Source organism: Passer montanus, unplaced genomic scaffold (genome assembly GCF_014805655.1).
Source record: "Passer montanus isolate IOZ18808 unplaced genomic scaffold, ASM1480565v1 scaffold2, whole genome shotgun sequence".
NCBI classification, from domain to species: domain Eukaryota; kingdom Metazoa; phylum Chordata; class Aves; order Passeriformes; family Passeridae; genus Passer; species Passer montanus.
Window position 1 is genome coordinate 9942953 of NW_024366591.1, and position 72089 is coordinate 10015041.

Here is a 72089-nt window from a genome sequence, read left to right on the forward strand (position 1 = left end):
AGCAAGCTGAAAATTTGTATGCTTGAAAAATTTAAGCTATTCAATCATGTCTATCAATCACATCTATATATATTATATAGAAGGGTAAGTCAAATACCTCACCAGGGAGAGGGATACATAGAACAGTACAGACTTGTTTATTTATTAAGAACCTGGGAATTGCAGTGTGGGAATAGAACAAGAGCCAGGAGTACATAAAGCAGAAAAACCTCAAAAGTGCCTTTGTGCATAACAAGCAAGCCAGAAAAGCTGTGCTTCAGCCTTGTACCTTCAGGGATAAATGTAGTGAGCTCTGGGGGGAAATTGTGGATAAACACTATTCCAGGATGTGACGTTGCAGAGAGTAAGCCTTAAAGTAATTATTACTAATCTAAGGCAAACAGGAACCCTGACTCTACTTCAGGTCTTTTTCTTAAGTCCAGTTCTCAGCAATGAAGAACTCTGCATCCCCAGCATCTCTTTCTCCTTAGCTATGTGGAACAAATACTGCAACTCAATCCACAGTTCCTCAGGAGGAAAACATACTACTTCCAGTAATCTTTACTTCTATAAAAGTATTCAATTTTGAGGTGTACTACAGCATCCCCAAATGGTGGAGGGGCCTCATGTTTTCCTTATGCTCGACTTCAGGAAGTACAAGTAGCTGAGAATTCTTGTGCACATTTCACAGAGAATATACAGGGTAAAAAAGAAGGGATGGGGAGTAGATCTGGTCAGATCTGCTTGAAAGCCAAAGGCAGAGCAGTGCCATACTCCCACATGTTTGTCTTCCACAGCATCTTTGAGTTTTGGGGTCTTTGTAGGAAAGCCAAAGCATGAGCCTTGCCTCCAGCAGAAGTAAACTATTTGCCCTCCCAAAGCTTCCATTGCATTCTTCACATGTATTCATTGAAGGAAAAAGCCAATTAAACTATCAGTCAGATTAAAAGAAGTTACCTAGGTTTGGGAGAAGAACCGAAATTTTATTAAACCTTTTGGAGTTCTACAATCAAGTCTGTACAAAACTGCCTGAAGACCCAGTGCAAGAGAAGTCTGCAGGAATTTCATTTTGGTCATAGTAGTTACAGCTGCACAGCAAAAACATAAGAATTCTGCACTTAGAAAAGACTTCAACCCTATGCCCAGTATGCACACAAAAGAGTGGAATGGCAAGTGACTGTAACCAACCATAGCAATGAACTAAATACTCTAAAACACAGGAGATTTGAACAACAATGTGAGTGGTAAGATCTTGTATTTATCACCACCTGTATAACAAGCATTTACCTAAGCTGGGGATGAAATATGTCTATCAAATTTTCAGTAAGATAATTTGTTAAAAATGCATACATGGACAGAAAAAGAGAAGTATTTTCCTTTCAGGGAAATAATTTCTACATGAAGACCTCCACTGGATGAACAAACAAAAAAAAATTCACAAAATTGATTTTATAAGCTATTCTGACAAAGGGACAGAACATACTTCATTTCTAAATAAGCCTTTTTGTATCTTAAAACAATTGGACTTAAGCAGGGGCTAAGTTTGGCAATGTTCATACAGAAACGTTGTAATTCTGCAAGGGATTCCTGATGTGCAGACACACCACCACAGTGCAATGTCACAGCAAGACATATACAGGTTACCTTCACCTTTTGAATGAAATTTAAATGAGAGGGAAACATCTCAATTTTAATCTTACAGGACTATCACAAAAGTAATTTCTGTAATAGCTACCAAGTGTCATTGAAAGGTAAATGAAAAGCAAAAAAAAAAATTTTCAAAAGAAATGCCAAAAATCACATCCACAAAAAGAAGGTGTAGCAGAAAATACTTTAATTTGCATTTTGTAGATTCAAACATAGCAAAGATTCAGAAGTGTTTAGATCTCTATAAGCAGTTCCAACATTGATTCTGATTTTAATAAATATTACATTTTAATAGGAGAGCTATATGGAGAAATTGTAAAGTGATGAATTGCTGATTGCTACTTTATAAACATGAGCATCAAGATTATTTACAACATATTACAGGTCATTTCCCAGAAAAGCACAAAGCAAGGTCAGATAAAGGCAACTCAACCATCAAACACAACTCAAGAAAATGTGGCACAGTGTATTTCATGCACATACAATGACAGCACAGATCATCAGCTGAAAACTAGGAAAACACTTATTATTCCAGCTTACACAAGTCTCTATATTTCATTGTTTTAAATTTATATTCTGACCTACCTCCTCAACACTGAAAAACAAGTTATTCAGCAACAGTGCCCTACTTTTTACCTATGTAGTTTGTACCAAGTCTTTTTTCACCATTTCACACATATCTTCATGACTTGGGAACAATTAAACATTTTTGTCTTTGTCTTCTCACTACCTCTGGGATTACAATCATTGTGTCATTTGTACAAGAAAATGTACTGCTACTCTAAAATGAATGGCAGACAGTGTTGACAAGCTGATCTCCAACAGGGAGCTGGAATTTAAAATAGCTTACAGGTCATGGACGGTGTAACTAACCTTATTCTTTAGTATCAAAAAAGAGTTGTAAATTTTTAAAATTTCATTCAACATATAAAGAACTAAGTCATCCAACTCACACAGCAAAACTTCATAGGCAGCATAGTCACAGAATGTACATCAAATACAGTAAAAAAGATGGTGACAGAAAAATTGTTTCAACTAGATTTGTTACAGGAAAAACCTTATGTCCTACCTCTACAATGACAGTGAAGTGAAATGCCTTTCATATTTGATCATCAAGAGATATGTACCTTCGGGTGCAACAGAACTTACACGCACAATTTGCTGTTCAGCTGCATTCCTGTGTTCCCATGACACAAAGGAAAAGAAGAAAAGCTTCACATCTCTTTATGTCCTTACCTAACAGTATTTACCTTGCACCAACAAGGGCTGCAAGGACCAGGTGTCCAGGATCTGCATGCCTGAGTCTCTCACCTGTCCCATGAGCAAGTGCATGATTCTGCTTCAGTGTCTGTTGATTTTAGCCAGGCACAGGTGGAAAAAGAAAAAAATAGCAAGTTGCATCCCCAGGAGGAGGCTGGAAGCAATTCACTTTCCCCACACAGCAAGGGGAAAAAAAGAAACATTTCTGAGACTTAGATCCTTCCTGGGGCAGCACAGTCATACAGTTTTGTTTTTTATTTTAACTAGAAAATCCTGCCTAAAGCTTTAGGCACTATAATATATAACAATACAGATAAATCTCAGTTATACAGCACTCCTCACACAAGTGAGCCTACAGTTCTAGCCCTTGCAGGTCTATCCAAAAGGCAAAGAATTAACAGCCAATTAAAAATTACCCTCTTTCAAGATATACAATTACTCAGAAGATTTGGATACTCAGTGTGTAACTCATCTACCAAACACAGCTGTTCACATCTGAGCTACTTACCTAGATTCCCACTTCAAGTTAATAGAGAAAAATAAACTCTGAGGGTGCAAATACAGAGCTTGGAAGAGGCCAGATGAATCCACCTAGAAACCTCCTGCTCTTCTGCTTAAGTAGAAAACAAAAGCCTGTGATGACTTGCTCAGACACAGGTGCCCACAGGCCAGAGAGGCTACTAGGGAAAAAAAAGCCATAAACATCCCCAAACTGGCATCAGCTTTGCCTAACACCATGTCCAATTACCTATGAGGTTAAACAGAAACTTCCACTGGGATACCAGTTCACTGCCAATTTGTGCAACTATCACCAAATTAAGGGTGGTTTGGATTTGTTTGTTTTTTTATTTCCCTTCTTATTTTTTCAAGTTTCCTTTAGCATACCCCAGTTTGACACAAAAGGGTTAACTTTCTTAAGCAACAGCATATTTTATAAAAGCCAAGTGTCAGCAGAATAGTCTATTTAATTTCCAGTCAGGTAGAAATTTGAGGCTAGTCTGGAAACAAAGGACAGAGTATATTCCAGCCTTCAGAAAATTTCAGCTGTAAAGGAACATATTATGGAAGCCAATACAATTACAATCAATTTTATAAATAGGTCACTCAGTATCTAATAGGGTGAAAAATGTTTAAGAGCACTTAATTTTGTGAAGACTTGTTTTTAAAAACAAGAGATGTATCTACACTGCACCAGCACTTCCTACATTCATAACACCTAACTTCATTTTTAACCATGCTGGTTTAAAAGAAATTATTACTTCATTTTAAATTTAAACCAATATTTGGTTGCTACTAATGGTAATGCTGTTTCTGAATTCTGTTTTGACACTGGTAAGTTATCACTGACATTTGTGGACAATGATACATGAGTAATTTCTTATTTTATGAAAGTAATGTTATTAACATACCCGTTTTTTATGCTGAATATCCTTTTAAAGAAGATACAGTATGGGTTTGCATAGATAGAGTATGTGGCATTAAATGTCAGTATGATTATGAATTTTAAAAAGCATCTTTTTTAAAAGTGACTACAAAAGCAAGTTCTTTTTACACTGACCTTTTAACATAGCACTCAAACATAACTCATAAAGAGCAAATTTATTTCCATGGCTCAAAGACCAAGTGTGCTATTTTAACATTTAAGACACTAAAGAGACAATTTTTGGAAACTGAACTTGTGATTACAATCTAGAAAAATAACATGGAGTAAACAGAAATTTGATTGACTGAGGTTTTTCAGCTAGCAGCACTCCACTAACCATCTCCCCCTGTCCTGACCCCTACCTCCAAGTAAATGCAGGTAAGGGGTTGCAGCAAGGGACTGCAGAAAAGTCACTTTCAACTCTGCTGCATCAGAGACAAGGTAGCAATTTTTAAAAAGTGCTGAAAAGCACAAGACAAGGGTAAAAAAATTGGTATCATCATGATGCAAAGAAGCCCAGCATGAAAACATTTTCTGCTCAGTAAATTTGCTATTTTTAAGTAAGTTTCATTATTACAGTAAGAAGCTAAAACTCACCAAGGGCCTTTTTTCCTTTTTGTGGTTAGTTTTTTTGTTATTATTTTTTTTGTTTGTTTGGAGGTGTCGTTCCCCCCCCCACTTCCTTTTGACAGTCAGAACAAACATTCCCCAAATACACTGAAGTTCAGTAAACGGGGAGACACAAGAAGTGATCCCCCCTTTCAAGACAGGCCAAGTCAGGGTGGAGGTACATATGTTTTCATATAAAACAGCTGTCTCAGAAAGACAAGGAAATAAGAAAATTTATGAAGTCTCAGTACAACAGAACAGTGAGCAGAAAACTTACAAAATAAACAGATCAGCATAATTTACACATTTAAAAACTCTATATTTCATTCATAAATATATTTTCTAATTAATAACCATTCCTAGTTTAAACATAAATATTCAAGTTGGGATTTGATTTTACTTTTTATCAGTTCATGTGAGTCCTGTAAGGATCAGTTCATTCTGCTCAATGCAGTCATGTAAATAATCTTCACTATCGGGCTGTGCAAAGACCTTCATTACCTAGTTTGTTGTAATAAAACTTTAAAATTCTGCAACTCTTTTATACTTGTGGAAAGCCTGGAAAACAAAAACCATCAAAGTGTTACTAAGTTAGCAAAAGAGAAGTACAAATTATCACATTCATTTTCCTTTAGATTTTTCCTCAAAAACAATTCTGTTCTCAAAAGATCTATTGACTCTCCATTTTACATTACCATATGTTATAGGGATTAAAGTTTATATATATGTTTAATCATCCCAGCTTCATTAAACTTCTAAAAATCCCTAACCACAGGTAGTAAAGTTTATTACATTCTTTTATCAGATTGTTTAAATAGATTGTTTAAACAGGAACAGATTGTTATATTCAAGATCTGAAGAACTAACATAATGAACAAAGCACGCTCTATGTAAACTTCTTTTAAAGCTTTTAAAATGTTTCATCATTTGAAGGAGATACATTTTTTAAAAATTAATCAAATTTGAGACTTAAATTTCATCTTATAAAAGGTAGATTTATGAGACTTGATACAGAGGGGATGAATTAGATCCAAACAGAATGAAGATTAAGGCTAAAAATCCACATGCTCAGTTGGAAGGCATTAGTTTATCAATATTACTGGTAGCAATTCAGCCTTTCGAAACATACAGCTACAGGTAGAATGCCATCTTTCCACAGAAACCGAGTATGGACACTGAAGTTTTATATTTTTCTACTATTAAAATGATGACATTTTACCTTCCAAAGGCATTTACAAGAGCAACTATTTCTTGCCGTGTGAGCTGAAAACCTTTTGATGGGCTATTCTCAGGAAGGCTCTGTATTTCTTTCTCAGAAAACAAGATCTTCAGAGCAGTTCCTAAGCCTTGAGTCTGTAAGAAAAGTCCAATGTTTTAACATCAGTAAAACCATTCCTTCAAATACTGAAAAAACCATAAAAAAGATAAAAACACATTCATCTTGGTGAACTTTAGTACCGATTCTTATATACTGACCCTCAACCCAATAACTGTACAAAAACCAGAGCACTAAAGCAAATACATGACAGCAATTGTGTACCAGGTTCAGTCACTTATTTAGGAGCATTGGTTTCCTCAAGTATACTTGCTCTTCATCCTTGTCTTTTTCATCTCTTCTTTTCCCATCTCTTTTCTCCTTGGTTATGCATATGAAAACATGTCTATTACAACACTTCCAGCTCCCTCCTGCCCCTCACTTAGAGGTGCTCCACTCCTGCAGGCGCACATCTCCCCTTTCCCTTTGAAGTCAAACTAAGTTTTTTATGAGGTATCACAACACATGTGCTTTTTCCACCTTCAATTCTAGGAGCAAACAAAGCAGTTTCAATTTCAACCCCTATTTTCTATGCAGGAGTAGAACAGAAGTAGGTTTTCTTATTTTCACTTTTAGTTGGGCTACATAAGCAACCACTGGATTTCGACAAAAAGTGGTTGAAGCTGGCTGCAAAAGAATTTTATAGGTCAGCAAATCTGGCCTTCTTTAGTTCTTAGTGAGGTGGAACAACAACAATAGATCAGAAGCATTAACTAGGACAGGATACAGAGAACTCCAGAAATTCAGCAGAGACCAACAAATTTTTGATGCTACAAACTCTTTGAAAATTGCACTCTGATAAGTTTAATGTAGTAAGTAGTATAGTATAACAGGCACTCCAAAATAACATTAGTCTGGAGGTTTAAAATACTGTTGTCAGTAGGAGCCAAGAAAATTAAACTGGATTTCAACTTTCAGCTTTACTGGGCAACTTTGCATTCATTTGCTGCCCTCTGCATAAACTGTGAAAATCTCAATTACTTCTTTTTCTTACACCTCAGTTTGTGGAGTTAAATATCACCCTGGATTCCCTAACAAGTAAGTGCTCTGTTTAAAGGAAGATTACCATAAGTGATGGGAAGACTCCTCTGATTACTGAATACAGATGAGATATTGACTGTTAGTAATATCTTACCATGAAGCATCTACTTTAAAAGTAACTATTTAAAACACAAACTTTATGTTTTAGTAAACTACACAGCTGTTGAATAAACAAAATAAACAATTTGAAAAAAAAATTAAAATGTTTAATGGTAAACTAAACATATATCTATTTTTAATACATAGGTAAGGATACCAGGGACCAACCATGTGCAAGAAAGCCTGAATGCTAAGGTAAGAGGTGTCCTGCCAAAATTAAATAGATGCTTATCTTGGGACCTGCCCCTGCCAGAACACACAGACCTACACAAAATAAACTGTACCTGCAGCTTGCCCCACAGCCTGCATTTGTCACATCCAACACAGTCCATTATGCGGGAGATGTTCTTGAAATGCAATCTGAATTCTTCCTATCAGTTAAAAACAAAACAAAAAAGCTTAAGCTAATGTACATCTTAGCTTATACATAATATGCAGGGTAATGTCTGGATTCTGTACACTGATTTCCTACCAATTGTCTCCAAATTTTCTGAGGTATAAGTACTGTATCTGTGTCCCTGACCATTTTTTCTTCCATTATTCAAATCCCTTTTGAACAAAACACCTTTTTGACAAACAAGTTACAATTCACAAAAGATATTTCCTGTTCAAAACTATGGGTAGATTGTTGCTGTGCAACTTCAGACAGAGCAGGAGCAATCACAGTGCAGAACTAACTAGGCTGATCTCAATTTTTTAAGGTCCAAAAAACACTACTGTGCTAATAAAATGCCGCCACACTTTTCTAATAGCATTTTTTGTAATGCTGATGACATTCCAAACCACTACTGAAATAAGTGTTTTAAGTGTTAATATTTATTAAAAGAACTTCATTACCAAGCACCACTCCAACTATGGAATTGCAATTTACACCAGTGGCACGTTAACACCAGAAGCTGATGGGTAGGTACAGCATTCTCATTAGGTTCCCATGTCTAGGAACTATGTTTTCTAATGTTAAGTATCATGTAATGATACTGTCTCATATATATTTATATATATATATACATATATATTTATATTTATGAGACAGTCTCATATATAACACAATACTATCTTGTATTCTATTATATAAGTCATCATTTTGTAAAGCAAACATGAGGTTCTTTTCATCCAGATAATTATGAAACAGTTACTCTCCTTAAAAATAAGCACCACTGCCTTTACTGGTAATACACATTTGCCCCACCACTGATGCCAGACTCAAGGCACAAAGCCAGAGATTTCAGTCTTCTTGGATCAGGACAGCACCTTACCACAAAGTTGATTAAAAGGCCTCAGATACAGTTCTAGAACAGGGATAAAACCTTACTCTCAGCAGTGTGTTTGGGGCAGGTGAAGGGCTTTCCAAAGTAACACAGCCTAACTCCAAAATAGGTATTTTGGACGTCATTTAGAAAACTAGCTTTACCTTTAGTGACTTGGCTCCTTTTTTATCTCCAGCAAACATGGACTTCTCATCAAAGTGCATACGGAAGGACCTAATAAAGACAAAATGCAATCAAAACAAATGCTGACATAAACTAGTGTGCAATTAAGCCTGGTGAACAGCCGATGCCATCAATGTAAAATATTTTTCAGAGTTCCTAGCCCTTGCAGATTAGACCTTAAAAAAATTACTCAGTGGTATTGGTTTTACTATTCAATCACTGTAACTTGAAATCTGTTACTCAGAGTTTTGTTCAAATTAATGCTGAAATTGGTTTAATGATTGCCTTCCCACTGATCACTGCCTGACTACATCTCAATTACCTAGCAAGACCACGATTAGGGACAGCAATGAAACCACACAACATGTAACCAACCACAAAAACTAGCAAAAAGGAGAGCAAAGAAACTGAACATTCTGGAATAAATAGAAGGAAGAGGGGATGGCCAAACCAACAGAGGTTAAGTCCATGATAAAAGCTGGATTACTCAGTGGACCATTAAAAGACTGTATGTACTACTTTTCAAAATAAATCATGTGCATCTTATACTAAAGAATCAGAAAAAGCAACACACAGGAAAAAATCAGGAAGTAGCCCAGGGTGTTGAGTTGTATGGGTTTTTTTGAGTGCATTTTATTGGTTTGTTTTTAAAGACTGGTATATTTAAACATTAAAACTTTTAATTTGTCTTATCAAATGTACAAATTCCCCTTGATCTCTCCCATTACTTAAATTTTATTCCTTCATTCCACTCTCCTTCTTGTCCTATCCTATCAAGGAGCCACCTATTCTCACTTCCAAATATAACTGAAAATTTCAACTGCTGATAAAACCCCCTCGTGCCTTACTTGGTATCCCTGAAGATATCTAGTAAGAGAGCTTTAGACTCAGCATCCTCGTGGCCATTGCCAGTGTAGAGGTCGACAACAGCACGCTCAAAGTATGGAGCGACCTTTGACAGAGCACGCAGCTCTATCAAATACAAGAAATACAAGTTCTTGAGCCTCCTTGGTCCTTCTCCTTTCGTTTCAGCAGGGTCAAAGCGGCGAGTGAACTCTTTCACATTTGGTCCCCAGCGGGGCTTCCCCCACGTTTCTACACAGAGAAAGAAAAAGGGGGCAAGGGTAGTAAAAGAGACACATTTAGAACATAAAATCAACTAAGCATACCTCAGTAATTTTCAGAAGAAAAAAAATACATACTACAGATATTGTAGAATTCCATTCAGCAATTTTGCCTAGACATACCTTCAAGAAGATAATTTGCACACAGGTGCAAGTTGATGCTAGCATGGAGTCCAGAAATGAGTTTATAAAACACTCTTTTCTCAAGGCACAGACCTGTCCAGGAAAAATGACAAACAGATCCCAAACTAAATACTGGAAATAATTCATTAAAATGAATATACCCTCTCATTTTAATGATGCATTGCTGACTTTCAAGAATTACAATTACAGCACTTGAGTATTGTTAATAAGCCCTTATAGCCATCATAGGAAAAGCTTACCTCCTATTTTTTACATAAAGCAATACTATTAATGGCAATACTATTAATGGCATTTGACATTTCTTGCTTGCTATTTTAGTGTTCTAGTAAAAACAGTCATGTTCAATTGGCACAGATAAATTGCTGCACAAAAATAATGTTCAATTGGCACATATAAAGCAATACTATTAATGGCATTTGACATTTCTTGCTTGCTATTTTAGTGTTCTAGTAAAAACAGTCAAATAATCATCTGTTCAATTGGCACAGACAAATTGCTGCACAAAAATAAGATACCTATACTGTTTGAGCAATAAATTTGAATTGATATTGAATTTTGACTGTCTGGAAATCAGAAATATACTGTGATCCATCTTCATTACAACTAGAGCTACCATTGAGGAGGAGGAGAGGAGTGGCCCTGAAGAAAAACACCAAAAGGCCCAGAAAACCTTACAGCACTGGGAAACAGAAAAAATACCTCTTCATAGCTGTACTGAAGATTTAAATGCACAAGACAAAACCTTGGAAAAGATTACTTGATGAATACAGACTTCTACAGCATAAATGGAAATACAGTGGCATTGAGATGTCAGAATATATGCTGAAATTTATACGCTGAAATTACTTACTATTCCAATTAAAACCAAAGTTAGAGACCACACTTGAAATTTCAGAGTTTGTTCCTCTCAAAAATGTTTGGGCAACTTTCCTGGCACTCCAATCTCCACAACTGGAAGCAGGAAGAGCTGATGCTAAAGGCTACCTGTGAGGCTGCCATGTGTCCTCACTTAGACGTTACATTTTTAAAGGCATGTAAATTTACACACTTTCCTACAATACCACCAGGCAAGTAAAGGCTTAGGGAAGGCAGAATGAACTAATTTTAAAATTAAGTACATTTGACTCAATTTTCCGCACACCTCCAAAATGGGATTTTGATTGCTACTGCTGCAATAATAATTTCCATTTCAACATGAATAAAAAGAAAACTGCTTTGCCTTCTGAACACAGATTATAAACTGGGAACACAGCCACCAAAATCTTTAATGTTCTTTAAAACTGTTTCCAAATAATAATGCTTACCAATATTACTACTACAAATGCCTCTGCTTAAATGCCTAAAATAACCAGGAAATTCAAAGTTAACTGGCAATGAAGTGAATTCCCTCTTTATGAAAGATAAAACACTTAAATGTTTAAGGAGTATGATGTCTAAGTAAATGAGAAGATTTTTAAAGACCCTCAAGGTAAGAAGTATTTGAACAACATTTGGAAGCTCTGCACAATTTATGAAAGCCTACACTATGAAAAATATTTGAGGAGATGAAAAAAGTGCTACAGTGTTCCTTCTTGTGAACACCAGAGTAACTCATCCAAGAGCCTTACCTTCTAGCCACGTGTAGAAAGATTCTCCTGTAAGAACAAAGTACATAGTTAATTGAAGAATATTCATTTTCAACATTACAGCATCTTTATATTACTATGCATGCAACATCAGCTGCCATCTAATTTAACATGAGCTTAAATAATTTAGCTGTTAAAATGAGAATAGGCACTGAAGCAGCTAACTTGGAGGCTGGTTTAAATCTGTTGGGGACAGAATAGGAGAAATACAAGAATGAGCATGCCTAAGCTACTGGTCAGGGCACCAGTGTATGGAAGCACAAGTTTGATTATTTGCACTGCTGGTGAAAGACATGATGGCAGAGTGCAATTCTGACAGCCTTCACCTTAATCTGCCTAAAGGTTTCCTTTAGACTTAGATCTTTTGCCCAAGAGCTTTCAGTTGACTGAGTTGACTGAAAAACCTTTAAGTCTGCCTCACTGTAGGCAGATCAAATAATTTCCCCCCGCTGTCTCCCAATCTGCCCAAAAATCAATCTTCCCAATTCAAGAAAATACACAAAAAATTGTCCCTCTTCTTTTAAGGGATGTGACATCAGTATCAATGGGGCTCTGGAAGAACTAATAACATTATTACAACACATATTCTGTTAGAAGAATAAGAACCAAGAAGAGAATTGTGTTTTGCTCTTATCCACTCCATCCCCTTACTCCAAATGAAAGTATGAGTCCATTAAAAACCTTTTCTGATCAATAATCTGCATAAAAACATAACTTTCCTGCTCTCTCACTCAATAACAGAAACATAACTTTCTTGCTCTCTAATTTGATAACTGCAAAGTGAATAAATCCAAAACTCTCTAATGCTTACTTCAATTCTGCAGGTCAAGGAAAATAAGATGACTTACCATCATCTCCTCCTTAGAGGGAAAAAAAAAAAAAAAAGAAATGCATAAGCATTAAAAAGGTAATTTCCACAGCAAAGCAGTAATGAAACACAGACTTTAATACAAACACTCAAAAGTGCAGGAAACCTCATTTATTTTATAAAAAAATAGGCTACTTTCTTTCACTCCATTCTTTATCCCCAAGACCACACAAGACTTGATACATTGTAATAATAAAAGTCACTAAGAAATTCAAATCTTGGAAGCAGCTGATTCACATTCTTGAAAGCTGTACTTCAGCTTCAGAAAAATGGTTAAGAAGCCACAGTCTTTAGTTTGCATTGTTCAACAATCAATTCAGTGTTCATTCCTGAAATTTTGATCTCTGCAGTAAACAATTCTCACAATTATTTTTAATTGTGTGTATCAGCTTTTAGTAATTATAAATATTGAGATATCTTGATTTTCTAGTGGATGGTGATTTTTTAACTGAATCTATTGGCTAATAGTTAATTTTTAAGGGAAATGAAACACTGACAGAGGAAAGCTGATTCATTAGAAACACCAGATTATAGCTTTCAACTTAAATTTGAAAACAAATCCCAAGTTATTAGAATACTTTTTAAAAACAATTTTGCACATAACTGATTCTTTGTAAGTGTCCAGTCCTTCAAATAATGTCATTATTTGTACATTTGCAATACATTGCACACTATGGATGAAAAATGTACAACTACATTACACCAGGGTAAGTATGAACTGAAGTGACTAAATGAAACGCTTTTTGAAAAAAGAAACAGGAATACAAAAGTGCATTCAAATCGGAAAACTAATGTGACACTTTGTAAACAGTTTGAGACTTGTAATTTAGTTTTAATATCAGCTTACCTGACATTAATGAGCCTATTAACAGGGGTAAAATTAGGCATGTATGTAATAAAGCATCACCAGCTTTAGTCTAAATATTAAAAATGTACAGCTACATCTACAGAGGAAATAAAAAAAGCAGGAAGCACACCTACAGACTGAAGATTGCTGTCTGTATCTACCCTTGTACTACAACAGTCACTCTGTTAAAAGAAGTGCATTGGAAAATAAAACAGGCAAGACCCACCCCTGCTAGGCGCCAGTGGATTTAAAGGACGATAGACAGATCGAGGCCTAAAAAATAAGTTAGAAAACACAAAGATCAGTTTTTTTGCTAAATTGAGGTACAAGTATAAGCAATAGGCTTCCTCTCCCTCCCAATTACTTGAAGCAGTTTTCTTCATAAATGCTGTTCCATACTCTCCAAGCAGAAGGCCCCTTGTATCCAGTGTAACGTTCTGGATTCAGCAGCAAATCCACATACTGTGCATCTGGAGATCTCTCATCTAAATAGGAAAAATTTTGTAACATATGCTAAGTGATCAATTGAAAAAGATTTAACCAGTCTCAGAACTAAATGTGAACAAGAGGTCTCCTATAATACTATTCTATCTTCCAGCTGGATTTTAAGTGCCACGTATGTAAAAATGCAGCAATATACACACTAAATACAAAGCTCAAAAGTACATAATCTATTCCAAAGTCTCCTGTGTGTCTAATTTCTATAATGTCTGATGATCATCTATGTGGCTTCTTTAAATCTACCATAAAGATTTGACATGCACTGTTTTCCCTGACCCTAGGCTAAGGCATAAACAGTGTTTTGTTTTAAAAGGCTTCCAAATTTGGGGTTTGTCTGGCAGTATTTGGTTGAGGGGGTTGCTTTTATGAAGTGGGTATACTGCATATAGTAAGTTCATAATAAACACAAGATCAAAGTAGCACCTCTTGTAGCTGGTACATATTGTAAATGTATTAGCTAAATCCATTTTTCCTCCAAATACCTTTGTATACCAGCAGAAAAGTCTGAATCACATTGCTTAACGGTACAAAACTTTCAGCATATTGCAGAACAAATCTATTGGTTACAACAAGAAACATGTTACTTGAGCAGCCTTACAACAAGCTATACCCTTATCTCAGAAGTTCACTACAGATTTCAGGTAACTTATCCAAAGAAAATTGTGAAACAGGACTCCCTCTGCTGAAAAACACTGTAGAAACAGAAAAAAATTTCAAGCTACAACCAGTGAAAAGCAGGAGGAATTCACCCCTCTTTGAAATTCTAGGTCAAGACCAACTCATGCTTAAACAAACCCCACATACAAAAGCCAAAAAGTCCAGAGACTTATTCGTAGGAATGGGCCAAGAAGTGCCACGTAGTACTTCCTCAGATATTAAAAAACCCCACAGAAACAGAGAGTGAAACTGTTCTAAAAAAAGAGATGATTCTGCATGAGCAGTTAAGCATTGCTTCAGCAGTAGCAGCAAAAACAAAGAAAGGACACTGATACGAGACACACAACAACGAGTGCCAAATGAGAGAAAGTCAAATTACAGCTTTACTTATTTATTTGACAGAGTGGCTAACCTAAGCAGTTCCTACACTCCCTAATCGCTTCAGGGTCCATTTTTCTTCTTGTTATCCCCATACAACTGAGTATGTGTACTGCAGAGCCATACAACAGAAAGATGGAAAGGCGACCTGGGTTACTAAGTTTTTTCAGCTAAATCAATTCCCTTATCTAGTTTATGGTTAAACCCAACCCAAGAGAGGAGAAGAGAGCAAGGGTTTCTGCTTCCTGCCCATGACTCCCAGTAGTCGTTCTCTCTCACTCTCCCTGCTCCAGATGACAAACGCACCCAAGACAATTCATCACAACAGTGTGGGAGGTGGCAGGGAGATGGCAACTTACTTTCCTGCTATTTAGGTAAGCCTAATCAGTTTACCATGCAGAAAGATGCATACCAGAGCCAGTGCAAAAAACCCACAGCTGGACACAGGCTCCTTCAGCAGGAGATATAAGGAGAGATGGAAGTAGAATCAGGAACTACTTAAATAGTATTATTTCTAAAATAAATGCTCCTCAATTATACCTTTCACAGCCAGTATTACTCAAAAATGTTTGTAGACAACTGGAAGATAGTAGAGACAACAGCAGATAATTCCATATAACAGTTCAGATCTACAGTAATGCTCATTAGCTGTTACAGAAACAGCCCATATAGAAAGCATTCAGATCAGACACAGCAGAAGTGCTGAAAGAGAACTGCAGCTGCTAGGTCCACTGCAGCTGCTACTTTCTCAGGGGACACCAAACATAAGCCTAAAGGTAGATGAAAACATCTGGCATTATGCCCTAAATATTCCTAGCATAGGAAGCTTTCTAAGATATTTATTAAGAAGGACTTCAGTAGTCAATCCTGAAGCTGGCAATTCTCACACTTATCTGAAAAACACTCCTTTGAACTTTGAATGTTACAAGCAAATAAAAAGACTCACATACATGGAGGAGAGGAACGACACAATTTAGTATCCTAATGTTTTAACAATAAGAAAGTCCTTTTAAATAAGGATGCAGAAATCATTTGGAAACAGCAAGACTGGAAGAGGAACAAACTCAATCCAAGCACAGTAGAACAGCAACAAAACAACATAGCAGTAAGAAACAACCAGCTGCAAGCCATTTGTCTTCTATTTGTGCTAGATGCAATTTCTTTGTAAGAAGCTTTTAAAAAAAGTGTTAGCCCCCTCCCATTTACCACCTTTTTATTTACATAAATACCTCATGTTCAATATACTAAAAGGAGATAACAGTTAATGTGCACTGTGTAGGCTACCAAACACTCCTTTTAAAATTGCAAAAAAATTTCACTTTGTGTGTATGATATGAACTGCCACGTTTCTGTCACTTGGGACAAAATTTAAACTTCTTAAAAATTATTATTTGTACAGAAACCATGATCTTTTGCATTTTTATGAGACAGCAAATAAAACAAACACTCTGAAAAAGCTTAAACATTTTACCATCAAGTTCACAGAAATGATCCTGTGAATCATCATATCTTGCCCAGTCAATGAAAGCCTCCTTACTTTGGTTACTGAGGGAAAAAAAAAAAATTATTTTAAACTTTTAAATAAACAATGTCAATAAGAGCTTCTGAAAGAAATATAACACACATATAGCTTGGCATTGGATTCTGAGTCAGTATACCTGAAACTTGAGAATATACACAGCTACCCCTTGTTAACTGCAATGAGATTCAAGCAGGCATCAACTCCAATACTTTCAAAAGTCAACTTGATGTTGAGACAAAGATTTCACCATTATTTGAACAAACTGCAGTGGCTTCTCTTCTTCAGTAAGAGCTTGGTAAAATATGTACATAGAATACATTTTTAACACATTTCAAAGTACTACTTCAGCAGCTGTCACTTCGAGGGTGGGGGAGGGAGGAATCACCCTATTTTCATAACCTGTACTTTCAATGAAAGCTGCAATTGTGAGTGCCTTACTTTTTACTGGGAGACTAGATGTCTAAATCCCTCTTCTAAGCTAAGAATTCTATGAATATGATTTGTCCTAAGCCATTTTAATAATAATGGCATTCCACTCTAGCATTTGCAAAGGTGCACTGTACTAGAGAGACAAAGTAGTTTGAAGCTCCCACAATATGAAACCAAACAGTACCAAAATCTTCCTTCTGTGACTGTGTGCAGCACAGAACTACTGTGCTACACACAGTCACACTACTGACAGCAAAATGTAAGCAAAATTAAGATCGGGAACTCTGCTCCAGGCTGCAGGGAAGCACCTTGAAATAACAAAAACAACCTATTCCATTTGATCAAATTAGCACCTGCTCAATGCTACAAACAGAGGCAATTCTACATCAAGTTACATTTCTAACCTTCTGCCAAATCACAATAGGAGACATTATACTTGGCATTAGGTGAGGATATTCTCTGGTAATTACCAACAGAGAAGATTTGATAACCACAAGAAATACAACTTATAAAGGAAAGCAACTCAAAACCAAGATGATAATGCACTGCATTACTTTCCTGCAAAGCACAAGCTCGTCCTCCACTTGCAGGATCCACTACCTGCCCTCTTCCAACTTTAATTATCTATCCTACTCTCATAAAGGCATTTTCTCTAGCTCTTCATTTACAGTGTCACATTCTTTTGCCTTACAGAAATGGAACAGAATTAATAACTTCTTCCCCTAAAACACCACACAGCAGGCAGAAACACTAATTTTTTAAAGGCACAATAAAGTTTTAAAATCTTTACCAGGTAGAGCTGCTGAAATTTGTGGGCAAAATATCCCTCCATTAACAGTGAAAAACTGATTCTTCTGTTTCTGTTTTTCAAAACTGAGGAATCCAGTAGAGTGCTATGTTTTCTAGATGCTGTTGCACAGACTTTTGTACCTGGGGGTAACACTGTCCTGAAGAATTCCTTCCACCCAATCTTGACAGTACCATGCAATAAGCAAGATCAGAGAATTGGCCCAAGCTAAAAATAACTTTGCCCACAACAAAAGTATCTCAGCTCCCTGATCTGGTTCACTGAATGATCACAAATAAGCACAACAGTTGCAGTGCAACAGTGGGACAAAGTATGACCAAACCCCATAATCCAGCACAGTTGCTGAGAACAAAGAATAGAGCAAAGGTGGTTTTATTTGCAAATTTCTTCTGATTCTTGATGCTGTAAGATACCTCTTTTAAGTAGTATCAAAGCATGCTTTAAACAAAAAAAAAAGTCTACTTATAATTCAATACCTTTTTCTTCAGATGTTCTTGCATCATTCCCCATTTACTTTCTAATGGGTTATGGAAAGAATGAAGAACAAAAACCGGCACATCAGACAGAGAAAATAAAGTGTTCCTTTCTTACTATTTTTGTACTGTTGATGTAAATCACGGCATACCTTAAGGTACTGTTAACTGCTCCCAGCTTGTTAGCTTGCTCACAGTCTTCCAATTCTTTGGAATTATTTGCTGCTTTTGAATACTGTAAAAAAGGAATATTGAATATCCAAATGAATTATTGAAATCCTCAAGAACAGGTGTTGTGAATGGCATTTCTAAGTTTAGCAGTGAGTTCCCCAGTATTAAGGAAAATCCTCTTATTCTAGAAGTGGTTCTATATATATGGTTCTGGAACATTTCTTACTTCCGATTTTTTTTCACTTAAGTTCATCAGGCTGATTTCACTCCAAATTTAACTGTTACAGGGAATTCAGGTAAAGATGTCAAAATTTCGTTTTGCCTTTTGTTTAAACTGAGTTCTTTTGTTATGAAACACTCTACATGGAGTGTTTCAGATACTTATTTACAGTCTCATAAAAAGACCTTGAAAGATGAGCAGCATCATACCTATAAACATGCTCTTTTTTTTGCAAGTATAATCACATGCCAAGTTTCATTTCATTTCACTAGGTATGTTGTAGGTGTATTTATTAGTTTTGGCCATTTTCCCCTCGTATTTCCTTTAATGCAATTCATCAGCCTGCTTCAGATGCACATGGGTCTGGAAGACAAGCTTTTTCAGCTGAACTCAAATTTTGCTTATTTTAAAGACAGAATGGAAATATATAAGCTGAACTTTGCTTCTGAAATATTTTTTAAAAAGTAATCCACTAAAATACATACTTTAATTATAGATTATATTACACTCTTCTATAATAATATGGTTATGTAAGCAGGGAATTTAAGTCTGTGAGCTTAAATCTCAGAAAGTTCTTCTAACTTTAAGAACATAAAAGGTAGTAACAGTGCTGTCCTAAAAGATAAACTCAATTTCCTCCTTTTGGGGGTTTTTGGATTGGCAGGGTGGGGGGAATGTGTGTTTTTTCCAGACTAAACCTTAAAGTCAATTAATAAAACAAATAAATGATAAATTTTAAAAGAAAGAGTGATTTATTTCTGTGGACAGCTTTGTGGTCAAGATGCCAGAGGAAAAGTACCACCACAATATGTATCACTAAAAAAAAAAAGAAAATAAATTTAATTAAAACTGTTCAGATGAGTAAGCAAAATTATTTGCTTTTTAGAAATGCATTTGCCTGTACCAACATGGGGAAAAACACCAGAAGACCTAAGACACAAAGGAGATTAGAAAAAACAAATAATTTAAATCTTGCTAGGGGCCTTGCCCATAAATATTTACTCTAGAAAGAATTTCTCATTCAATTTTCTTGAATTTGGCAGGCATGGGACCTCATTCTTTAGCATTGTAGGGAAGTTAAAAAGAAAAATGGGAACAAGGAATGGCCTTAACCTAGACTGAAACAGATACTGCTGATGAAATAACATACGGAGATGCTGAAGCAAACATTCTGCATGTCTAGAGTTGCAAACCAATCCCTACCCCGAAGTGAAAAAAGGTTACTGCCAAGATTAGAATCCTAAATTTAAAGTTCCTAACAAAATGAACATTCAGGTCTCAAAACATATTTCCAGCCTTTCCTATTCTTCAGCATTTAATAGCAACAGTTGTCAGATCAGTGCCCTGGGACCCCTGACAAGATCAGGACAAAATATCTGTTCTTGCCAACCAGGATCTCCTAAGGCCAGTTACTGGGGTGGGGGGGGGAACAAAAAAAAAAAAAAACCCAGAAAAACCCCAAAAAACCAAAACCAAAAAAAACCACCCAAAAAAAACCAGGAAAGAAGGGCAGGAAGTAAGTTACGAAGTTGAATGTTGTAACATGGAGTTACTGTATCCTGTCCCTTGCTTTAAAGATTAATACAGCTTTAATGTCTAGCCACAAAACACGCATTCACCACTCAAATGTAACAGAACTACAGAAAAGGAAATTACTGTGTGGCTCTACAGCACTGTTTCAAAAGGCTTATGGTGGCATCAAGAATTAAAAAGACATCTTCTATTGCTAACTGCACTCCTATTGGGAAGCTGTACAAGTGTAACCTTGGTCTTTGCAGCTAGATGAGCATTCAAAATAACTATTTTCTTCATTGTTCAGCAAACAAAAAAATCCCCCACAAAAACCTAAATAAAGCTAGAAGTTTACAAGCTCCTCTACATTAGGAGAGAAAGGCAATGGAAAACTGGACAGAAGCCACAGAAAACCTCTCCACAGCACTGTACCATGAGTATATCTATTTAAGAGATTATAACTGTCATTATTAAAAAGATGCCTTTGGGTATCAGCCTCAGCTTTCCAAGACCAGCACTATGAGGATGAAAGAGAGATACTGGACATGCGTGTGTTCTCAGGGAAAAAATAAAATCCTTTTTTTAATCCATTACTTTACAGATAAGCCATAAGGTGTAAGACTTCCTCAAACGGGAAATTAGCACAGGCTAATAGCACAGAACTTGCACAGTCCTTGAAACAAAGCATTCATAATAAAATGAATTTGAGATTTCCTTAAAAGGGATATTAAATGAGATTGTCAATTTTTAATTGGCTCTACAAAAGATCATTTAACTGAACCATAGGAAGTAAGAAGATGGCTTAGGTAAGATTCATGTCCATTCTGATGACAAATTTCACCCAGAAGAGCAGCACATATTAGTGTCTTCTACTACAGATTAAAGGTACAGAATTGCCTAACTTTCAGTACTGTAAATGGTTTCAACTATCTGCAAGGCAACTCAAAGGAAACCACTGTAGTGAACATACAGCAGATGACAGCTTCCCAAACTATCTATCCAACTTACTTTATTGTGGTGAAAGAAAAAGGCATCCATTTTTTCACTTCCAATTTGATATGCTCATGTGAAGTATCTAAAGAACAGCATACTAGCATACTCTTTAGTTACTATTTAACAACGTATTTATGGCTCTCAAGATTAATCAATCAGGAAGCTCAAATTCAGAAAGAACCCTTTCTGAAACAGTTTTTAAAGTCTTACAGTCCTTCTCTTTATGGAGGCATTATGGCACTCCAGGAGTCATTTTCTCTACAATCAAGCTTGGAAGATAAAAGAGTCAATGCAAAAAAGAATCAGCAACAGATGATTCAGCTAAAACACAAGATCTGCTGCCCAGAGATAGTGCCAGCTTTTCAGAACAACTTCTGCTTGTGCTGGAATGTCAAATAACTGACATTTAGGTCATGTCAGTGAGAAAGATTTTTCTTCCCTGATTACCAGGAACCTTTTAATCAAGAGGCAGTCTTTACTTCTGAGTGAATTAACAATGTATGTATAAAAGAAGCAAGACTTCCTCTTGAGCTAAAGCTTGGGCAGATTTGCCTGCTCTTTTGCAGACAGCAGCACACAAGTCATCAATTCACAATGAAGTATTCATCTCAGCTATCTCTGATAACGGTTCTTGGCATGAGATCTAAACCTAATGCCAACAGTCCTGTTCATAAGTCCTTTATGATATGGTGAACTACTCAGGAGGATGGAGGTATGATAGTTCATCAAGAGATAAGTGTCTACAACACAGTCAAGGCACCCAATGGGAAGATCTCTCATTTGGGCACCATTATCCCATCAACGGCTAAAACCCTTATTCTTGGGCACTGTGTTTCAGATGTGAGGGCAGTCCTTCTCTGACCTCTTTTCCTAGGCGTATATAGCCTCGTGACTTTTTGGCTTTGCTAAGATCACTTGGTGATCTAGAAAGGATGCTTGGAGAGATGCAAGAGAAAACCAACTGACTGTTTAAGTTTGAACTGGCCACTTTGGCTTAAACTGTCTTTAGACTAATGACCAAATAATCTCTGGACTAATGACCTCTTGAAAAGAAGGCATAGAAGAACTCCATACAATCATTTGGGTTCTTTTAATATTCAAAATTGTGATTACTTATGATTGTTAAAAAAGATAGCGCTGCTACTGCCTCTGTGCATCTTAGCCTACAGCCTTTTAAAAGGTGGCCTGTACTCAGAAATGAAGCAACAATTCTGCATCAGGCATTCTGTGGCCATGCACTGCTGTCCCTTGTCATTCATTGATTCAGTCTGCACCAGCTCTCCAGCAATGACAGACTCAAAATGACACAGCAGTACCAGCTATGTCAGAAACATTGCTATACATAAAGGCAAAAAGGTAAAGCCACATACAGGAATTGATCAAATAACTATTTCATCAGTATGCGAACACTGAAGGTTTATACAAAAAAGTCACGTAGCTGTTATAAATTTAAGATTTAAAAAAAAAATCAGAAAGAACTTCAAAAATGAAGGAGTACTTACTTTATTAGAGCTCCCAGCCTTAATTCCAACAGGTATTTTGCTCTAAAAACAAAAAAATAAATCACAGCTTTTACACTGCTCATACAAATGCTTGATTAAAATCTACAAATTAGGTATCATTCCTACAGAGATCAAAGCAAACTTGTTTTTTAAAAAATTAACTTGGTCCTTTACCACACCAACATGTTATACCAAAATACTGCTAGAGCTTAGAAGAGGTTTACTCTTGAAGCTACCTGCTTTCTTCATAAAATGACTAAGACCTTAAAATATTTTGGTTGTATTTCTACTTTTGGATTAGAAAAGAAATTTGTAACTTTTACTTAAATTTAAGTTCTTACTAGAAAGTATTGCTAGTAGTGTTTGTATCACTAGCTAGTACTATAGTACTAGCCACTGCAAATTAGCAAATTTTTAGCCAAAACCCCTTTTTCTATTATGTATTATTCAATCCATACCTCAGGACAAGGCTCTACATGACAATCTTTGATAGAACAATGGCCATCGTCGGCCCAAAATGGGCACGGTCTCTTCAGGTTGACCTAAACATACAAAACCAGAAGTTTACAATTCACACTGACAAAAGGCAACTGTAGAAAAAAAGCTCTTAGTATCAGGAAATCCTTTAAACTCTGTTAATTAGTCTCTCTAACTACATAAGGTGAAGCTTTGTGCAATAAAACTGTTAATGATAATGGTCTCCAGTGAATGAACACAAACACATAATATATTAAAGCAGAAATCAAATCTCTCACTATAAAATTAAAATTTGCTAATTTAAATAAGTGCTTGGATGATTTTGGATTTCACAATCAAACTAAAAACAGATTATTATTTTTAAAAGTTAAAGATATTCCTCAGTCAAAAAACCCCTGACAAGACATTTAGCAGATGGTACAACTTCTTAGAAGTGATGAAAAATATCTTCTCATAACAGCTCAAACCTTGCAAGCACAGATACAATAAAAGCAGAGATTTTAGGTTGCCTCCCCCCATTTCCTCTATTGAATGCACAAACACCATTCCTAGAAAAAAATAATGCAAAATTATTTTGGTACTTGTTCACTCCTATCTTTTCAAAATAAAGCACAAAATATTCTTATATTCTACATCATCTTCACAGTAAGGCCTATAATATAAAACTTTGGCCTCCCACCAATTTCTATCAAAAAAGATCGGCTAACATAGTTAAATTACAACCATCTTTGAAGTAAACTCTCACAATAAAAATGCTTACACACTGAGGAAGACATAAGTAACTAGGCAGCCACTGTTTTTACATAGAAGAATGCTGTAAATAACAGAATACTGCTGCCTAAATTGCAGATTAATTCAGAAAGAACACATGGGAATCAAGATGTACTAGTCCAAGAATGACTGAAGAGCACCAAAAACCAGTACACACACAAAACTGAAGTTGTACAGCACTTGTACTTTTACCAAAGCAATCATGTACTGTCTACATAGAACATCCAATCATCTTCAGGGCATGAGGTATTTAATTTCATTATTATCACTCTGAGTATTATTCAGTCCTTTCACAAATTAAGACATTCTTGATCATGAAGTTTCCACAGTTTGTGTGTTTTGATGTATAAAATTAGAGACACAAATGTTTATTTCTTTCATTGGGAAGTGTTCTACTATTTAGAAGCCACCTAGCACAATTTCTGCAAGACTTAAGTTTTCTTTGGCCTTTAAATAAAAACCACTTCATCCATTCAGTATCAAGGTTTGATTTATTCTATACCACCACACATCATTGCCAGGGGTAGGGAAAAACTACTTTCCTCCAGGGAGAAGGGGTTCTTTCCAGTGGAGAAAATGTGGCAGAAGGAGTCGTCTGATATTGTCTATTACTCTTTTCCCCTCTGTGTGAATCACTTCTTTTCTTATGCCCTCTGTCATTAGTACTGTTGCTGTTACTGCTCATTTTCTTATCTCACTGCTGTTTCCAGAAAACTGTTCTTATCTCAACCCATGATCTTGACCTTTTGTGTCTCCAATTCTCACCTCCATGGAGAGGGAGAAGACAACAAGGGAATGAGAGTGAGCGGTGAGTGGTTTGATGGGGAGCACCATTCCTAAACCACAACACCTACTTTCACAATTTCCACATCAATTTATGTGCTTCAAAGCACTTCCATCATTCTGCACAGGGATATCAAAGGAGCCATTGCTTATTGAAACAGGAAAGGGTGAAGAATTTTCTGACTGACTTACTCAGTTTGCTTGTTCAACACAAATTCTTCCCTGCCACCACTGGAAGTACTAAGTGAAGTGTGGTGTTGGGGGGACTGCACACAGGCCCTTGGAACCGCTCATCTATTAGGAAGATCAGTATGAAGGATGAGGCAGGATTGCAGTACACCTTTAGAGTGTGATCTGCAGAACCGCTGTTGAAATGAACATTAGCTCTAAATTTGCAAGATGAAGTTACTGTTGTATGAAGTCTCACACACCTGTTGCTCCTCATCTTCATGTACTTTGTTTTGTATCTTTCTGTTGCCTCTGGAGAATATCATTACCACTACTACGTGATGTACTAGTACTGAAGTTGCACATATCCTGTTTCTCTTGAAAAGTGAATTTAGAACTATATCATGTAGCAGGAGATTCAAGATGCAGTTGAAGGTACATGTCACTGCTTGTTCAGGGTAGAAAGGTTAGAGTCTAGTGCTTTCTATTCCTTCTGCACACTCATAACCCCATCCAGCATCAATTTAATATTTGTTAAATTCCAGATCAGCTAGATGACTTCTTACATCCTGAGGAGAAAAAACCCCAAAACCAACCAAAAAACCCCCAACAAAATCAACAAAACTTTACCAACAAAACCCCCTACCAAATGACAAATGGAAAATATCTACCAGGCTAAAGAGATGCATTGGTCTAACTGAGAGGTAAAAGTAGCAAAGGGGCAGGAGGCTGCCCCAGAGGAGTGTGAGCTCCTTTTTCCAGTGGCAGGTAGCCACCTGATTAGCTCAGTCAAAATGCAACTTCACTTTCAAGTTAAGCATATCTGAAAACAGAAGTATCAGGCTTCAAATCTTCATTTGCACATCAGATAGTAATAAAGACAAAAAATGCTTCAAGTAATAAAAAGTGATATTACATACTACTTAAAAAAGGAACAGTTTTACCTGTTTTTCAAAAGAATAACAAACACTAAAATCAGAAATAAGACAGTAACTTATTAGAAAACTAAATCATGGCAATATTTCCATTTCAAATTACACACATTTCTTAGAAGATATGCACTTCATTCTGTCATAAAATTGCTAAAATATGATCCTTTTCCAGGGCCTTTTCCAAAGGCACTATCTTTAAAATCACCACTTAACAACTGAATGAAAGTAGTCATGATTTACTGTCACTGACTCCAGGATGAACATAGCAAACAAGACTTATAACCAACATAACTGTCAGGGACTGAAAACCTGCTTCAATGAAATTAAAGAGCTGTGGGCTTCTAATAGGCAGCTTAACACTGGCAAGTTTACTTGATACGCAATCCTTCCTATATTTTCTGCATTTTATTTAAATTATTCAGGAAAATATTATTCTAAGTGTACCTTGTAATATCTGAAGTAGTCACGTTCTTGTAGTTTCTGTATTTTGGGAAAGATCTTGAAAGTATTGAAGTCATCGATGCTTTCTATGTCACATAAACAATCATCTAGGACTCCTGTGAGCTATTGAAAAAATACATCAACATTTATTTTTAATATAGAAATATTAACTGCAGAAAAATCTTTTAAAGAGAAAAACAGGGTGATTGAAAAAGAGACTAGTGAAATGCAGTTCCAAAGCAAGTATTTCTTATGACAAAATACTCTGTAACACGCCTCATAAAGTAAAACTGCAGCTCTTTAAACTTAAGCCCACCTCCAAATGCATTGCTAAATCAATGTCAGCAAGATTAACAATTTCACCCCTGAAATTTGTTGACACTTCTATATAGAACCTTCTGAAGTATGAGCAACAAGATTTTCCAAATTACAAATACATGGTATATTAGCAAAGTTGCATATCAACTGTTCTCCTACCAAATGCTCACAAGTCAAATTGCCTAAAAAAACCCTACAATCACACATTGTCATCTTATTTTCATATTTCTTTCTCCAAGTGTGAAAATACTCCATCTAGTTTCCTTAGAGGCATGGGGAAAAGGAGTGTAGGTTCTTCTGTACACAAAAAGTTTGCAATTTCACAAATAAATTCAACAAATAAACAAGGAAAACCAGATCTATATTTCAATGCTGTGAATCTATCATGAAACTGAGTATGACTTTTTTCAAGCCTCATCCCTCTTCTTGTGCCAGGACAGCAAGCTGCACTACTACTGCACTAGGTTAAGATCACCTCCATGAAAAGCAGCACACACTACAAGTGCAAAAGTTCTACTGCCAACACAGAAAGGGAAGGCAGGACTGTGCATGTAGCAGAGAAGGCAGCTCCAAATAACATTGCAGACTAGGCTACAGAAACACTCTTGCTGAAACTCTGGCAATGTCTTATTGAAAGGTGGAAATATTGAAAGTGTGATTCTGTGAACAGTTATATGATAAATTTCAATAAATCTAAACTCTCTTAGGTATAGCTTCTTAAACTACTACAAACATGTCTGAAGGCTTCAGATATGTTTAAAAGGGAATGGAAACAAACACTGGTGCTTACTGCTTCTGTTCTTCATTGATATCCACCATGGCCTAGAAATTATTTAAAATAGTAATACCCACACATCTTATACCTTGCAAGGGATTAGAAGAACTTCTAACTATTGAAATGCTGTGTGGAAAAGGAGACAAAAATATTTTGCGCCTTTTTTTCTTCCACAGATTTCACATAGATGAGATTATGAAATCATCTAATCTGTTTTATGCATGATAAATCACTCCTGTGCTTTACAGAACAGATACCCTTATATAACCAAGCTTGATGTAAAAGAGCCACTAGAAAACAAATTGTAGGCTTATGCTCCTTTATAAAGTATAAAGGAGGCCTGGAAAATGGATTTCCCCCAACTCTCTGTGAGAATAAAGAGGTGAGGATATGGCAATAAAGCACTTAAGTGGAAAATTCACCTTATGTAGATCCTACTTTTCCTGAGGCACTAAATAGGCGGTCACAATTCTGTAGAGCAGATATGGCAATGAAGTAAAGCTAATTTAAGGGAAGGTACTTTAACCAAAAATTCTTCCTGCTGTTATGCTTGCCTTGCTAATCAAACCTGGGTGAACAATTGTCAAAGAGCCAATGTGTAATTACAGGTTTTTCACAGTCCACATGACTGCCAACTTCAAAGTAAGAAGAAAAAACTTGTTATTAATGATGCTTACAGGAATAAAATCCCCATGCACTTGAATATATAATAATTTCATTTCAAACTTCAAATTTCCTTATTGATCACACAGACAGAAATCTGTAAAGGTGCAGCCCTTACAGGTAACACTATACCACAAAGCAAACAGCATAACATTTCCTTATAATATAAAAAAGGCAAAGAGATAACTCTGAACATTTTGCTCAGATATTACTGAACTTTATAAAAGGATGATATACCGAAGTTTTTTTGGACTGAGAAGATAAAGAGTAGGAAGCTATTTTGATGACCAGCTTGTAAGGCTATCCACTGCTTACAAAAATAATTTTACCATCTATGCAAAATGGAAAATGCTTTTTTAGAGGAAAAACGTCCCAGGTAAATGCAAGAGTTACACTCAGTGTCTAATCCTCATCGAAAAATAAAAAGCTGCAGCCTTTTTATGTAACTAAGACCTCAATTCTAAGAACAACTTTGAAAATGCACTACAGTTTACCTAGATCAATGAAGTTTCAGAAATGAATCCTCAAAAACTAGAAATGATCTAGGAAATTATGAAGAGAAAAATTACTCAGAGTACCAGAGCAAGCAAACTAACTTGTCCATTTTTATTTTCCTCACAACTTTTTCAGAACTGGAACAGTTAGCTCCCTGTACACATAAAACAGTAAAACCAATGCTTCCTTGGAGAGCATGCTCTAAAATTAAACTAAGCTGTATCTGCACCAAACCACAAATTATAAAATACCTTAACAGCATATATGAAACACTAATACTGCACAGCAGTAGAGTCAGTTCACAGCACAGTGATGCAACAGCAACACTGGCTTCAAGTACCCCAGACAGAGGTTTTTTTAGTTAGTCTAAGCGCAGGCTTCAGTGCTCTCACTCACAGTGCGACACTCCAAGAACACGCACAAAATAGTTTCATTTTTGTCATCATCTGGATCTTCCAATTCATTTGTTTTTTCAAATTGGAGACATCAAAATAAGAACACTGTACTACACAGTTAAAACTATGTATTGCAAGACCTACTTTGTTATTCACACCACCGGTACTTTGCCATTTTTAATTGAACTACACTAGTTAACTTAGTCTACAAATATAAAGTCAAACAGTAGTGTAAGTTATCACACTTTTATTACAATGGACAACTATCATGGCTTCTTTTCATCTGTTAATTACTTTGAGCTCTAAATAAACTCTAAAAGCATTAGCCTACTATCATTGATGTTCAAGAAATTATCTGACATGGTGCAGCTGCTATTTTTTCTACCTTTCCAATATGCTTATCAAAGTACTTCCAGGTGTTGTCAAACCTAGTTTAGTTCTTGAACAGGTATCAGAGCTATACTGGAGAAGTGAAACTTTTAACTTATCTTCTCCAAGATAAATCAACCTTTCAGAAGAAAAGGTCAATGTCCAACCTGCATCAATTTCTCCTTATGAAATCTAGAAAGAAAAACACAGTCAGCACTTTAATATTAAGGAAAAAAAGCTGAATAAATGCATATAATAATAAGCGATTTATTCATATAAACAACCTTATTAGTGTTATCAGGCTGTTGTACTTTAATTGCTTCAACCCTTAGAAGACCACCTGGGACACCTTGTTTTGTTCCTCAGACGTTTCACTTTGCCATGGCTGCAGGATGAGAGAACAGCCTTAGGTAACACGACTCCAAGAACTATTGGTTAGTTTATTGTTCCCCGCACAAGCCAAACTCTGAACTCAATATGCTAACAATTTTATGAAACAGCAACAACCAAACTCTCTGCCAAGCATCACAAAAAAAACATGCCACTTTATTAAGTGCTTGATTAAGAACTCCATTTCAATTAGCATTTAGTTATGCTAAAATAGTTACTAAAATAATGTCAATCAGAGACAACCTCAATTTACAACAAAAAAAGCTGCAATAAAAGGTATCTATGCTACAGTTATCACCTCCTTGGGTGGCCACTTACATAGCATATTATGCAACACGGAAATTTAGAAAATATAAGAGAAATAATAATCCAGAGGACAAGCTTTGCTCCACGTGGACGGTGTATTCCTCAATGAACTCACTCCAACGTCTCTGGCCCAGCTGAAAGCCTCTCCTACTTGTCACCAGCTATCATTTCAGTCACGGTCACCCGGTGGAAGAACAGCGAGCTCCTACCTACAGACACATGTCCTGCTAAAGCTGCGAAGGCAGCGTTAAGAAGGAAGGGGTGCTCTCATCCTTGCCGGTAACGCGGGCAAACACACACGACCTAAGCACAAGCCAAGCCCGGGCACTGGCATCACCCTTGGAACATACGGCTTCCCACAGACTTCATCGGGGCGCCGAACTTTCCGCCTGAAGCCACGGGCATGATCCAACCCGGAGCTCCCCAGCGTATCCCACTGACTGGTGCTACCTGTGGTTCCCAGCTCAGCCAACTTCTCCCCGCAGACCGGCGGCACCGGCCCCGGGCTGGATCCCGGCAAGTGCCCCCCGCAGGGTGTGGAAGGAGAACGACGTGGGCTACAGACTCCATCCAGTAAGAGACCGCGGGGAGCCCACCCCTGGCACGGCCCAGAGCCGCCCCCTGCCCTGCGACCCCCCGAGGTGACCTCGCCTCCCGCCAGTGCCCTGCAGCCGCTCCGGGAGGCTCCGCAGCCCTCCCCCAGCCGCGGCATCCCCGCTCCCCGCCCGCCAGCCGCCCGCTCCCACCTGGGCCTCCGCTGTCAGGACGCAGCCGAGCACCGCCAGCAGCCGCGCCGCCAGCCGTGCCCTCGCCGCCGCGTTCCTGCCGCCGCTCATGCTGCTGCTGCTGCTACTGCCGCCGCGGCTGACGGAGGAGGGGGCAGCCCTCGCCCCGCCGCCGCCGGCACAGGAAGGAGAGGGACGCGCCGCGGGTCGGCGGCGGCAGCAGCGTCTCCTCCCGGCGCGGCCGCGGCTGCGGACGGCGGGGCCGCGTGAGGAGGGGAGCGCGAGGGGCGGCGGCGGCGCGGGGCGGGAGGAGCCGCCGGAGCCTGTCGGGAGCAGCCGGTCCCCGCTCATCCCGGCCTAAACTGAGTCCAGGCCAGTATGTCGCTGTCCATCCCAGTGTAACCCAGTTTAGCCCAGTATCACAGAATACCCTGAGTTGGAAGGGATCCACAAGGACCACCAAGTCCAGCTCCCAGCGCTGCACAGCGCCATCCCCAAGAGTAACACCACGTGCCCAAGAGTGTTGTCCAAACACTTCTGGAACTCTGTCAGGCTTGGTGCTGTGACCACTTCCCTGGGGAGCCTGTTCCAGCCCCCCGTCACCCTCTGGGTGAAGAACCTTGTCCTGATATCCAACCTAAGCCTCCCCTGACTCAGCTTCAGGCCAGTTCCTTGAGTCCTTTCTCTGGTGCCAGAGTGAGGAGATCGGTACCTGCCCCTCCGCTCCCCTTTGTGAGGATGTTGAAGACCGTAATGAGGTCTCCCCTCACTCTTCTCTTCTCTAGACTGAACAAACCAAGTATGTTCCAGCAGATCTCCCCACAACCCCAGTCTCAGCCTGATCCAATCTGTGCAACCCAGTCCAGACCTGTACAAACCAGTTTGGCCCTCTATATCCCAGTGCACTCCAGTGTGACCCCGCGGGCTGGAGCTGTGCTGCCCCAGCGCTACGTGGGTGAGTTGGGCAGGGCCACAGGACCCCTGCCCCACTGTTGGGGCAGCTCAGAACCAACCTTTTGCTCCCAACAGTTAAATGTTTATCTGTAATTCAGAAATGCCAAAAGTCGTATTTCTGTGAAAAACTTGAGTGTTGCACCGGTTTAATATGCAGGATAGCTGAAATTAGGATTTTATTTTCAATTCAGATGCTAACTCAGGTTCTTATTATACCATTCATTTGGAGAATACCCCTTTACGGGAGTGCGGAGACAAGATTTTAGTCTAGGGTAACTATGTCAGAGGGCTTAAAAGTTTTTAGATTGACCTTTGTTATTTACTTACCAGTTAATTCAAATTAGCTTTCCATTACATTTGTCCTTAGGGGCCAGTGTGTCACAGATTTTTGCATTACTGAAAATGTCTCAAAGGAATGCTGTCTAGGAATTACAGAGACCATAAGATGAAGTAGGCAGTAGTTAGTCTGGTTCCAGAGAGATGATGTAAGTGCTCCTTTCTTTCCTCTCTGGAATAGGGGCAGTACAAACTGTAATTTGGGAGCAGACAACTAAATGAGAACCTATTCCTACTTCCAGCATCAGTGGAGCAATACAGTAGCGAGATACTTGAGAAGAAATTAGCAGAACAGCTAATGTTAATGTTTACATTGCCATAGTTTGCTCTCAGTATCAGTACTCCATGCTTTATCACAAGTGGTTTGTACTTCTCACAAAGAAACTGTTTCTGTTCAGCAGATTAAGGTGAATTCATTGTATCTGTTTACATTTTGTACCTTTGATTCTGGAAAAAAGTTTCCATCAAGAGTGTTTATTTAGAAAAGCCCTAAAAACTTGGAAGAATAAAACACTTGTCACACACTTGGGCTACATAAAGTACTCTAAAAGTTAGAAGTAAATGATCATATTTTTAAGTCTTAGTGTTCACTGAGTTTTCAGTTCAGAACACTTTATGTTAGTTACAGAGGGTACTTTATTTCTTCACCACAGAAATGCTTGTACCAGAAGTCAGTTGTGGTTTAGCTTTTTACAGCCATATTAGAAGGATAAGGAATTGGCTGTAAAAATATATAATGGATAATTTTAAGAGGCAGTAAAAAAAATATTCCTTTTATAGGTGAGTATTATCTAAGACAGCAGAGCTGAATGTAGCTTAACAGTTTTCTAAATTCTAGGGTGTTTTCAATCTTATGTTTTAGCGCAGATTTAAATCTATGAATGCTACTTTACTAGTGGTATAAAAATGTCTCAAAACCCCCAAACATAAAAATCCTAATATAGGATTTCTGTGTGAAATCAGTTTCAGGAAAGATCTGCAGAAGAAGCAGCGTTACAATTGCAATCCAAACCCAACAGCATATTACAAAGCTGTGAGTGTCTACTAAGACTCTTTCTTTTAAAGAAATTTGCCACAATGTTATAACATTTCAGCAAGGGCTGAGGACAAGCTCTCACTGGGGAGAGGGATAATCACAGTTTACAGGTTGCTGGGGTCATGAAGAGTCTAGCTTATATATTTAATTTTTCAGAGTGGTTGTCATAGGAACAAACATCTGTGATTTCATAATATGTGCTGCTGTTACACATGTTGACAGTTTCATTTACAAGCACTAATGTTTTCTTTGTATGTACAAGCAAAGAAAGCCTCGAACACAGGAACTAAAAACATTATTCTTTATTCTTAAATAAGAATTAAGTACAGAACACCAGAGTCACCTCTTCTTCATGTCTCTGTGATGTTCTCTAGCATAGGCACAGATCTGGGTGCAGGAGAGAGAGACAGTCTTTTAGTGGATGCAGCAAATCTGCAATTACCAGACTTGCCTCTGGCCTGAAACTGATCAAGTCCAGCAAGTTTTACTGTATTACCTCCAGTGGCACTTTTTAGACAGCTCTTATTTGCCAGAATTGAGCTTATGGACTCTGGTTGTAGACAGAAATAATGACCTATGGGCATCAACTGTGGATTCCAAAAATGGATCTTAGAGATTATTATGGACTGATTTAAATGAACATACATGGTAAAAAAGGGTGGTTTCACATTTCCCATTAGGAGAAACTTGATAAATCCTAACTGCTTTTTCAAGTTCATGAGCTAGATTTCAGTAATCTGAAATGTGGATTTTTATTTTGAAACTTTTTGCCCTTGAAACTTTTGCCTTTATTTATTTTTCTTTATTTATTTTTTGCCTTTATTGATTTTTCCAAATTAACTTTTGAAGGAGTCCTTCCTAAACTTAGGAGAGTAAACCAGAGGAATCAATATGTCACAAACTTCTGTTTAAGTCAGGCAAACAGCGGCACTGGGAGGGCAGTGCCTGTTGAGCAGTGGAACATCTTGTGGTAGTCTAGATTTAAATGATACAGCCAGGCACAGCTGTGGGTGAGAACTTTCAGTAAACCATCTGACATCAGTACAGAAAGCAGCCAAGGCCAGGGCACGAGTTCTGTGGTCTGTCAGGTCTTCTGCTGTGAAGAGCTTGTACAGCCCGTTCTGTCCTGATACAAGTTATGTTTCCTTGCAAGTCATGCCTCACTGACATCTTGTTCCACACCTACTGATGTCTGCCTTAAAACCACAACCAATGCTCAAGTCTGCAGCAACGGGTGCAAATATCTTTTGAAAAGTACCTGTGGATGTCTAGGGTTGTCTCAGGAGCGTGGCCTGCAAATGGCAAAACAATACTGTAAAATTCAGTGCAGTGGTAAAAAAAGTAAAGTTTTAATAAGAAAATACAGCAATATTTTCACAGAGACTGTGAGGAAAAAAGCAAGAAAGATAGAATGCAGTAAAAAATAAAGAATAGCAAACTACAGGGAGGAAGTGCATTTTTAGGAAGTTTTTGTTGGTGGTGAAAAACTAACTACAAATCTTAACTGTACACCTATATTCTCATTTCTGTGTTTCACGTGTGCGTGTTACAGCTGGATTTAAAAACGTGCTTTGTGTAGTCTGGAACAGCAGGATCTGAGTGAAATGTAGATGTCAAGTAGAAGTAATTTATAGGGTTTTACTGTCATTCCTGTAATACCTATTTTTTTTAAGAAGGAGTGCCAACATAGGAATGAGTCTACTAGCTCTGTCAAACTTCTGAGTATAGTGGGTGTGATGAAAATACATAATCTTGCTTAAAAAACACCTAAGATTTGTGCACTTGCTCTTTCAGTGTGCAATGCTTATCTGTCAGCAAATCTGACCATGAGGTATAGAGCTCATCTAAATTGTACATTTATGGAGCAAGGAGCCAGGCAGGGGGGCTAATGTCCCTGCAGAGGCATAAGCTGCAGCCTGAAATCAATCATATTAGGCTCAGTTTCAACATGTCAATCTAGAGAAAGCAAGGTTTCACTGTTCCTGTGGCGTGTGTTTGACTTGGACACAGCACAGCTCCTGGAGTGGTGGGAACATTTCCATATCGTGCAGTCCTGTCAGGCAAACAAATTTCCCACAGGCTTACATAAGATGGTCTAGGTATGTGTCATTTCTTATGTTTTCTCCATATAGTGCTGTTTCTGTCAATTAAATGTCAAAATCGTGACGTTCCTGTAAAAGAAGTATAAAAGAGCAGACCAATATAATTATTGACAAAGAGAGCAATTTTAACTTTTTTAGCTGCTGATTAATTATCCCTTCTCCAAAGCAGTCTCAGAATTTTCAAGAACTTTTCTAGCAACAGTCTGAAGCTGCTGACAAATAAATCTATCTATAAGATACTGGGAGAGAAAATGCAAGGAGGTTTCTTCCTAAATCTCCTGAAATACAGGAGAGGTGAAGAGTTTATATTGACACATCAATGTGAATTTCCTTAAGTGAAGATATTTGAAATGCAGAAAGCAAACAGATGAGGAAGAATAAATAAGGTTGCCATGTGATTTTGGCAGGCCCACAGTTACCATGACTATTGGCAACCTGTGTCGAGGTATGGGGAATATTACTGATCCCTTGTGTTAGAGTAGCATTTGTGATCTGGAACAAAAACTCTCTGTTTCCATGTGGAAAAGCTGCAGAGGATCAACTGGAAAAAATGTTTCATTTTTTGTTTTTTGGGTTTGTTTTTTTTTTTTTTTTTTTTTTTTTTTTTTTTTTAGTTTTTTTGGATGGGGGGAGGGTTGTGTGTGTATGGTTTTGTTTTTCTTTTTGTTGTGGGGATGTGTATTTTTCTGGAGAGGAATATATTGTCCCTGGTTTTGTCTGCAGTCTTATGCTCAGAAGGTGGGAAGCCCCTTGAGACTGTATTAATTGCTATTTCAAACAAGAAATTCTCCAGCTCTATATTACCAGATAGTTTGTAGATCTTTGAGAAAAGACTGTCATCAAATATGGGGCCAAGAGGAAAGGAGTGAGAGGAGATCTGCATAGACTTGATTTGTGAAAATTATTTGAAATTACTAATTCTGCATTTGAGGGGAAATTTACAGAATTATAAACTCTTCCCATTATAATTAGCTATGCTGAATTTAGCAGCTTATAGGGTTATAGCAAGATAAGGTACAGATAGTACTTAGGTTTAGAAATGTGATGAGAAAATTCATCCAGCATTCTATGGAATGCCATTGCTTAAAGTTCTCATTCTGGACTTAACTTTTATGATATGGCTGTGTTTTGTTTTGCCAAAATAATTGCTGGCTTTCTGCACTGCTCAGTTGGCTAAGTAACAAGACTTTGACAACGTTCATTAAAGACTGATACAAGAACAGGCATACAACAGCCAATTTAATCTGTACTGTTATCAGTACTCTAGAGATACTTGTAAGTAACTGCAGTCTCCTCCTTCAGTACTATGGAAAAACTGTTAAATTATGATTACTAACCTTAGTTTTAAAGCAGTAATATTATCTGGACTATTCATTTCTATTATTAAATTTCATTATTTTAAAGAGTTCTCAGTAAATATTTTTTTAAAAATCTGCTTCAAATTGAAAAGCCAATCTAGTTTACAGGTATAAATATTTATATTCTTAAAATACATGATTTTGAGCAACATTAGCCAGTTTTGGCTGCTGGCACAAGTGTTGTTCCACTAAAAAATCTTTGTTGCTGTTTACTGAAATAATTTTTTTAATCCTCATGTAGGAAGACTACAGGTTGTAAGTTATGAGAAGAGTAAATGCCATGTTGATTGTAAAACCTGACTTTGCCCCCAGCACCGGTGTTTTGTAGCCTTCTGTTGTTTACAGCCATTTGTGCAACAATAATACACTAAGTTATTTTGAAGGAAATCAATGGATACATTTTTATGTAGGTTGTAAATATATTTTCCCAAAGTTTTTGCAGTCACTGTGTCTACTTTTGGGGTAAAGTCCAGTAGTTTTTGAACAGCACACAGAGGCAATACATACATGGAGGTCCTCAGGATAGACGTGGCATTCATTTGATTGAAGCATAAAAACAGGTTTGATGAGTCTAGAACATTCTTAGCTCTACTGTGGCTGTGTCATTCCTCACAGTTATAAAGGAGACTCCAACAATTAGTATAGCATTTGTGCAGAGCTGTGCAGATAAGAATACACTTCTGCTCTCAGCTTAATCATCCATCACCAAAACCCTTTTGCTGCTAAGGAAATCTAGGGAAACACACAGAATCAGCAGTTTTAGTTCTAATTTGATTTGGTGTTACCTTTTTAAAGTAAGCCCTTATTCTTTGAGCCAATGAATTTTAATAGCAATGTGGAAGAAATGAGAGGCAATTGACCCCTTGAACAGTTGGACTCCAATGACAGACCTAAAAAAAATTCTTTGTTTTTTGCACATTGCAAGTTGCAGAAATCTTAGCGATCTGTTGTACCTTGGAGATTAAGATATATGGAGATTTGTATGTTTGTGTGTATAACCCAATGGTGGAGCCTCCATTTATCTCAGATGAAATTCAGCAAGAAAATAATTGAAAAGCATCAATATTACTGATGTTAAAACAAATTACAGGTGTGGTGGTGCATTCCACATCCCCACCCTGCCCTTTCCAGGCTGCAGTATGAGAAATACTTATTCATGACAACAGGATGACAGCTACTGTCATCAATTTAAATTGTGGAAATAAGAGCAATTTAATCTGTATCACTTAAATTATTATTTGTAACATGCAGAAGAGATGAAAAATAATCCATGGAAAAGCACTCAATTTTAATGCTTAATGGACCAAAGGCTACTTTTAGTTATGCCAGTGTAAGCCAGTTGGCAGAATTGGGGCTCTCTCAGTGTAACAGAACAGAATCCGTCTGTAAATTTACCTCTTTAATAAATAAACCAGGTAGCTCACAAAAGTAATCTTTATAATGGCAAACTCAGTTGTGCTGGCTTCTTTTGCTTGCATTGTACACTAAATAGCAATACACAAAATCTCTTATTTAGAGCTCGATTTCATGCACAGACCCCATTTAAGAAGCCTGTATTACTTTACATCAAAACCATAAGTGAGACAATTTGCCAGAGATGACAGTCGGGTTCCAAAGCAATTACATCCAAAGATTTGATTTCGTCACGGTATCGGATCTGCCTGTAGCATAAGAGGACAAATTTTAAATATCTGTGAGGAACCAGTGCAGTTTATGATTGTTGCTCTGCGGGACTTGCGTTTGTAAACTCTGTCCGTACACGCTGAGCCACCTGCAAATGCACCTTAAGCCCTTTCTCTGTCGGAAGGCGGTGATTTAGGCTCGTAAATGTCCGCAAGAACAGGACAGCGAGCACTTGATTTCATATTGCTGCAGTAGCTCACTTTTACATCCGAAGTAGCACTGGTTGCCGAGCGGTACGTGCAGCCCGTGTCCGTGGTCTCGGCGAAACGCGGCGTTTTCACTCGGGGAGCACCTCCCGCACGGAGGGTTTAACCCGACCTATCCGCGGTACTTCCCGCTGGGAAATGCGGGCTCCTGGCTTTCGCCGGCCATGGGTGGGACCGACCTGCCTGCCCCATCCCTGCCGGGAGCGCCCTACCTGCGGCGGGCGGCGCAGGAAGGGGGCGGCGCGGCGGGGCGGCGGTTCCGGGCACGTCGCGTTCCTCGCCCCGGCACCCGCCGCGCCCATGGCCGCTCCGCAGGAGCCGCTGCTGCCCCCAGGTGAGGCCGGCGCCGGGGGGAGCCGGGTGGGAGGGCGGGGATGCCCCGGGGGCGGCGGCCGCTGCCGAGCCCCGGCGGGCCGGGACAGGCGATGCGCGGGGTGCGGCCCGCGGCTCCCGGGAGCCAGGTGAGGAGCGCGGACCCGGCCGGGCTGAAAAGAGTTCTTAAGTTTCTCCCTTCCCCCTCCGCTCACGCCAGTTAAGTGTGGTAATAATTTATCGTGTGCTCTGCTGATGTGATTTAATGTAGCTTGTCTTGTCAAGCCTGCTCCGGTATTTAGCGTGTACGTTAGTTTGCGCTAGTTTAACAGCGTGTTCAAAATACCTTTTTAAAATACAATTTCTTAGAAGCCCAGAGCTCGGGTGGCTACGAAGTCCACGTGCATTAACTTACATAGTAATGGTAATGGTGCAAATGACTTTTAAGTCCCTCACCTCTGGTGTGCATCATCACAGATTTTTCCATGGCTATCTGCTCAGACAGGGACAAAGTTTTGAGCAGTTGACGTAAACAAAAATGCACAAGTGCTGATGGACCTGGGCTTTTCAGGGTGCTGAATATTCTAGTATATTTTGCCATATCCTCCTATTCAAATCTACAATTCATATGTCTGTAGTCAAAGCAACATTTTTATTTGTGTTTAATCAAAGAGTTCATCTCCATGAGCAACATTAGTATTAGAGTGATTACTTGTTTAAGTTGTGCTAAGTTAAGTTATTAATGTGTTTGCCCAGCCTTGGTGTGGAAAAGGTCTTACATGCATGGCTGAACTATGTAACTACAGCCGATCTGAGGTGCTTCACTCACTACTCACAACACAGTCAAGACTGTGTTGCAAGTAAAACTGTAACAGAGGAGAACACTGTCTCTGCTGCTTGGTGTTTTGTGACCCCCCTCCTGCTTAAATGTCAAAATCCTGAGGTCTCTAAAACTCGCTTTCAGACTTCCTTCCAATGCAAGGGTGAAAAGCAGAAAAACTGTTTGCACTGGTACGTGCAGAGCATTGCATCCCCCTTATAGCAGCAGTATTGGGCAGAATGAAAAGGTGGGCATTGGTGCAAGTCTGCTGCTCTTCTTGCAGACTGGTCATACTGGGTGGGCCCTGGCAGAGCTGTATGCAGGTGCTGTGTGGCAGAAATGAACCTGAGGAGCAACCACTGAACCTGATTTATGTCTGTCCAAGTCAATGTGCACATGGTGATTTATGTCCATCTAAGTCCACTCTCTCGTGGCTCCCTGCAGAAGTGTGGGGAAGTAAATGTGGTCCGGTGTCCATATCCTGTCGGGGTGAGTACAGTGGTAGTGATTTAGTGAGGGATCCCAGGTAATGTTGTTATGAAGCTGTCTGTCAAAGTAACCATGAAATCAGACAGTCAGTCAGATGATACCTTCAGTTCCTGTTGGCCTTTCAGCATGCAAAGCTGTGCATGGTTTGCATCTGAGATAAACACAGAACTTTGCTCCCTACTGCTTTGTACACCAGCACAGCTCTGTGACATGAGCTGTGGAATGCTGGGGCAGATACGTGTGGGAAAGAGAGAAAGGACATTCAAATTGCCTTATTCACAATAAAATATCAGGTCTGTGTTATTCAGATTATCTGCCTGCTATGAGTGGTCAACAAGACCCTGGTGAATCATCTGCAGCCCAAAATGTGGAGTCTTTAATCTTAGGTGCAAATATTCATACACTTACATGCCACTTGCAAAAAAAAACAGGGACTTGGTAGTACTCTGCAACCTAAACAAAACAATGGAAATTACTATTCTTCATAAAGAACTATTAAATAAATGGAAGCAATTGAGGTATAGGAAATGAAATACAATTTTAAAATCTTCAGGATGGATGCTAAGCAAGAAAGATGCAGATTCTCATGACTGGGTGTTTATGTGTAAGACCTAGAAAGCAGGATTGAGAGGTACCAGCCTTGTACCCCATCACCTCTTGACCACCCACACGTGGGTCTGTCAAATCCTCGTTTCAAATGCCTGTATTCCCTGAGCTTCTCCGATTTTTCAGTGCTTCCCTTTGGATTGTGGAAAGTAAGTTACCAGTGTTAAAATGCACCTTGGTGGTGTCATGGAGATGTAACAACAGAGAATAGAGGACAGAGCCCTTACATAGCTAAGTGAAGTTCACCAAAGCATGGACGTTCTGTGGGGTCTGCCTTCACCTGCCTCAAGGCTCCGCTTACATGGGAAAAAGGAAGTTCTGGGGGTTGTTTTGTTTGTTTGGCAGGTTGCTTTTTTTTTTTTTAAATTCATCTAAGAATCTGTAAGGAGGAGCTGAAAGGCCTCCAGAATAAACCAACAATAAGATGCATGCTTTGCCACTGGCTTTGAGTGGAAAAACGGTGAGACCAGGGATGCCTGGGCTGGCCTTCTTCCCTAGAGTCTTTCTTTGGCTCCCAGTACCTCCTTGGTTTTCAGCTTTCCTTTACTGGATGGGCCTCTCTTTGCCCAGTTCCTCTGCAGCTTTCCACTGCAGTTCCCACTAGAAGCCTCTATTTTTGGCCCTACCCTGAAGCAATGTTTTATTGTATTTTCCCATGTCCCGGTGACTCTCAACTTCTCTGCATTTGAGAGTTTGTGCTGACTGTGCTGCTGGGCAGGCTTTATCCAGAACATTTTGTTAATACCATGTTTCTGGAGCAGGGATTTCATATGTACCAAAAAAGACATCAGAACATAGGGGTTTAGTTAGTTAGTTTTTTTGTTTTCTTCTTCTGCATATGGCTTCCTAATTTGCAGTGTGAACAATGCTCAACTGGAGTTTCATAGGCCCCTGCCTTTTTAAAATATGCAATGTGCAAAGACTCTGCTCAGCCCTTGTCATCTACCCCTCTGATCATGTGCCACCTGCCTGGACAATGCCTGTGGATTTCCTGGGGGCTCTAGCACGGAGAAGGGCTTTATGTGGAATCTCAGGGACACCCTGGAACTGCTGCTGGTGGGGCTGCCTCACAGAAGCAGGAGAGAGAACAACTCTGTCCTACTGCTGCCACCTTTTTTATTTTCAGTTTATTGTGCTGTCTTGCATTGGTTATTGCTTCAGCTTGTTCTGTCGTATGTTGCAGCTGAAAACTTAATGTTACTTGCAGTAAGTGACTTTTAGAGTAAGAGTGACAAAAATAAATATCTTACCACATAATTTAAAATGTTTTTCAATTTTTGAAAGCATTTGTTCTTATCAACAGAAGAGATTTCTGAAAAATATGTCAGGATGATATTAAATTATAGGAATAATTTTGTGAATCCTGTCTTCTGTATGAGATTTGTTCCACATTCTCAGTGCACTTGTGGTCAGTATCCCACTAGTATTTGTCAATTTAGCCATTGATGCAGAGGGATCAACATTTTCTGATTCACCTGCAGGCACTTTGAAGATACATGTTTTGATTCTCTTGATATTAATATAGTTGAATTTTACTGTTCTGTAGTATACAAATAATAAACATTTTGCACAAATATTTTTAATTAGTGTTTTCAATTTTCTATTGTAATCTGGTGTTCATTCTGGTATTAATTTTTGTTGTAGTGGGTATGTTAGTTTCCTGTTTGAATTATTTCTTTGAGGAAAAATTTCAATGCTGTCAACAGGAGAACAGAACTTAGCTTTTAGAAAATTTACTGAATTTTAGTATTTATTGCTGTCATGTTTTGTGATTTTTTTCACAAAAGATAGTTTGAGACTTTAGTTGAAGTCTGTCTTTTGTTAGGTTAGAGTTGGGTGTCCTTATTACACCTAGTTTCTAATGTCTGTGCTAGTTGTTCCGACATTTTCCAGTTTGTCATGTTTTCTTGTGGAAATATGACATAATTCATGTAATGGCTGTATAGTTATGTTTTACCTTAGTCAAGCAAAGAAGCAAAATACGAATTGGCAGAAATACTTGAATGACTATGCAGTGATAAAGTTTTCTTCTTTCCAGCAGATCATGCAGCAAAAGAGCCAGTGGAGGATACGGATCCAAGCACTCTTTCCTTAACAATGGTATGTGTTTCTGGTCTAGCTCTCTATGGTTATGTTAGCATTCAAGGATGCTAACTCACACAAGATTTTGCTTATCTGTAGGACTGCAAAAAAATGTTAATAAATTAACTAATGCACTCAAAGTGTAAATAAAACTACCAACAGGTGCATCAGCTAAACTGGATGGTATTATCAGCAGAGCTGTCCATGGATAACATCCAAAGGCTGTGGCAGTGACATCTCTTTAATTTAAAAAAGCCCCAGCAACTGAGAAAAATTAGTGCTGACATTCTTCTGTCTACATAGTTTGAATGGATAAAATAACCCACTTAGGGCTTAAAATTTTAACACTGCTAAGCTATTATTGCTTCCTGTAGCTGATTGGAAGTCATGGAAGGGTAGGATCCAAGAGCGGTGCCTTAGGCAGACCCGGCTGAGCCTGGGAGGGACCAAACCGCGCCCTCTGGTGCTCGCTGGCACACGAGCACCGCTTGTGTCGGGATCTCAAACACCCCAGGCTCCTGCCCAGCTGGGAGTAATAGGAAATTCTGTGAAAACATTTTAAAATGGGGCTTTCTGTAAAAGCCACGCCTATTTTCACGTAAGGGTGAGGGCCATAGGGAAGGAGGTAAATATCAGATATAATAATAAGTTATGTCATGCCCAGGAATCAATAGCTTCTCCTTAAACTCAGTAATATTAGCTTCCTATTGCTTCTTAATCAGCTATGTAAGGTTAGAGCAGAAGGGGAAAATATTTCTTTTTATTTCGATGCAGTAACATTTTATTAAAAGCTTAATCTGCTAAAAGAGAATTTGCAGTCATGTCTGTTCCTCCTGGCATGCCTTACATTTTCAAGATTATCTTGCTACTTCAGTACAAAATTTATTTTCCGAAACTCTGCTTTTTCACTAAAAATAGCTTTAAAAATACTGAAGCAAAGGAGCAATCTTTATTGCTTGTTCAAGTGCTAATGAGCAGTGCTGGTAGCATCTCAGTTTCCCACAGAAGAGTGTTGCTGTATCTGATGGTGAACAGATCAGCTAGTAGCAATTTGATAGATACAATTATAATTATGCACTTACAAAAGTACATAAAGAAGGAGCATATAAATACTCTTTCCTTCCCCAGCACAATTGCACTCAAAATAATAAACATCTGTGTTTCTTGCCTTTTTGTGACAGACAGAAAAATATCCTGTCCAAGACACAGGAGTACCTAAAGGTAGGTATTGTGAATTTTGTCTGTTCAGATATCATTGATTGATCTGTTGCTATCCTCAATAAAACCAGTGGTGTTACCCAGCAGATTAAAATACTCATACTTTTTGCTACATATTTGTGTTTTAAATGTAATGCCCTCATTATTTTTGAGGTGAGTTTGGTGTGTATATCTAACTTTTGAAATTTCCTTCCAAAGTTTAGTTTTGATCTTAAAATCACTCTAAAACTATCATCAGAAGACCTGGGTTCTTGATCTGAAAGGAAAATACAGTGGTGCCATTGAAAGACAGGGTTCAGACAACAGATGTTAGAGACATCATAATGTTAGATGGTGACTTTGAAGGGACTACCAGTACCTTCATGTTGTTAGAAATAAAATCAAGAAATAACTTTCAGTTCTTTTGCCTCTGACTGCATTCCCAGCCTTATAAACAGTTCAGCTTTTTGTGCCATCTTTTACCTTCAGCTGGTGTTAATACCATCTACTGGGAGTGTACTATTAGGTCTACTCTGCACAAGTTCCTGCCTCTCCTTGCTGAAAGTGGAGTGAAGGAGTGCAGGTTCTGAAGAAAATACATGGATTACACAGTGTGAATATCCTCCTTATGTTTCCTTGAGGTGTGGGGTGGGTTTTTTGTTGTCACCCCAGGCTTTGCCATTGAGTTTTGTCCAGGGAATGCACTGGCAGGGGCTTGTTTGAGGAGCACTCTGCAGGTAGTGTGTTCTCCATCCTGTGTTGCACAGCAGGTCTGCAGTGGGACAGCCACAGGAAACCAGGCTTGTCACAATGGAAACTTGTGCTGAGGAGTGGGAGCATTGGGGTTAAAGAAAAGTTGGGGATTATTCTGGGGCTTGAGAAAGCCAGGCAGAGGAAATGAGGACTCTTCGGAAGTGTTGCTCAGCAGGGAAAGATCATGTGGGATGAAGACTATTTGAAGTCATAAACTAGTTTCTGTTTATTTGCAGGCAGGTGGTTTGGTCCTTCAAAATTGTTTATTAGCACCAAAGCAATTACATTAGAACATTCTTTTCTATGTTCTGTTTTTTATTTCACCTATGACATTAGATCCTCCTCAAAATTAATAAGTTCCTAAATTTCAAATTTGCCAGGGCTGTTTAAAGTCCAAAATTGCATATTCTAAATGCACGTAATTTAAAAAGGAAAGCTATGACATAAGTAGAAAGGTCAGCACTTTCTGTAAAAAGGAAGTGCACTTGGTTTATATTTAATTTTCATTTTTACTTCCTCTTACTAAGTGTAAGAAGATGTAATTACTAATATAGCTTGACATTTCCCCTTTAAAGCTGAATGGGATACAAATACCTCTTAGTATTCTGTTCATTTCTGTAAATTTCACTATTTCTCTGAGAATGGCTTTCCACAGTTATTTCTATAAAAATACAAACTTAGAAATATGAGTCTCTCAACTAAAATTGCAACAGATGTGCCAGTCTGATTCTGTATAACACACAATTATGTTTGTTTCAGATTTAATGTTTGAACAGACAGTACATTGGTGAGAGGGGTTGTCTGTTTCTTTTATTGGTCAATTAATTAATGGGCTGTTTTGGAGCCATAACTTATTAAAGTTCTTGGCACCCTGTACTGATTATGAAATAAAAGGGAGTTGAGGGAACTTCTTATCTTGCAGAGGTCGCCTTAGTGTTTGTCATGATTTGATAATAATTCTATTTCCACTCAAATATAGAACAAATTTCACACATCTCATTTCCGCAGGTTTGATGCCCATGCTTTGCATTTTCAGACAGCCTTTATTTTGGAGGGGACTTTTTTGGTGGTTTTTTTTTTTGGTGGTTTGTTTGTGGTGGTTTTTGGTGGTTGTTGTTGTTGATGTTATCGTTGTCTCTGGAAGTACAGTCACAAAGAATAATGATGACCCTCTACCAAACATTGACATCACTGGGGATGAAATATCTTCCAACAGTCTTATAAAACCAGAAAAAGAGAATAGTGATTTTTTGTTTCCTTTTTCTTGCAAGTGTAATGGTAAATTCTTTGATTCTTGAGTGAGTTAAGAAAATATTGCTTCTTTCTGTTATGTGATGATTCATAAAGGTAATAGAGGTTCTTCAGTGAGATCTTGACACTAAACAAATAATAAATGGAAACATACCAGCACTACAAATGTAGTCACCCCATGGAGCATTCTTGTGTGTAAAAACATGTAGAACATAATCCTTTTTAAGCTTGTGTTAATGGTTGGTCAGCATCTGACTTAGGGGACTTAGGCAAATAGTCTGATGAGGAGGACCTTACTAATCATGCAGAGTACACAAGGTCCACAAAGGGTTTATGTATCCTTTGTATCCCATTTTGAGGGCTGAAGTGATGCTTGAAAAGTTAGTAGAGTTTGTGCTGTACTAGGGAATGCTGTGCTTTTCAGTGGACTCCCAGGGCTGTTGATAAACACACTTTGAAATGGATTCTTTCAGTGCTTCAGCAAATTCCTGTGCAGTAGGAATCACCAGGATGAGTCCAGTTCACAAAGGGGCAGAATATAAGATAAATATTTATGCAGTACTTATTTTAACTGTCATTTTAAACAAAAACAAAAATTAGAGTGACTTGTGACATCTTCAGCATACTGTGTTCTATTGGTTTAGTTAATATTCTGTAGTCAGCTTTCTGAAAGAACAACATGACTCTTGCTTTAAAAATAGTGTGATGTTTGTTTAGAAAACAACTGTTACTCTAATATCTAATCTCTGTAAGGATTATATTTCTTCTCACACTCGTGCTCTGCATGACTGTTACAGACTCTGCTGACTTAACATTTTGGGCTTTTAATCTAGCAATTCCCAGTGTTTGCTCATGATATGGAGTTAAATTTTTTATATTAGACACCTATACTATAATTTCTGTTTGATAGTCTTATTTAAATTTGTGTGTGAGTGGAAGACCGGTGTTTCACACACTCTTTGCCTTAGATGAGGAATACCTAACAGATCAAGTTACTTTGGAAATTGCATCTGTGAACATCAAGACCCTCACATCAGATTCTGGCCTAATACAACAGGTAAGAAAAATTATACTTGATTGTGAACTAAGTTACTGCTGTTAATTCAGTAAATGTGTTAACAAATAAGTATATTTTCAGACTATATCTGGAGACCACAAAAGTATTCAGTACAACAGACCGGAAATTTGCTTTCTTTTCATGAGTTCAATAAAGGGGGCTTTTGTGAAGAAGAGCAAAAAGAGAGATTATTTTATCATTAACATGTACTTTTTAGTTTGAATAGGTTTTGATCAATGTATAGATGTTCTGAAGAAGAGCCAGCAAAGTGTTAAAGCTTTGTCATGCATGCTGTCCCTCTGATGAAAATATTTCCTGGTGAAAATAAAGCCAGGCAGAGAAGAAGTGAAGAAGTAAGAAGGAATCCTAGATTTTGTCTTTAGGGAGGCATTAGATGGTTTTGCTTTGATTTTGGGACACTGCACTTCCCATAGTTGAAACATTGTCCACTTTTTGTGACACCTTTCATTGCCATAGGAAAGGCAATGTTGAGTGACTCCCATGCTCCATGGTTATCATTTTCAAGTGAATGTTTTTTGCTGAATTTCAAATTGATTCTCTTTGGGTTGAGCAGAAAACTTGGAGAAGATAAATGAATAAGCATTTTCCAGCAAGATGAAGAATTAAAAGGAGTTCCTAATGCCAGAGTCCCAGCTGAATTCCATCAGAAACATGTGTTTGGTATGCATTTCACAGATGATGGAGGTAACTGTTCCTTCCCATCATCAAGAAGAGAGCATTTGTTGGCAGCTTAGAATCACTATAAAGATAATTCAGTGTATTAGGGTAGTAATGGTTCCACGGAGCTGGAAAACTTTCTGCTTACCTTCAGACTGTACACAAGTGTATGGCTTTGATTAGACCTGTAGAGGATGATTGGCTCTTCATTGTGGGCAAAAAATATTCCTGCTTAATGCCTTCATTTCCCTGGCAGTAACACTACATTGTCTTATTGCAATTACATTACAAGAAAATGATCTTGAATAAACCTGAGTGCATCTGACTTGATAAATTGGATAATGACTGATCAGTAAAAATAGGAATTTTGAAAACAGATGTATGGCACAGGTAAGTATCACTGCTTTTCTTTATACTTTTTGCAGTACTCCCCACTCTTATTTTTTGTGCCTCATAAGGCATGTATAATGACATAAAAGCACTTAGGCATTGGCTTTCACAGTAAGGTTTGAACTTCAATGAATTGATAAAGTCTGAGAAATTAAGTTCAGGATAGCAGTTAAGTGAACAGTATCTGCTTTTCTTTTGTTTTTGTTTGGTTTTAGTGTGGATTTTTTTTTTAAATTTGCTTATTTGTTTCTTTTGAAGTAGATCTCTGGGGAGGCTGAGGTGTCCTGGGAAGTTCCTCGTTCTCCACAATGAGTTAGTCTTCTGAGAATCTGCTCCTTGAGGCTCAGTAATAACATTCTGCCTTTTTAAGGCATTTGTGGGAGTGGAGACAATTACTATAATCAGGAACTTCAGATTTAATTTTTTAAATTTTTTTTTTAACTTTGTGTGCTCGCATGTTGCCATGAAGGCCAAGTTTGTGTTTTAAAAGTGCTGTCCAGATAAAGCTGTCGTGGTACAAAAGTAAACTGCTAGAAGGTAATGACAGGGCTTATTCAGTTGCAATTGGCATGTGCAGTGTTAGATCTCTCTTGAGCAGACAGCAGACATTTTGATGTTGCATGTGTGGTCTTGCAGTTTTCAGGGAGTAAAGAAACACTGAAAACAGTATGCAAATTTTTCCTCTCTTAACCAAGTCTGTAAATATTTTGGAGAGAGTTCACCTTCTTTATAATTAGATCATGAATGCGTGCAAGTTCACCACAGCAACTGAAATTGCCTGTATTCTATTTTTAGTGGATTTCTTGGTAAAGAAGGTGTAGCAGGTAGGACTAGAGTATCTTATTACACTATATTGTTACCCATACATTGACTTTTGTTTGTATGCACAACCTGCAAAATTAAGAAGCCTGCTGTTTCAGAAGAATGACACAATATAAAAAGATCAACAATACTTCTTCATTGCAGCTATCTAAGGGGAAAATCCCCTTCTACTTTCATCTTTAAATCCTCAACAGAAGAAAGCTATTTCACCTGGCTCCACACCTGCATAGTTAAAGTAAGGGCAGCTGCAGTTTCCCCGCAGTTCTACAATCAAGGGGCTGTCCTTTCAGTTTTTGGAGGTTGCTAACTAGTAGAATTTAAATGTTACATGTGTTACAGTCTCAGCTGCTAAGTAATTTTGTTATGTTTAATTAGCAGACAAAACATAATTGAGGGAATGTTAACCTCAAATAGGAGAGAGGGTTGGATGTGAGCCGCAAAAATATTCATGTCCACCTGTTGTCTATAAAAGCTTCCTATGTACGTGAAGAAGTTTGTAAAAAAATTTTCCACTTTGCCTAGATCAACAAAACAATCCCTTATGGCTGCTTGTTACAAAATTCTTGGTTTTTACATTGCAAAACATTTAAAAAATCTTCTAAATCAAACCATATGAATTGTTACATAACTTTTGGGTGTTTAAGAGAGAGTCAAAAGATGCAATGCTGTAGCATACCATTAATAAAAACACTGTAGTTCAGTGCATACAACCAAGAGGGCTGTTTTATGAACCAAAGCATGGCTGAAAAGACTGCAGATTGTTAGCAATTCCTCAAAACTGTATGTATGTTCCCTGTCTGACTTTACAAGTAGCTTGGGATTCTTTTAAGTAATCTTCTGCCAGTTGTAGATTAGTCAAATACTTATTCTGATGTTCAATTACATTGTTTTATTTTTACTTTATATTTGTTTTCTGCTTTGTAGCCAGAAGACAAAGACACACAAAACCATACTGACAAATCACTTTCAGGTAATATGTCAACTTTATTGTTCTCCATATTTTATTCCTAGCTTTTATTTCAAAGTGCTTTTTTAAAAACTGCTATTTGTCATAACAAATAACTGCCAGGATAATTAGTGCTTATAGAGCTAATTTCCTTACCAGTGTAATTTACAGTTTCCTCTTTTGTTTTAAGATGATGGTGATCAATAATGCAGATCATACAAAATATGCAACTTGGGCTTTCCAAATACATTTAGTACTACCACTGCCTTTGGAAGTGATGTGTAAATAGCTGTCAGGAGAGAGCAGAAGCTGGCAGTAGGCTGTGAGTGTTTATCCCATCATTTGTGTGAGTTCTGCTGGGGAGGGGTGGGTGTGTGTGTATGATATACAGTTCTTTTAGTCTAACAGTAAGAAACTGAGAGTTTCCTATTAGTAAGGCAGCTTGTCCTATCAGGTAGCATTAGGATCATGCAATTAGTTGGGTAGTGTTTGTCAGTGTCTAGCACAGGAGCACCTTAGAAAAGCAGGATTCTTTATGATGCTTTTGATATCTTCCAGATGGTATAGCACGAGAAGCAGGTTGGTTTAGTTTTGTTTACTTGTATCTGTGCCCTTTTACAGAGGTGTTTTCATTACCCCTTCTTCCCTGTTTCTACTGGGGACAAAGCTTACCCTGGCAACCCTGCCAGAGTAAATAAGATGAAATTCAGATAGAGTGCTCTCCTGCCCTGTAAGCTCAGCCAGAAATTTGATTGGATTATATTATATTCGTGTTACCTTGTTTGTATAAGTAAAGGTTGGCATGAATAAAGCAAGAAAGTTTTGTCTCACTTCAGCAAGTTTAGCATGCACAAGAAGAACAGAAGAGTTAACATCCTTATTCCTGTAGAGAACAGCTGCAAGGCCTGTGGAATACCTGTGAGCTAAGATGTCACCAGAATGTTTCCCTTTAACAGGGAATCTAAGTATTTGTATGAAGTTCTGTCTGCAGTGGTGTTGTTGCTGCACGTCCTAACTTGTTGAAAACTTCAGAAGTTGTCCTTGGCCTGCTAAAAAAACAATCTGATGAGCAATGGTACAAAACTAGCAATAGCCTGTTCCGTCTTTAAAAATAAAATAGAACATGCCTGCAGACATTATATTCTGGAATTTTCACACAATCTGACAGTAATTACTGAAAATAAATAATTGATGTTAAAAGAAAGAGCCACAAAATTTCACAAACAAAGAGCCTGAACAGATGCAGTTGTCCTTATGAGTAGGTGGCACTAACTACCAGATTTATTCTTTGCCAGAGATATAGTTCAGGCCTCTGATACAGCACTTGTAAATTGTGTGTCACTGTTTTCTGTTGTTTTTAATCAATCATTTGATTACTATCAGCCCTTTTTTCATAGACTTCAGTCTGAAGTAATACTAGCTACTTCCCTATTTCAAGCTGTACAATAAGGCTGGAGCACAGAAACTTTATGAAAAGCTTCTAGGCTGTGTCCACTATTTGGAGATACCAGATTCTCCCTGCTCTCAGAAAGGAGCAGGGAGAGTTAAGGTCATACCTGCAGCCAAAATGCTCAGACCATGTCCTGCACTGTTGCAGTGTTAAAGGTCTAGGTATTAGAGTTTGACTAGAGGTATGACTCAAACTAGTTTCTGTGTGGTTTAAGGGATATTAATATATAATATAGTCTGATAGCACCACATTGTTTCCAGTTTTGGGGGAGATGGTGTGTAGGAGATTTCTAAATGGCAATTTTCAGTATTTGATGCAGACTTTAGAACATATCACCACTTCTTTCCAGCAACTTGGTATTTTTGATTTTCTCATATAGAGGAGTATGCACTTTATTCCTTTTCATGATGTACATTTAAAATAGGCTTTGTTGGTAAAACAGGGACAGCTTTTATTGCATGAGCCCTTACAAAGCAATGGAATATATCTCCTTTTTTCATTGTGTTGAAGTACTAGATGTTAGCTGTATTTGGATCTGTCAGCAGAAATTCTCCTGGTGCACATATTTCATGTTGTTATGAAGGTAGCAGCTCAGAAATGCAAAACCTTTTCCTTCATTCTACAACACAGTTACACAAGATGCACAGAATGCACACATAATCCTGCTGGTGATGTAAGTGGGCATTATGGTATATTCAAGGAAGAGACATTGTTCCAAAAACAAAAAAGCAGACTGTCCTAGCTCACACACTGCGTTGAATCCTGCGTCTTTTCTGTAAAAGTATAAATATGGTACTTTCAAAACTACTGTCTTTTTGATTAATGCCACTTTTGATTAGAGTGTAGTGAAGGGAGAAGTTTTAGAAAGTTAATTTAATGAGTTATTCATGAGAAGAGGCATTGCATATCACTATTCTGACTTTTTCAGAAGGAATTCAAAGCTCAACCCTTTATGCTTTTAACATTTTGTTCCTGTGATACCACAGCAATAGATCCTAATTTCTTCCCATGTAATGGTTTTCACTGCAGATCTCAAGAAAACCTGCAAGGAAAATGTCACCTGCTCCTTGTGCTTATTCCGTGCACCAACCATCAGTGACATGCTCAATGATGAAGACTTGTTGTACACAGTGAGGCTAAAGCTGGATCCCTGCCATCCAACAGTGAAAAACTGGAGAAATTTAGCAAGCAAGTGGGGGATGACTTATGATGAATTGTGTTTCCTTGAACAAAAGCCCCAAAGTCCCACCTTGGAATTCTTGCTACGGAATAGTGACCGGACTGTGGAGCAGCTGATTGATCTCTGTAAATTTTATAAGAGAATTGATGTTGTAAAAGTGCTGCTGAAATGGGTGGAGGAGGAATGGCCCAAGAGAGGGAACAGAACTTACCAGAATGACTTCTAGGTCAAAGAAAGTCGTTAGTCTGTATGTGTTAAATGCTGGCTACCACTCATACACTGGAAGTTTCCCTTGCAAGAGAGAGAAAGCCTGTACTGAGGGTTTGTATACTGTGTAAGCTTTACCTACTGTATACACAATGTAAGCTTTATGCCCGCAGGGTTGCAAAGATAACCTTCCAAAAGTGGATGGAATCATCCAGGTTGTGTTCTTGAGTCTGCAAATACCTTCAGTTTCTTTGCTGCTGTTCGCAGCCTTCCTAAATAGAAAAGGACTGAAAAGGCCAGACTGCTTGTTTTACTGCAACAGTTGTGAACCATATCAGTTGTGTGCTGTTGTTACTGGGAAAGCCACAGTTAGAAGGCAAGTCTCTTGGCCTTACTGGCAGCCCTTCCACAGTTTTGTATGTTCTACCTAGTAGAAGATGAGGTGGAATCTTTTTCTTCCTTTTTAGTTGTTTTTTAAGCTTTGTGGCACTGTTTTTGGCACAGGAACACCTCAGTGTTCCAGGCAGCAGTTTGGGTCTGAATGTTACAATTAACTGACGATTCAACATCAGATTTGAGCAAATTAAGTCTCTTCTATGAACAAGAGTAGACATTAAACAATAACAGATGTTAAAATAATTACTCACATGCTACTACATCATAGGCTATATATTTACTCTTAAGAGAAATCATGCAATTCAGAGAGACTTTTCAACCCATAACCTTTAGGGGCCAAAAAAACCAATTAAAAGGTTCTATGCTTAAAATTGCTTTCCAAAGGTTTAAAGACAGTGTACACTCTGAGTGCAGATATCAAATCCCTCTCACTTTGCAGTGTGAGATGATGGCACCACAGGGTATTGTTAGTATTGACTGTAACTTCTTTTTCCACAGGCTGTGGTTTTCTTTACAGTTCTGTGTGTTGGCCTACTTTCTGTCCTTCCCCAAGACAGTTGTAGTCTTGTGTGAAACTAGCACTATATATTGATTAAAGCCACTCTAATAGAAAATGAACAGCTGAATTCACCTACAGCCCAGGTGGATGGTTATTAAAGCACTTACAGTGGTTTAGATTGATTTTTTTAAAGGATTTTGATTGTCTGAATTATACTGTTTACATTTAAAATGTTTCAGAATTGGCCTTTTTTCCACCATTCTTCTGACATCTCAGACAATGTAGTATGTACATAGGTGTATATACCCAAGCACTGGTCAAGATGTGGGGCAAAACTAGAACGGGGTGCAGGTTGATACTGATTACTTTTCTTGAGTAGAAATAATAAGAATTAGTAGCAAAGCTGAGGGAAGTCTAATGCTGTAGGCTGAGTTTCTTACTGTAAGAGTTTGAAAAGTGACCTCTAGTAATACCTTACTATAGATATTGAGTGATATGGTTAGAGAGGAGCTAGAAGTAAAGACTAACATTTTCATGTCAGACACTTGTTCTGGACTGACATAAAATTAGCTTTATTTTAGTGACTTCAAGAAGCTGAAAGTCTTGTTTCGGGATAAAGAAATTGACCTAAATTTGAGGTTTGAATTTTTAATTTTTTTAGAAAACACTGGAATTTGTAATGAATTTTTTGAACCAGTCCTCAAAAAAAGCTGCTACTCTTTAGAACTCTAGTTTTCTAGCTGTATTTTAAGGAGAAATTTTACTGCTCTGTCTTGTTGGGGCTGGAGTTCAAGCATTTAATGGTTCTCTTCTAAGAGTCATCTGTTTCCCAACAGATGTCTGTCAGCTCATAACTTTTGCAAATAATCTTCTTTCTTGAGTTACATGCTCTAGATTCAGCTTTGGGGACTATTGCTGTGGCTGGGCTGCCTGCTGCTTTCAAGTCCTGCAGGGGCATCCAGTGCCAATGTGCAAATAGCTCATAATGCAGCTTGTCCAACATAATTCCCATACCTTGGGCTAACTGCATGCAGGATTTAGCATCATATGTCCGTGTGTTAAGTTGTTCTGAGTGATGAGTGCTGGCATGTATGCACACAGCTTTTCCCTCCCATAACATACCACAGGTATATCTGTGTGGTATTTATGCTGTGCTTTGGTAGATCCAGACCAGCTAGGAGCTGGAATCCTCACCTAAGAATCAGAATGGGAATATGAAATGGTGCAGTAGCATTCCTGAATCAATGTTTTCAACTGAAATCTACCCCTTTTCCTGATTTCTGGGTAAAACCTGTAAAATTCTGAGGAAACTCTGATGTCTTGTGAAGATGAGTTTGGTCCCTTGAAGCTCTTCAAGAGTCAATGTCAGATGCAAGAGTTCATGTTGGATGGAAATAAAGCTGCTTCTGAGAGTTCATAGGTAGATTCTGTATAAATTCAGCTCTGATGGTTGAAAATGTTAGCCTTAAACTTCACCACACACTGGATTACTCATTACTATACTTGAAATACCTTTTTTCTTCCTTGTATGGCATAAATGGAGATGTACACACTCTTTGTTTAGTTTTATATCTGTTTACAAGATATTGGTTCTGAGTGTTCAATTTATTATGTCTTCTGTTTTAATGTGTACTATTTTTAGAAGAAATATAGTTGTCAATGTTTGATTTTATTGTATTTGTTTTTATTACAGCTAGGAAAAACTGCCGTTTTCCTTCTCACCAGTCATCTTGGAATTACTGAACTATCAATTGTTCTGTGTAAAAAATACCTTATATATGAAATTCATGATGCCTTAAAACATTTACATTTGCAACACCTACTGCTGTTGAAGAAAGGAAGATGCAATTTTTAAAATATTTTCCATATGAAAAATGAGTTTTGATGAGATGATGAACAGAAACTTGTAGCTGAGTTACTGACTAAGAGGTATGAAACATGTATGGGGTGAACTTTTCCTGAATTAATAATCAGTCTGATACTGGACACTAAAAAGGCTCTACTAGGCTATTATTTGTTCCATCATTTCCTTCTCCTATTCCTGTATAAGACCTATTCTCCCTTCAGTGATTTCCAGTTCTTTGCCTGCTGTCTCTGTGCCTGCAGGATGATCAGTGGCCTTTGCAACCCGTTTTGGCTTCTATGAAGCTGGCCAAACCACTGTATTATTTCATTCCTGTAAGCTTATCTAAGATAAAATGAGCTTAATAACTGTTCTTCAGTGACAAAGTTACAGTGCTGTGCTCCAGGAGAGCCTAGTTTTCCTGTGGGGACAACTGTGGGTGTCCCCAGCAAAATGGTGACAGGGTCCAGAAAGCCTTACTCTCTGCACATACTTCCTTTGGATCTGTGGAGAGGAATGCAGGATGGGTTTGGGACTGTCCTTTGGAACCTACCACAAAGGATAGGCATAGTCAGCATGGTCCCAGATGCTTGCTTCAAAATAACTTGTACAGAAACTGTAAGCCAAAGGTTATTCCTGAACCAGTACTGAAAAAAAGAGAGCTGCAGCTTGGTCTGGGCAGTGCTTTGTGCACCAGACTACATATTTTTCACTGTCTCAAAAAGCCTCCCACAGTTCCAAGTCAAGCTGTTAGCAAGAGGAAAGAAATGTAAATTCTGCCTTATGGTTCTTTAAGCTAGGGTAGCACTCTTGACTTGTGGTCAGACATAGCTGGAAATTATTTGTCAGACAGAAGAATTGTTTAAACAAGGTCAAAGAAAGTGCATGGCATTTATAATAACTTAAAGAGCAGCCTACTTGTGTAATTTTTGCAGCAGATCATGTTCTTCTGTCGATGAAGGCAAAGCAATTAGTTATTCATAACTACTTTCAATATATCTTGTGAATTTTAAATTTTGGCTCAGTTTTGCACAGAAGGGCAGAGCACCATTAAATGACGATGTGAGCTTGTTGCTTGTTTTGACAGAAAAGTGCTTTTCCTAGTCCCTGAGTTCAGCTAGTCTTGATTCCATGGCTAAGGTTAGTTGGCCTTAAGTGGATAGGGAAGGTATGGATCAGGTCAGACAGGCTGAATTTCAGCAGTGCTAAAAGAACTTACTTTGAGAGGTGCAGTTGGTAGCATCTGCCTGTATTTTGGCCAAGGACTGGGACTGACTCCATCTTACAAGGAACTTAACTGACCCCCATGAGGTGAGAATCTGACAGAAACTGATGGCAAAGAGAAGTAGACAGCTTTGGGAAAGGTTTGCTGTACCCTCTGTTAGGGGCAGAGGGGCAGTTAACAACTGGGCATACTCACTAGCTTGGTCTCAGTATTTTGCCTTTGTAAAACAGTGATTCTTAACTTAAAATGCAGGTCATTTGAGGAAATATATATTTGTTATTATGTTAGTGAGAGTTGCCCGAGATTCTTAAATGCTAAAAATCAGCGCAAGTAACTTGGATAATAAATGTGTTTTGTGTATCTGTGTATAGCAAGGAATATATACACAACTTTACACATTCATGTGAAATTGCTTATTCTTTTTTTATTATGAGTTTGTTTCAAAATTACCCAATATTTAATTTCAGAATGTTTTTTGTCTCAAAAAAACCCCAAACTGAAGTTTCATGTTGCTGATGACAAACAAAATTACATAACTGAAAAGTTCTTTAACAGAAAGACCTACGATAAGAAAGGGGCACCCAAATCCTTACAGTAGTAAAAATATCTTGAGTCTAAGCTGAGAATTTATTTTTGTCTTTCTTGCACCTAATATATGTGAGCTTCCCGTACTTCATTCACAATCCTGCAAATGATGGGTTTTTTTGGTCCTTATTTACTTTTGCCTCTGCTTTTTCTGAAGCAGAGAAGTTCACTGTCTCAAAGGTCTGTTAAAAGCCTGATCCTCTCTAACCATCAGGAAACACCTACCATCTCGTGGTGAGAGGTGATACTACAGCCCTCGCACGTCTCCCTTCAAAATGCAGCAGAGCTGAGGGCAGGTGACCTCATCTCTAACTGCAGAGACCCACCAGGGATATCCAGGAGCAAGGAGGATTATGAAGGTGTGAAGGTGGAGTTCTAGAGATCTTGGGTTTGGTCACAGTCCCCGGTTTGGAAAACATCACACAGGCTTTCCCTTGGCACAGATGTGTGATATTTCCTGTGATTTATCTCCCTAGGTAGGCAGGGAGATAAAACTTGGTACTGTGTGCAGATTGTGACACAGCTGCCTGGGGGTGGGGGTGTGCAGACAGGGCCAGCACAGGCACAGGTTTGTGCTCTTAGCTATTGCAATGCAAATGAAGGAGTGATCCTGACTACTTCAATAAACCTAGAGTGTCGTGTCACAGATTTAAGAAAGAAGGGGTGAGTATGTTTTAAGGGTTATATGGCCTGTAATTGGTTTTCAAAAGGTCTAGTGACTTCTTGGTATCTTCTTTGTCCTTTGGCCCTCATATCTAGTCTGTATCTTGTTTGCTCTTATGCTTCTCTTAAACATTTTGCTTTAAAAAGCAGGCATTGCAACAAAAAAATAGAATACTTGTTAGTTCTTGAAGCAGCTGTAGCATTTTAAGCTTTTGAATCTGTAAGCCCATTTAAAAACACTTTTTGTTTCCTATGATTTGCAACTGAAAGCTGGAAGATCTGAATGATCACTGAGGCTAAATAGTGACATGTCAAGGAAGAGTTATGGAAGGGCACTGATTAACTCATAGCTAAGCTAAAGCTGAGCCAGCTGGGCTGTCAACTGAAATTTTAATGTTGGTGTACCAAGAGGTGGTGACTTATGTCTTTCTTGAGTCTAAAGCTTTACAAAGAAGCTAGGGGAATGATTTCCATCAGAAAATGCTGTAATGCACAAACAGCTCCACTAAAACTACAGAAAACACTTCAGTCTTTTAAGAGCATATGAAGTCCTTAAGCACAAAATGTCTGCTGAACAGTCCAGTGTGCTAGAGGCTTTACCCTGTGGCCTGTAGTACTGTATAAACTAGTGCAAACTGTGTTATTCTGGTACAACAATAATATAAAAAAACTAGCCAAGAGTAACTTCCATGAGCAGGTTCCTTAATGGAGACTGTGTTTATTTATGTCAAGTCTAGGGATTTCCATTATTGATGGAAATTTTATAATTGGAACTGTGCATAAAATACCAAGCCAAATAAATGTGACCATGTATGTTTTCACCTTGGCTTTGGACCATGGCTTGCTATCCTGAGAGACACAGGTTACAGGCTTGGCATCATGGACAGGAGAGGTAGGTAAAATTTCTTAGGGGTAACAGGGTCCTCCTCGATGAAAGGCCTTATGGCCAAGAAGAGCTGCTATATTTACTTCAGCTGAAATTGGCTGCATCTGTTTTGACAAAGCATTTCTATTTTTCCAGCAAGCAAAATTCTGCTGGAACATGAGAAGTCTCTGCTGACAGGATTACACGTAGTCCCAGCAATGCCTGAGTGCGCATCAAATTTAGAAGAAAAAGCCTGAATTAGGACTGGGACTGTGGAAATAAGGGAACACTTTGTTATCTGCTGTCAGGACTGCCATTGGTAAATGGTGCTAAAAATAGCAGTCACAAGAAATCAGCAGGATCAGAAGACAGTCTATGAACAAAGCAACAGCACTGTAGCACAAAGCTGCTGAAGCTGTAACTCAGCTGACTCATTGTCAATGCTGCATCAGGTTTGGGAGCTGAAATAGGGACTTCCCTGCAAATTTCATGAACTGCCTATGACTCAGCCTAAAATCACATTAATCAAACAGCTGTTCTGCTTCAGTAAGGAACTGGTGCATAATTCAAACCACTGTAGTTCCTCTGGATTGTTTCTTCCCAAAAGTAGAAGAGCCCTGAGCAAGAAGTAGTAAAGTAGTAAAACTTTGTTTTCTGTGGTTCTAGAAACATTTCACCTAACTGCTCTTCCTTTCAGCATCATATTTTTTTATTGCAACCTTTCAGCATATTTTCTGTCTTTGCTGTTTGACCTGAACTTTCAAATCTGCTTTGAGGTTGCAGTGTCATATTGACAATTGAGTGTATTTAATGTATTTATGTCAGTCTGGTTTTATTAAAGTGATTTACTCTTTCAACTAGAGTGCCTGGAAAAATAGGTTCAAAGAAAAACTAAGTGGTAGCTCAGGCTCAGGACCTTTTATTTGTTCTCTTTTTAAGTAGTGCTGTGGAATTATGTGGAACAGTTGAATAGCAGGCTTTTTGCTAGCACCTGACTACACATAATAGTTGTCAGTCCTCTCTCACAACCATGCATGATTCTGAGGTACCTTTCCCCAGGCAATCTGCTTTGCTGCTCTTTTATCTCAGTACCTTATTTCTGCAGTTGTCCTCAAAAGAAGTGTTCTCATACCTTTCTGTGAATTAATCCTTCAAATCTTACATAACTAAGCTGAGGTACCTATTAAAGCAGCAGTCCCACAACTATCAGCAGAACTCTAGCAAGATGATTGAGATGGGGCTTTTGTGTTGGTTAATTGTGGGATAGAAGACTGCATAGCTAAGCTGAGGTACCCATTAAAGCAGCAGTCCTACAACTATCAGCAGAACTCTAGCAAGTAGATAGATGATTTGAGATGGGGCTTTTGTGTTGGTTAATTGTGGGATAGAAGACTGCATATTATCTAGCTAAGATACTCTAGAGGTCTTTGTGCAAGTGGCTGAATTCCATTCTAAATTCTCTATAGCCACATACACTGCTTTTTGCAAGGCTTTCTTTGCCTTTACTGAATGCCTTTAATTGAATAGGAGATGGTGATTTAAGCTTGTGGGCCTTTTATGTTGCACTCTTTATTTTTATTTTTATTTTTGTGCTCATCTTTTCCCCATATTAACAGGGGCAACCTGAAGTAGTGCTTCTCTGAGTAGATTGTTACACATCATGAGCTTTAAAACTGCAAGGGACTTTGTTTGCCTTCCTGTTTACTTTACCAGTACTGCCAAAATCACTCTTAGTGGGGCCTGCAAGGGAACAGAAGGATGGAAGCACAGCCTTGGGTGGTGGTTTTAAAGATTGGGTTGGTAATAAGATTTCCAGGTTTTCAGAAACACAAAGGTCCTGGGGTAGCCAGTGATCCAGTGTGAGCTTTGAAACTGTGTTTGGGTCTGGTCACAGAAGTGACCACAGTCATCGGGGGCCACTGGAGAGCCTGGAGAGTTGAGCACAGGGAAATCTAATGAGGTTCAACAAGGGCCAGTGCAGGGGCCTGCACCTGGGGAGCAATAATCCCAAGTACCAGCACAGGCTGAGTGCTGATCCACTAGAGAGCAGCTTGGCACAGAAGGACCTGGGAGCGTTGGTGGGTGATCAAGCAGCCAAGAGGGCCAATGGTACCCTGGGGTGATATTGGGAAGAGTGTGGCCAGCAGGCTCAGGGGGGTGATCCTGCCCCTCTGCTCCACCCTACAGAGGCCACATCTGGAGTGCTGTGTCCAGTTCTGGGCTCCTCAGTACAAGAAAGACAAGGAGCTCCTGGAGAGGGTCCGCTGGAAGCCACAAAGATGATTTGGGGGCTGGAGTATCACTTTTGAGGAGAGACTGTGGGAGCTGGACCTGCTTAGTCTGGAGAAGGGAAGGCTGAGAGGGGATCCCATTAATGCACAGAAGTATCTCAAAGGTGAGTTCTAGAGGAAGTCGCTATAGAGTGTGACACGGCACAAAGCACCCAGACTCCATGAGAAGGGCGTATGCGAGAGCTTTATTACAGCAACATGTTGCTTTTATATTTTTTCAAGATATTTACATTTACCTAACAGAAACATACATTGTCCATTGGTAATAAAAAAGAAACAAAGTTCCTAATAGGTAACCAGGGAGCCATGTCATTTTGTGAGCCAGCTATAACATCCCTATATTTTAAGTTTCCCTCTTCTATCAAGTTTCCATAGTGATAGCCTTGATGTGCTCCTTGAGAAAGATACGGGGCTTTCCTCATCTCCAGGAAGCCTTTGCTGGCTCACAAGAACAGCATGAAATGTCTTTCCCACAAGAGGATGGTGTCAAATTCTTTTCAGTGATGCCCAGTGACAGGGTGAGGAGCAATGGCCACAAACTAAACCCCAGGAATGTAAGGGAGAACTTCTTTACACAGAGGGTGGCAGAGCACCGGGAACAGGCTGCCCAGGGAGGTTGTGGAGCCTCCCTTTCTGGAGACCTTCAAAACCCATCCGGACGCATTCTCGTGTCACCTGCTCGAGGTGACCCTGCCTTCGCAGGGGGGTTGGACTCGGTCACCAGAGGGTTGCAAAGGACCTAACAATTCTGTGACTCGGTGTGAGACGTGTCTCGTGAAGAGACGGGGCTGCGCTGTACCACGGGGCGTTCAGAGGAAGCACAACACACACAGGGAGCGAACGGCTGGCAGGGAAGGGAGCGCACTTTACCGGACAAGGCACTTTTGGCCAGGCCGCCATAGAGGCCGCCTCAGCCCAGCCCCGCCGGCCGCAGCGGGAGGCGCCTGCGCGCGCCGGGCACGCGGTGACGTCACGGCGGCGAGGGGCGGGAGCGGCGGCGATGGCGGCGGCGGGGCCGGGCGGGCGCGTCCCGCGGGGCTGCGGGCGCTGCTGATGGCCGGGTGCGCTCTGCAGGTGAGACACGGAGCGGAGAGCGCAGGGACATCGCCCTGCCCGCCCCTCTGCGGGACTGCTCCCGGCGGGGCTGTGGGCAGCCGGCACTGCCTCGGTCCGCTGGAAAGCTGAGGTGGCCGAGGTTGCTTGGTGCTGTGTTCTTCTGGTGCTCGGGAGTGTTGGGGTTATAGCAGGGGACGAGGGGACACCGCCGGTGTTTTGTACTTTAATTGCCTGCAGATGTCCAGAAGGTGGATAATTCTCTTTGCAGAAGCCTTGTTCGCACGGGTGCAAAATCTGGCTTTGGTTGTAAGGACTGGCCGGAGTTACCCTCAGGAAGGTAACTGGTGAAGGACACATTTTCCCTGTGTCACACTGGGAAGCATAACAGCTGCTTATTATTATTATTTTTGGTCTCTATGGTTTCCTGTCTGTGGAGGATATTTCCAGCCCCTCGGAATGTGTGAGGTAGCAGGGCAGCCGGGGAACCCTGACTTGGCGTGTTGCAGATTCGGTGTGACTCGTACCCCGGCGGTGGCTCCTCTGGCAGGAGGATACAGGAGAGCTCTGCAGTTACCGGCATGTCCTGCTTTTGACAAACTGAACCTGAATTGCAGCTTGCCTTCGTTATTGCGACCTTGTCAATAAAATAGTAATAGGCAAACAGGAAAACCCCTAACTCATGACTTTGTCACAGTGCCACCTGCTCTGCTAAGATCCTGTGCCAGGATCCTCTCCTGGCAGGATCTAGATTGCTGCTGCACGCACAGGAAGTTCGGATAGCAGGCTGCTGGGTTCTAGGTTTCATTTTCGTGGGGTCTGCTGTTGGGGCTGTACAGCCATAAAGGTAAAATTGCTGTTTGATTTGGTCTTTATTTTCTCCTTTTAAAAATGAAATTGATAAAATTTGCCTGCACAGGCAAAAGTAAATTTATGGTAGTATCCCTTGAGAAGGTCAAAGGGCAAAATAGTTGTGCAGTGTTGGTACCTTATGTTCTCTGAATTGTATTCTAGATACTGGTCTCAAGTGGGTGAGTTAATACCCATCTGGTCCAAATCTCCAGCAAGCTAAGTCAGGTGTTGCAAAATGGACCACTCTGTTGTTTAATCATTGTGGGGTGTCAGCAGTACTGTTTTGCACGGTGAGGGATGCTGTCAGAGCTCTGCCTCACTCAGGTGTTCGAGGGAGGGTGTCACAGGTGACACCAAGAGCTGATGGTGCTTAGAAATTGTGCTGTAACCAAATGAACAGGACTTTCAGAAGAGGACAGATGTTCTGTCAGCCTTGGAGGATAATCCTGTTTCATGTACAGCTTACATAGATGTCTGGCATTTTTGCAGAATATGCCGGAAAGTGAAAGTATGATAAGATGTGCTTTCACTCCTAATTCTCTGTAAACACGGGTGGTGCTTGGCAGCTCTCATGTTTATTTTGTGGTGCCTGTAACTTCAGTCTGAACTACTAAACTTGGAATCTTTTTTCACAGTTCATATCTTAATTCATAATAAATATTATTTTCTGTGGAAAACTTGAGCTGACATGATTCAGCAATTGCAAAGACTGGATTTGACAGAATTTTGTTTGCCTAGCTCAGAGTCTGAAAACTTTCTCTGAAAAGTTCTAGCATTCTCATGGTCTGTGACAGCAGCCTGACTTTGGCTTATCCTGAAGGGATGACCTGAAGTTGTGCTTTCTGTTCTTTCTTAAAAAAGATCATTCATTTGAACCTGCAGGAAGTAGTGTTTTTACCATTCTGTGCTAGACTCCTTTAAAAATACAAAAATCTGTAAGGTATTTATGGGGAATGTGCAGTAGCACAGACCTGCATACTTCCTTATCTATTGCAGCTTTGCACTGTCCCACTCTTGGGCCCTCAGTGGATCCGATTGTTTATTCCCAGTGTATGGCCACTGCTTGCAAAGTGAACAGAGTTAGGGATGAGGGAGGAACAGTTTCAACCTCCTTCACAAGACCCCAGCTGAAAGAGGAAGGAAAACTGTATGATTAACTAGAAGGTGGAAGGACTGAAGTGCAGGAGGAAAGGGAGGATGAAAGTTGGTAGATGGAGATCTTGGTGGGAGAGGAGGTGTGAAGAGAAGGATTAGGAGATGTTTAGAACAAATGAGTACTGTCAGAGAGTGACTTAAGAGTCCAGCAAAATTGGGTGGCTGCAAGGGAACTGACCAGTTAGATGGGTGAAAAGACCTAGCAGGAGAATTCAGCTAGAGCTTAGGGACAAGAGTCTGTTGTAGGAAAAAGAATGAGTATGTGGGATTGGAATATGGAGGCAGAGCTGGGAAAGATTGTGCCAATGACTTTGGGGCAGCCTCCAGACAAGGCAGTGAGCAACCTGCTCTGTCTGACCTTGCTTTGAGCAAGACATTTTGTTAGAGACCAGAGGTGTCCTCCAGCCTCAGCCCTTCTGTAGCAGGGCAGGCTATGAAAATGTCATTGTTTCAGTACATTGTTCCATTAGCAGCAAAACTTCATAACTTTATCACAGGTTTGAGTCTGAGATGTATTTCTTCTTTACTGTACTGTTCTCAAGCATGCAGAAAATCTGCTTTGCTCCTTTATGCCCTTTACTCCACCCATCTGACAAGAAATGATGTCATGTCCATCTGGCAGCTGTCTGATATCTGTCATGCTGGATAAAAGCTTTTATCCCAGTCCTTTCCTCTGTAAGACCATAATTCTCCTCTTGTTTTATGAAAACTGGCATTTTCTTTTAGGAAGAAGATCATCTTCAAGACTTCTCAAACTCAGTTGACATTGACCAGTTGGCTTTAGAGCTAAGTTTTGGAGGGCTGGAAAAAAGGCAGGATGATGGTAGATCATGTCTTGTGCCAAGCACTACTGTTAATCAATGAGGAAAAAGTAATAGAAGAGCATTTTGAGACATGAGGAAATTACTGGCACATTCTGTGATGACAAAAGTCCCATTAAGTCTGTAGTATTGCACCCAGAAAATGTTCTATTATGGTCTTGTCGGTTCCACATCTGAGCTTCTGAAGAGTTATGGGCCACCTTTTATTTTAAATAAATGCATCCTTTTGAATATAAATAAGTGCTTTTGCCACAGTTCCTTTTGAGGAGTATAGAACTTTGTTTCACTAAAATGATAAAGTCCCACTATCCCTTACCTGTGTGTGCTTCTTTGGTTTGTCTTTGGAGACTGAACCAATAACTTACTACTTTATTGCAGTAGAGCTACTGCCCCTCAGGAGCAGAGTGTAAAAATGAGAAAAATCAAGATACACTTTTTCTTTTTTATTATTATTGTTTGAATAAAATTTATCTTCTGGTATGCAGCTTGTATTTTAAGGAACCAAGCCACTACTAGTAAGCAAAAGGATTTCACTTTTCTTTCACTTTTAACACTTAATTTCACCTTTTGGTCCTCTTCTGCTGCACCTGCTAAAGCAAATAAACATGATGAGACTTAAGAGAACCTGCCAATTTGCTTAAGAAGCAAGTTCTTTTTTTTTTTTTTTTCCTGATGCAGAAGAGGACTCTGAATTAGGTTTTATGCAGTGGGTGGGTAGCTGAGAAGGAAAGTGGAGAATGAGCAGAAGAGGATGTGTATCTACTGGCAGAAATTATCAACACTCTGGATTTAGACAATTTCTGTTGTCATTCCTTTTTCCTCACAGATTAACAAAAATATGTGTCACCAAGCACATATCCTTATCGTATCTGCCTGTTTCATGCAATGATCTATGTATTTTAAAAATAAAAATCTCAACTTGTTGGTTTATGGTCTAATATTCCATTCAAGAGTAGTAATTCCAATGTGTTTGTTATTTTTGTTGTTGAATTACTGGAACTCATTTGTAATTTATGTTTCATTCCAGGAGTATCCTAAAATCTTCTAAAATACAAAAATCAACCTTGGCAAAATTTCCCTTTGGTTAACCAGAGCAAATGCAACATTTTCTACCATTTACTTCCCTTTTCAATCTGAAGCACATCACACATGTGGTGAGATGTAGACTTACTGCTTTGCTTTTGGGCCAGGCACCTGGGACCTTCCACAGTTTAATGTTAAGGTGCTTCCCATCCTGAAGTGCTGGATGATCAGGGTAGGGCTTGTGTGAGCACGTCTGAGTCTTTGCCAGTGAGTTGTGCCAGGGTGTTTGGGGCTTTTATCCTCAATGACATATCTCTCCCTATGGCTTAATAACTCTCCAAGTGCTGCCATTTCTGTTCAGTGTAACATCCATGTGTTACTTTCTCCAGCTATTGATAAGGAAGAAAGATAGTGAGGCTTTGAGCCAGACTGCATACTGTAGGCACCAAAAAATTCAAGACTCTTGAACAGGGCTGTTTTAGTGCACTTTGCAGTTCTTAGCTCATTAGGATAAGGTTATTTTGTTGTGTTTGTGTAGGTTTTACTAAGAAGATGCTCTGTGACATAGTCTCTTCCTATCATTGTTTTCCCTAATGGAGCAAGAACAAGCAAAAGGGCAGCTCCTGTAGTCTGGGGTCAGGGGAGCTGTGGAAGTTGCCTTCTGGTACCAGCAAGGGGCTGATAATGGTCAGCCCTTGGGAATGACCTAATTTTAAGTGAATCCTCTTCATGCTCTGTGAATAGTGAGGCAATAAAATATTATGACTCTTTATTTGAGAGCTAAGAATGGAGGATGGAAATTTTAGTTTTATCTGAAAATCTTGGTTTTCATAAGGGAAAATATGCCAGTTTTTTTCCTTCCTGTTGTGGATTCTTTAATATTAAAAGCTAGTTGTGTTTCTTCTAATGTTGTACAGCATCATATAATTAAGAACTAGAATACTAATTTTTAAACTGTTTTGGGGTTTCTTGCCTCCATCACAAAATGGTATTGGAATTTTTTTTTTGTTCTTCCCTCTTCTAGATCATTCCATATGTTGGGACAATACATGGTGGCCTTGTTCCTGGAGAGCTGATTGTGATACATGGGACTGTTCCTGATGATGCAGACAGGTAGAGGCTATGTTGTCATGTTTTGCAGTGTCACCATGTGAACAAGAATGTAAAGGGCGAAATCTTTCCTGGGGTCCTTCTTAGGATGGCACACAAAGGCTTGATCTAAATCCTTGTGATAACATGAGATTGAATGCAGGCTTAAAGGGTAATCTGACACTAACAAAATTGGTAACTGAATGTGTTGTGTGTAGGAATCAAGTTAAACTGGGATAAGGAGGCATGGACTAGTGCTTGTGCCCAGTAAGGGGGTTCTGTTCCCTGACCTTATCCAAGGTTCCTTTCATATGTATTCTGCTGAAGATGATGGGAGGGACGGTGGTGAACACAGTAAGTGAGGAGTTTACATGATATGGATGATGACTGTTAAATAATTTAAACATTTATATTCACTGCAATAGATCATGGGAGAAGTGATGGGAGGGATGGTGGTGAACACAGTGAGGAGTTTACATGGTATGGATGATGACCATTAAATAAATTTAAACATTTATATTCACTGCAATAGATCATGGGAGAACCTTTCATGTCAGTGTAGGAAGAGAGGAGGACCAATGTTTCTTTGGGGATTTTTTTCTTATCCAATGACATTCATTGTGTCTGCCTGTTCTGAGGCTCCAGAGTAAAACACAAATGTACCGAGGCTTTAGGTGAGTTCTTGAGAGACTGAGCTGAATGTGGTTTGTGTTATTTTTGTGATTAGGTTCCAGGTGGATTTACAGTGTGGCAGCAGCATAAAGCCTCGAGCTGATGTGGCATTCCATTTCAACCCCCGCTTCAAAAGGTCTGGCTGCATTGTTTGCAACACACTGGAGAGGGAGAAGTGGGGCTGGGAGGAGATCACTTATGAGATGCCCTTTGGAAAAGGAAAGTCATTTGAGATTGTCATCATGATTTTAAAGGATAAATTCCAGGTGAGTCTGGGTTGTTTCTTCATCTGCAGCCATTTTCAGGCCAATAAAGTAGAGGTATTTTGTATAATTGAAATAAATATTGGAGGTCTAGCTGTCTCTGTTACCTAAAAGTTTAGTTTAACCTCTGTTACAGAAAAGTTTAGAGCTTTTCTTTAAAGAGGTGCTAAATAAATCAGACCTTTAATTTTGTATTTCTTCCCTCCACATTGGATGAATAGGCGAGGAACTCCCTGCCACAACTAATGGCTACTCCACCCTTCCCTCTGTATGTGCAAAGGGCTAATCTTGGAATAAACCTGTTCTGTGGCTAATGTAGGACAGTCCTCTTGGAGGGAACATGTGAGGTGTATTTGTCTTGCTCTGTTCAGACTGCAATAATAGGTTCTATTACATTGATAATACCACATTGGTAAATGATCAGGTGTTAGAAACAAAGGTGTGAAGTGCAAATTTTAGTGTAGGTAAATGAACCTCCCTCATAGTGATGGAAGAGAGACTGAATCCTGGATGAGCTGAACTTAGTCGATCTGATATTTCTAGGACACTCCTAGGAGTGTTTTGTACCAAATTGTTTCTGTACCAAACCAGTGTAAACCAGAGATGTGTGCATACAGTTTGATACATGGCTGGTGTAATGTATGTTTGATACAGTTTTTCTGTTTGGTTTTCTGTCTCTTTAGGTGACTGTAAACAAAAAGCACTTGCTGCTCTACAACCACAGAATTAGCCTTGAAAAAATAGATACTCTTGGAATATATGGCAAAGTGCAGATTAAAACCATTGAGTTTGTTTCTAAGGTAAGTTGTATAGATAGCTGACTTGTTTGATTCATTTCCTCTGTCCTGCTAAACTGCATAGTGGGATTTAGGGTGAAGAGGAAGGAGAAGCAGCTACACAGTCCAGCATTAGTGAGGAGATTTTGGTTTCCCCACATTTCAGCATGTGACTGTCAGGAGGATTTGTGTCTTCCTGTTTTAGTCTTGCAGTAAAGGGCAAGAATGTGACAAAAGTTTACAGCTTACCAAGTTAACAGGACAGATGGTATAAGAATTTATTGGATACTTAGTCTGTGAGTGGATTAGACTTTTCAAATATTGCAAGGGCTTCAGAATGAACTCTTGAGTATTCAGTGCTTCTAAGGGACAAGTGTAGCCATGGCTGTAACTTGGCTGTTTGGCTTTGAAATGTCAAGGTCAGCCACAGCTGGATCTCCTTGTGCACATAGCCCTGTTTTTCCTGCTTAACTGACTGATTTGTTGACTGGAGTCAGAAGTGTTCATTTATGGGGATGAGAAGAGGTATTCTTTCTCAGACTTTATAGTGGACCAAACTGCAGTGAATTCAAAGTGAAGACTGTGCTGAGCCTCCTCTCTGCTGCTGATGGTAAACTAACAGGGAGTTTTTGCCTGTGGAGAAGGAGAGATCCTTTTGTTCTGAAAGAGTTAGATTTTTAGAACAGAAACTGAAGGTGATACATTCCAGATAGTTAAGGAAGGTGAATGCCTTTTCCTTTTTCTGCCACTCACTAAAGTAGCCTACCTACTCCTGTGAGATACTCTGGGTCTCTTTGGCACTAACTTCACTACGTTGTGGGTGAAGCTTTTGGCTCTTGCTGCCAAATACCAGGTCTAACTCAGGTCAGCAGACTAATAATTGTTTTGGTATGCAGCGAAGCTGAGCATAATGAAGTCTAAGCTTTAAACATAGGTCTGCTATGTTTAAAGATCATTTGCAAAGCTGGTAAATAGATCTTCATGGGTCCCATCACTTGGCCTTGGGCATGTTACCAGAATAATATTCCTGCAAAAGCTGTCTGCGTCCTAATCTTGGAGGACTGACTCCAAGAAGAGCTTGAGGGCAAGCAGGTGCTGTAGCTTGGTTTCTGACCCAAACACAAAACATACACTTAGTTTAATCTGTGCCTGCTGATGCTGTATGCTTTGTGGAAGAAAGGAGTGGAGAAAGGTGATTCTTTCCTTTTAGTCTTTGCTTCTAATATACTTTTCCGAGGAGGAAGTTGTAGGTTTGTATTGAACAACCTGAAGACACAATCTACTAGGCTAGGGCTAATCTGGAACTGTGAGGAGGAAGTTGTAGGTTTGTATTGAAATGAACAACCTGAAGACACAATCTACTAGGGCTAATCTGGAACTGTCTCTGGTATGGCCATGTTGCTCATCTGCCCTTCATGAGAAGGGACAGTGATGTAGAGGGGTGCTTAGAATCCCAAGAACCCTGCTGTATGGACTTGCCACACTGGTATTTCTGCCCCAGTGAGGAAAACTCTGTGGGTACCCTGAGATGCTGAGGGTTTGACAGTGCTTTGACTGTTAAGTAAAGATTCAAATTGTAATGAGGTGATCTTCAGAAACCTTGATTTGGCTTCAGCAGTTGATCTTCAGAACTTTCTGTAGTTTGTAGGGGTTTGGCTATATTTTTCATTAACATAGCCCTAGATTTCCATCTTAACAGTTCACCATTCAAAGCATGATGATCCTTACATTGTTCTAAACCAACTTTATGCTAAAGTTATATTATGTTAGCAATGACACCTAAATATCTCTCTCTCTGCAGTCTTTACAAGGCTCTCAGCCATCGTCTCTAGGAGTAACAAAGATAAGCACAGAAAATGTACGTATGTTTGTAAAAGGTTGAATTAATCTCCCTGTTGTCTGATAAGCTAGATAATGTTCTTTTCTTCTCTTGTAGGGGGAAATGCCAAATGGTTCACAATTGGTAAGTGTTTCCTGTAGATTCCTGGCAAATGTAGAATAAAAAACAATCAAAAATACTTCAGTTATTTGTGAAAAGACATGTACAAAAGACAAGAAGAAAGGAATTGACAGTCAACTGGAGAAAGATCATCAGTGAGGTTTTGTAGAGGGTAATCCTCTTCTCTGCTGCAAGTACAAATGAGGCTATTGTTAAATAATTCAGAAAACCCAAAATATAAACACAGCATCCACAACCATAAACAAATTAAAATGAAGTATCTGAAGTTTTAAAGGACCAAGTAACTTCTTTTTTCAAATAGGCATACTTTGTTTTCTCTGCCTTAGGGAATACCTGCAAAGCAGAAGTATTCTGCAATCATATTATATTAACATGTGTGGAACCTGTCTGCCACATCTTCCTCTTGCTGACAGATCTCTGTGTGCACTTCAGGCAGCTGGATGCAAGCGTTGCACCTTAGGTGTGGAACTTGTACCCACCTAACATGGAGTATAGATAGAGTGAGTGCTCATCTTTTTACAAACGCCTGTGCAGGTGGACTGTATCCACACTGGAGCAAGGAGCACACTCAAACTGAAAAGGGGTTGAAGCCAGGAATATATACAGATAGAATTTGTGGAGAAAGTGAAGTTGCAGTGAGTGCCATAATTTTAGATGCTTTGTCACTTGACAGCCTGCCTTCTCCAATCTTTTTTCAAAACCAAGTAACATACAATATTGTAATTTGCAAGTGGTGGACTTCAACCAAAATAATAATAATAATAATAATAATAATAATAATAATAATAATAATAATAAAAATAATAAAGTGCTTCTCCATTCCCTTCTTTTCCCTGGTAAAAATAACTGCTAACACAATGAAACAGAAAAGACAAACAAAATACTTGCACCACCTATCATTGTGAGCTGCTGCCAGGAGAGCAGAACACTTAGTGACTCTACTTCTAGTACTTATGTGACCATGGGACAGGAACACACCTTAGCATGTGTTACTCTTTAAAGCAAAACTGATATTTCCAGAGATGAGAAGTCAGGTATTAGTCTGAATAATTATGTGATATGAATTTAAACTGTTACAGGGAGTTTCATGTTTACTTTTTTTTTTTCTTTCCCCTTCTTCCCCTCCTTCCTCAATTAGTGGTGGCAGTCGTAAATAATGTTTGTTTTGAACTCAAGGTAGTAGTCTGAATTAAAACCCAATACATTGATGTATTTATCTCTGTAACTTTTCTGCGGTACTGTTATGATCCTGCAATATGCTATAGGAATAACTTTAGCTGTAAAAGTGCAGATTTGCAATTGTAGGCCAAAATTTCATCATGCCATAGTAAAGCTGAGCTTGTATAAAAAAAAGCAAAAGAAGTAAGTCACAGTCAAGATTTTTACTGGGGGTGTACTTCCAGGGTGTTCCTTACATTGGGAAACTCGATACTGCACTTCGTCCAGGATGCACAATTGCCATTAAAGGAGAAGTGAATAAAAACTCAAAGAGGTATGTGTTTCTGATGGGTTTTTTTTCTGTTATTTAACTGAGGTGCTCTTGAGAATGAGTAGGCCT

General features: G+C 39.0%; 3 protein-coding genes across 4 annotated transcripts in view; 2 read left to right on the forward strand and 1 right to left on the reverse strand.

The window, feature by feature from the left end:
- Positions 1-1796: 1796 nt before the first annotated feature.
- On the reverse strand, positions 1797-30843 carry ERO1B (endoplasmic reticulum oxidoreductase 1 beta). The gene is made up of 16 exons (XM_039707052.1): positions 30607-30843; positions 26153-26272; positions 23036-23119; positions 22578-22619; positions 18332-18414; positions 16419-16492; positions 13776-13896; positions 13638-13684; positions 12545-12556; positions 11679-11705; positions 10051-10143; positions 9652-9898; positions 8785-8854; positions 7658-7744; positions 6138-6271; positions 1797-5476 (listed from the first exon to the last, which is right to left on the reverse strand). The coding sequence occupies exons 1-16, from the start codon at positions 30694-30696 to the stop codon at positions 5416-5418; spliced, it is 1392 nt and encodes a 463-aa protein (XP_039562986.1). The 5' UTR covers positions 30697-30843; the 3' UTR covers positions 1797-5415.
- Positions 30844-38023: 7180 nt separating this feature from the next.
- Positions 38024-55062, forward strand: EDARADD (EDAR associated death domain). 2 transcript variants are annotated; one of them, XM_039707053.1, is made up of 6 exons: positions 38024-38594; positions 42526-42587; positions 43751-43790; positions 46739-46827; positions 49642-49687; positions 52143-55062. In XM_039707053.1, exons 1-6 carry the CDS (start codon positions 38399-38401, stop codon positions 52517-52519), a joined length of 810 nt encoding a protein of 269 aa, XP_039562987.1. In that variant the 5' UTR covers positions 38024-38398; the 3' UTR covers positions 52520-55062. The 2 variants fall into 2 exon arrangements, with proteins under 2 accessions (XP_039562987.1, XP_039562988.1); XM_039707054.1 differs by having other exon boundaries at positions 38025-38594; positions 42529-42587.
- Positions 55063-62379: 7317 nt separating this feature from the next.
- The window catches only part of LGALS8 (galectin 8), a 13888-nt gene continuing 4178 nt past the window's right edge, over positions 62380-72089 (forward strand). Inside the window, exons 1-7 of the mRNA XM_039706831.1 lie at positions 62380-62499; positions 66796-66884; positions 67588-67798; positions 68479-68595; positions 70373-70429; positions 70508-70534; positions 71935-72023. Coding sequence (XP_039562765.1) covers positions 62380-62499; positions 66796-66884; positions 67588-67798; positions 68479-68595; positions 70373-70429; positions 70508-70534; positions 71935-72023 — 710 coding nt within the window. The remainder of the gene's footprint in view (positions 62500-66795; positions 66885-67587; positions 67799-68478; positions 68596-70372; positions 70430-70507; positions 70535-71934; positions 72024-72089) is intronic.

Bases quoted from the DNA above. Each gene is read 5' to 3' on its own strand.
- ERO1B (XM_039707052.1), bottom strand. From the start codon at position 30,696: ATGAGCGGCGGCAGGAACGCGGCGGCGAGGGCACGGCTGGCGGCGCGG. The intron at 23,120-26,152 runs GTACACTTAGAA...TTGTATGTTTAG, and splicing joins ACTACTTCAGATATTACAAG to GTCAACCTGAAGAGACCGTG. The intron at 8,855-9,651 runs GTAAGGCACGAG...TGTCTTTATTAG, and splicing joins GATATCTTCAGGGATACCAA to GTCCTTCCGTATGCACTTTG.
- EDARADD (XM_039707053.1), top strand. From the start codon at position 38,399: ATGCGGGCTCCTGGCTTTCGCCGGCCATGGGTGGGACCGACCTGCCTG. The intron at 38,595-42,525 runs GTGAGGCCGGCG...TCTTCTTTCCAG, and splicing joins GGAGCCGCTGCTGCCCCCAG to CAGATCATGCAGCAAAAGAG. The intron at 42,588-43,750 runs GTATGTGTTTCT...TTTTTGTGACAG, and splicing joins GCACTCTTTCCTTAACAATG to ACAGAAAAATATCCTGTCCA.